The sequence below is a fragment of the Physcomitrium patens genome, chromosome 6 (genome assembly GCF_059467195.1).
Source record: "Physcomitrium patens ecotype Gransden chromosome 6, ASM5946719v1, whole genome shotgun sequence".
In the NCBI taxonomy this organism is placed as follows: Eukaryota; Viridiplantae; Streptophyta; class Bryopsida; order Funariales; family Funariaceae; genus Physcomitrium; species Physcomitrium patens.
Window position 1 is genome coordinate 3,087,470 of NC_143415.1, and position 72,089 is coordinate 3,159,558.

Consider the following 72,089-nt stretch of genomic DNA (forward strand, 5'->3'; position numbering starts at 1 on the left):
ATGCTGGACTATTAGCAGTACTCTCCGCGACTGCTCTTGGTAATTTCTTTAACGGTATGTACTTCTGAAATATTAGAGGTCGATCGTCTTTTGGGTACGATCGAATATGTCGACATGCATGCAACCACGGCTTAATCCAACTTTGTTGATGCTTCTTTTTTAATTTGTGATCTTGCTTATTACGTAATAAATTTCTTACTTGCGATCTCTCTGTTCTTTTTTTTGATTACTTTATTCTCTTTGCTATTAAATTTTCATTCTTAATAATCATATTCTTTCATTATTTCTACTGAGTTTGCTTCCTAATCTCCTATACTGCTTTGGCAGTTAATTCCTAACACTCAATAATGTTGTCAATCCCCGACAACCGTGCCAAAATGTGATTATTGTTTTACTTATTCTAGAAGAAACCTCCTAGAATAAACCTGTATAGGGGAATTCGAACACAGAGAAAGACCATGTATATGAGCTCCAATTGTTAGGATCACACAATTAACCGCTATTGCTGAATGCTTACAATACCGAAGAATACTTAACTTTTCTTCCTATTGTCCACTCTCTCATATCAATACGATAACAACCATGACATCAATTTTAGTACCCTGTGTAATTCACGAATATACAAGCATAACCCAAACCCTGGAACGAATAACTTCCAATCCACAGAATTTAATTGAGACAATTCTTTCGATTACAATTCCTCTCCACTGAACTCACAACCTTGCAATAAACAGTGACTGGAAACTTTCATACATCATTAATCTTTTACAACAATTAATAAACAGTGATCCATAAATATCTTTGTAAATCAAAAATTGATTCATTAAATCGATTCTCTTCACTAGAATCAACACTAACACAAAAGAAACAAGAAAACTAAGAAGAAGAGATAGCACCAAGCTTATCCTGGCTCATGACTATCATAGTTTGGCATTTTCTTCCTCTTTCCCATCCTCTTTATACTACCCCAAGATACCAACTCCTATACTATGGATGATAACTACTTTTCCTGACTATTCATCTATTCTACCTGCTGAACCACCTTTTTAGCAATTATCTATCCTTCTTTATACTATACACTAGATATCTATATTCTAAAAATAACTTATTATTCTACAAATATTTTCAAACACAATGGTGAGGTCAAAAATGCAAAAATATTGATCCTTCTAGTAGAATATAGGAGGACCAACAGCTAATATAGTCCTTATAAGAAGGAGGGTACACAAGTCCCATATGGATTATAGAACCTTGAAGGTAATTAAGAGGATAAGACTAAGGCTTTGTGGCCTCTCTTAGACACCCTTATATACTACATATGAGCCTTGGTGAGGCTCGAATCCTTGATTTATAAGCAAGTTATCCTTAAGGTAAAATATTTTTACTTCATTTTTTAATTATTTACTTTTTATCTTTAAAACTTCATAACTTATTGATAATAATTCGGATTTATATGTTTCTTACATCATTAGAAAGATAATAAAATTAAATATCTAAAAATATATTTTTTTATTTTTTATTTTTAATATTTATTAGACAAAAATATAATAAATAAATTATGACTTAGTTTTGGATGTTGTAATTACTTGATTTCATTTCTTCTACTTGTATTATAGTTATTCTTCTTGGATTTTTTGCCAATTACATATTTCACTTCATACCACCAATTACAAACAACTCTTAATTGAAGCCATCTTGTAATTGGCATTGAGGAGTGAAATTTACACTCACAAGTTATATGAACTTAAACTTGAAAGATTTACAATAAAATCCATAGAAATCGAAGACCATAGTTGTTTGGATATAGGCAATGGTTGAAAAAGTCCATAGGATTGATGATAAGGAATTTTTGATCTTGAACAAATGTCACATGAGTAAAAAAAAGACTTTAACTGCCTTCCATATTTGCAGCCACCAAAAATCTCTAGATATAAACTCTAAAGTCTTATTGTATCCAAAATTTCCTATTGCTGAAAAGTCATGATGTGCTTGAAGAATGCATAAATGTACTTCTTTTTTTTAAATATATAGGCATCTTTTGAAATAGAGTAGGTTATTTTTAAACTTAAACTTTGAAATATCATGAGACTTAGAAGAAAGATTCTTGATATCATGAACAAGAAGATTACAAGACATACTTGATTGAATTTGTTTGTCAAAGTTCGAACCAATAGTCAATGTTGATTTCATTGCTTGAAGATGAAAATGCTCTAGCTTCAAGAAGATTTCTTTTTGTTCATCAAAAGATATGTCTGTTTTTTTTGGTACAAAATAAAAGCATCTAAAAAGAGCATTTGATAAACCTTGTTGTTTTCTTGGTCGATATGTGCTCTTAAAATCAAATCTTGATAGTGACATACTCCAATAAGCTTGGCAACGATTCAAATATATGTCAACATGAAATACTTGAGGTTCTTATGATTTGTATATACTTTGATTGGACTTGAAGCACCTTCTAGATAATGATGCTATTCTTGAAATAAGTCCACAATTATAAAAAGTTCTTTATTATGGATCTTATAGTTAATCTTGGCTATTAAAAATTTCTTAGAATAAAAAGCTACTAGATGGGGTTTGTCATCTATTTCCATTTGTGATAATATTGCATCTAAAGCAAAGTTTGATGCATGTATTTCTATAAAGAATGCCTTAAAAAAGTTGAGGTCAAAAAAAGTTGGTATAAAAGTAAATTCCTTCTTTAAAGTAACAAACGATGTTTTGACTTCTTTATTCTACTCAAATTTGTCTTTACAATTCAAACATGTCAGTAGAGCTGTAATTTGATAAAAGTTTTTAATAAAGATTTGATAATAATTTAGAAAGCTCAAAAAGCATTGCACATGTGTTAGGGACATATTCCTTAGAACTTTCTAGAGAGAGGTTTCTAGAACCTTCTAGAAAACAAGCCTCTGGAACCTTCTAGAAGAGAAGCCTCTGGAACCTTTTAGAGAGAAGTTTCTAGAAGCTTCTAGAAAGGAAGTCTCTGAAACCTTCTAGAAGAGAAGTTTCTAGAAGCTTCTAGAAAGGAATCCCCTAGAACTTTCTAGAAGCTTCCTAGTTAATAAAAGTAGCTCGAGAAGTTTCTAAAACCTTCTAGAAAGGAAGCCTCTAGAACCTTCTAGAAGCTTCCTAGTTAATAGAAGTAGCTCGAGAAGCTTCCTAAGTAGGAGTATATATAGGGATCGAGGCTGAAGAGTTCTTCAGTCTCGACAACACATCTCTTGGAGTTCTAGCTCACCTTTCTGGTGTTGTTCTTGTACTCATCTGTTTAATCTAGTTCTGCCACTTCTTCTTGAACTTCTTGTTAGATTTCAAGTCTGTATTTTGTGTCCGTGACAGTTTGTTGAGACTACACTAACTTGAGATATCAGAGCTAGTTCTTTCTTAGTAGAGTGTGGATTACCCCTCTACTTGAAGGTATACTAGCATTTTTTAGAGGTTGTGGATTACCCTCCTCTAAACTGATACTTCTTCTGTTACAATATTGGAGTCTTATTCTTCTTGGAGAGAGTGGATTACCCCTCTTCTTGAAATTCTTAAGGCGTTTTATAGGTTGTGGATTACCCTCCTATAAACCAATATTGCCTCTTATAGGATCATTTTTGTCCTTCTTTTAGAATGGCCGGAGGTCAAGACATTAGTATGACAGAAAGTTCGGAGTCTAAGTTAGATGCTATTATGAATGCCCTCGCTACGTTATCACAAAGAACTGCAGAGATTGAAGGAGTGGTGGCAAGGCTTCATAATGATGGAGTATCTGGGATAGCACAATCTAAACTACACCAGCCTCAAATTTCGGCACTTGGAGAAACAACTTTACCTTAGGTTCGACAAGAACCACTAGTTCTACAACATAAGGAGCCTTGAGTTAGCCTTCCAGATAAGTTTGATGGAACATGTTCCAAGTTTCGAGGATTCGTCAATGAAATCAGGTTGATAACAGATTTACAGCCCGAACGATATCCAACGGAGGAGTCACGTGTTGGGCTTGTTGGAACCTTACTTACGGGTCAAGCTCTATCATGGTTTGCTCCTTTATTTGAGAAACGATCATCCATATTAAACAACTTCGAAACCTTTTTGGAAGCATTTGCGGAAGCATTTGGTGAACACGATAAGGTTCGATGGGCTACAACAAAGATCCGATCGCTACGACAAGGGATGCGTTCTACATCAGTCTATGCTTCGGATTTCAGGCAATTAGTATGCGACATCAATTGGGATGAAGAAGCGTTGATGAGTCAATTCTATTGGGGTTTAAGAGATGATGTGAAGGATTTGCTGTTCACTCTTCCTGATCCACGAACGCTCAATGAAGCCATTAGCCAAGCTGTGAAGTGCGATAATCGCCTATTCCAACGTCGCCAAGACCAACGCTCAAGACAACATACAATTCGCCATGCTCCAAGTATGTCGGCAAGCGGTGTGAATTCGCATTCAGAGGTGGAAGACATGCAAATTGATGTGGTACGTATCAAATCTCTTACTATAGAAGAAAAAAAGCAACGTATGGAGGAAAATTTATGCTTGTATTGCGGTGGACAAGGCCACAAAGTCGGAAACTGCCCCAAAAAGCAAAATCGAGGCATAGTCAAGACTAGGGGAGTATTTGTTCAGGAAAACAAGGATGCCCAGCCACAGTAGGAACCGTGCGGCTGGACAATGAAATATCCCAACAACAATCAGGTTCCTTTCTTTCTGCCCAACCTCCACTTTGTTTTACAATCCCTCTATTTATCGGCCCTCAAAAACTAAGAACCTTAGCACTACTAGACTCAGGAGCATCTGCTTGTTTTTTAGACGAAGAATTTGTAAAGCGTCATAAGATCCCTTTAGTACAAAAATCAAAACCTATTCATGTTGAGGTCATAGATGGGCGACCTTTATTGTCTGGTAGCATCACCCATGAATCAAAACCTATAGAAGTAACGTTTAAAGACCATAGTAGTCATATTATTTTTAATATTATTAGAACTCCATCAAATCCTATTATTCTTGGTCTTTCTTGGTTAGAAAAACATAATCCATTGATAGATTGGAGGTTGCGGAAGATGACTTTTCCCACAAAACCACCCAAGAAAAAACCTAGTAAAAAACCTCGAAAAAAGAAATCCTTATTCATTGGAGCAAGAGCGTTTATAAGATCATCAAAGGAAGGCATTCCATTTGTCATTTATGCGGCTCCAACTACCGAGGAGAAGATCTCAACAGTAAGTATACAGGAGCGATATAAAGATTTTGAAGACGTGTTTCAAAAGAAGAACGCCAACATACTACTGGAACACCGACCATATGATTGTGCCATAGACTTACAAGAAGGAGCACAACCACCTTTTGGCCCAATCTACAATCTATCGCAAATGGAGTTGGTAGAGTTACGAAAGTACACCGACAAGAATCTAGCCAAAAACTTCATTCGTCATTCAAAATCATCAGCTGGAACACCCATCTTATTTGTGAAGAAGAAAGATGGATCATTACGGATGTGTGTGGACTATCGAGGCCTCAACAAGGTAACAAAGAAAAATCGTTACCCATTACCCTTGATTTCTAGTCTCTTAGAACAACTTGGACGTGCGAAGATCTTTACAAAAATTGATCTAAGGGGAGCTTATAATCTCGTACGAATCAAGGAAGGAGATGAGTGGAAGACAACATTCCGTACAAGGTATGGTCATTTCGAATATAATGTCATGCCTTTTGGTCTTACCAATGCTCCAGCGGTTTTCCAACATATGATGAATGACATCTTTCGAGAACACCTCGACGATTTTGTTGTCATCTACTTGGATGATATTCTAATATTCTCTAAAAATGAGGAAGAATATGAGGAGCATGTTTGTTTGGTCTTGGAGAAACTACGCAAGCGAGGACTATATGCCAAATTAGAAAAGTGTTTATTTCACCAGACGGAGATGGAATTTTTGGGGTTCATTGCGACTACAGAAGGTTTGAAGATGGACCCCAAGAAAGTAGAAGCAATCATGTCTTGGGAGGTTCCGAAGACGGTTAGAGACGTATAATGCTTTCTTGGTTTTGCTAACTTCTATCGAATCTTCATCAAGAATTATTCTCAAGTTGCTGCTCCTCTCACTCGATTAACATGCAAAGATAAGTTGGAATGGAGACCTTTGGCGGAGAAGGCGTTTCAAGATTTGAAGACAGCATTTACTACAGCTCCAATTTTGGTACATCCAGACTTTACAAAGGCCTTCTATTTCGAAATTGATGCTTCAGGTTTTGCTTTGGGAGCTGTGCTTTCACAAATGAGTGAAGATAAGAAGCTCCATCCAGTTGCATTCTATTCTCGGAAGTTCTCTGCTGCTGAAATCAATTATGAGATCCACGATAAGGAACTTCTTGCTATAGTGGATTCTTTCGAAGAATGGCGTCACTTTCTTGAAGGAGCTGCACATCCAGTAATCGTATATACGGATCACAAGAATTTGGAGTATTTCATGACGGCTCGAGTTTTAAATCGGCGTCAAGCTCGATGGAATATGTCGCTATCTAGATTCGATTTTGTTATCACTTATCGACCTAGAAGGCAGCAAGGACTATCCGATGCTTTATCAAGTAGATCGTATCTTGTACCAAAGGCTGGAGAAGCAGCGTTTGATCAACAATGTACAACGTTATTGAAGCCAGAGAGATTTCAACTTTGTGCTACTATTGTATCATTTGATGCTGACTTCCTAAACCAAGTACGTGCTATGACCATTAAAGATTCAGTAGCCATTGATATCAAGCAACGTACCAATGACGACAAGTTCAAGGTGGAGGGAGATCTTTTATACTTTGAAGAGCGATTGTACATTCCAAAAGGACTAGCACGACTCCGAGTTCTTCAATCTTGCAATGATTTTCCAGCTGCGGGATATTTTGGATTCAATAAGACCTTGGAGATTATTTCCCGAGATTTTTGGTGGCCCCAAATGTGGAAGGATGTGAAAGATTTTGTCCTCTCTTCTGACATCTGTTCAAGATCTAAGAATCCTCGGCATCGCCCTTATGGACTTCTACAGCCATTGCTAATTCCACGTCGACCATGGTCTTCAATTTCTATGGACTTCATCACGGACTTGCCATCATCAAACTCATTTGACAGCATCTTTGTCGTGGTAGATCGGCTTACGAAGATGGCACACTTTGTTCCTTGTAAGAAGACATCGTCCAGTGAAGTCACAGCAAGACTCTTTCTCGATAATGTGTATCGATATCATGGACTACCAGATGATATCATATCAGATCGAGGTACCCAGTTCGTGTCAAAGTTTTGGAGATCTCTCTTTGGGATATTGAAGGTGGATATCAAGCTTTCTTCAGCTTTTCATCCTCAAACTGATGGCCAAACGGAACGGGTGAACCAAGTCTTGGAGCAGTACTTACGATGCAGCATCAACTATCAGCAAGATGATTAGACTGCATATCTATCACTAGCCGAGTTTGCATATAACAACACCCTCCATGCGTCGACTCAACAAACACCATTCTTTTCCAACTATGGGTATCATCCGAAGCTTGATTTATTGAGTCCGTCAACAAATAACAATCCAGCAGCTGAAGGATTTGTAAAGCAACTATCAGAGCTTCAAACTATGTTGAAGCTTCAATTACAATCCGCTCAAGAATCCTATAAGACATCTGCAGATAGATTTCGGAATCCAGCACCTACTTTCAAAGTTGGAGACAAAGCTTGGCTTCTTCGACGAAATATCAAGACCAAGCGACCATGTGATAAGTTGGACTATTGAAGATTGGGACCATTTATCATCCAGAAGCAAATTAATCCAGTGGCATACCGGCTGGAGTTACCGGCTTCTATGAAGGTACATCCAGTCTTTCATGTTTCTCTGTTGGAACCTTATCGAGAGTCATCTTTTCTTGGAAGAGTACAATGTCCGCCACCTAGTATTGAAATTGAGAACCACGAAGAATACGAGGTTGAAAAGGTATTGGATTCACCGTGAAGGTGGAGAAAGTTAGAATATCATGTTCATTGGTGCGGCTATGACATTAATGAGCGAACGTGGGAGCCAGCTGAAAATCTTGCGAATGCGCCACAAAAGGTACAGGAGTTTCATCAACGACATCCCGATAAGCCTAAATCAATTCGATGATAGCTTCTTTCTGAAGCTTGTTCTCCCAACAATATAAGAAAAGGGGAGAGCACCAGCAAAATTCATAGTTGATGTAGTTATTTTCTCCAAGATAGATCGTAGTTTGGTCTTTTGATATGGATAGCCAAGAGATAGATACTATGCCAGTCAGAGTATCGCAACCGAGTCGCTCACGAAGGCGACCCTGAGATGAAGAACTACATGTACCACGACGACGACGGAGGATACCGAGTAACCGATCACTGGTGATCATATTTGAGATCGAGCCTGCTTACGATGGTCAACCAGAAGGCGTGTTTGCAGGACAATTTCACAATGAGGACACGAAAGTTCATGCTTGGTCAGAAGTCGAAGGCGTGGGCCACTACCGTTGGCTTCAAGGGTCGATGAACCACTTGCCTCGTGAACAACAGTTGGAGTTCATAGCAGAAGTTATGCGACAGATCTTCATTTTTTTGCGTTGATACTGATCAACAACATTGCTTCTCAGAGACCTCGAAGCTAAAGGAGGGGATGATGTTAGGGACATATTCCTTAGAACTTTCTAGAGAGAGGTTTCTAGAACCTTCTAAAAAACAAGCCTTTGGAACCTTCTAGAAGAGAAGCCTCTGGAACCTTTTAGAGAGAAGTTTCTAGAAGCTTCTAGAAAGGAAGTCTCTGAAATCTTCTAAAAGAGAAGTTTCTAGAAGCTTCTAGAAAGGAATCCTCTGAAACTTTCTAGAAGCTTCCTAGTTAATAAAAGTAGCTCGAAAAGTTTCTAAAACCTTCTAGAAAGGAAGCCTCTAGAACCTTCTAGAAGCTTCTTAGTTAATAGAAGTAGCTCGAGAAGCTTCCTAAGTAGGAGTATATATTGGAATCGAGGCTGAAGAGTTCTTCAGTCTCGACAACACATCTCTTGGAGTTCTAGCTCACCTTTTTGGTGTTGTTCTTGTACTCATCTGTTTAATCTAGTTCTGCCACTTCTTCTTGAACTTCTTGTTAGATTTCAAGTCTGTATTTTGTGTCTGTGACAACATGCCTTACTGTTCTTAAAAAATTCTAATCTATGATAGTTTTGATCTTCTTTGGATCCATCATTAGGCCTTTATTGAAAATGATGTACTCCAAAAAGTCAACTTGAGTAATGTGGAATACTTACTTTTTCATCTTTGTATATAATCTTATATCTCTTAGTTTTTATAATATACAACAAACATGAACTTCATACTCTTTTGTATTCTTATAATAGATTAAAATATTTTTTAAATAACAAACAGTAAAATCAACAAGAAACTCATGAAAGACATCATTCATTAGATGTTGAAAAGTAGTAGATATATTTATAAGTTCAAAAGGTATGACATTATATTCGAAATTTCCATACCTAGTTTAAAAAGTACTCTTCTATTCATCTCTTATTTTGATGCAAATCAAATTATATGCTCCTTGTAGATCTATTTTTGTATAGATCTTTGTTTGATTTAGTTAATTAAAAAGTCCTGAAATTAAAGATAGATGATACCTATTCTTCATAGTAATCTGATTAAGTCCTTGATAGTTCATACACATCTGCAAAGATTTATCTTTTTTCTTCACAAATAAGATAGGAGCCCCAGTTGGAGATTTAGAATGGCGTATAAAGTTTTTAGCCAAGTTCTCATCAATATTCTCTTTAAGTACAATCAACTCATTTTGTAATAGACTATCGATTGGTCAAAATGGTGGTTGAGTTCTTTCTTAAAGATCAATAGTACAATCATAAAGACAATACTTTGGAAGAATATCGTCATTCTTCTTTTCAAAAACATCTTAGAAATCTTGATACTAGTTAAGAATACCACTTGATATTTTGTCACCATCAGTAATACGCATGGCATATATAGCAAAAGATGGCCCTTCATTTGTGGCATGCATGAAAGCTTTGGCACCCATAAATAATAATTTGGATATACTATACTTATAGATTTCTACTTCTCTAGTGGGACCTTTGATTGAATTATGGAAAAAATGAAGATTGCAAGAAAATTAGTCTATCTGAGGGTTATATCTTTCTAACTACAATAATCCTAAAATAATTGAGTTAGAAGAAGATTTAATTATATTAAATATTACTAAACTATTGTCATCACTAGTTGCTACTTCTACAAGAATAGTTTCATGTGTTACATCCCTAAAAGATAATAAATGTCCATCTATTATTTCTACATGGAGAAGTTTGATTTTCTTAACTAAGAATATATCTTATTTTTTGACAAAGTCTGCATGTATAAAACAGGCTGAGGCTCTTGAATCCAACAAGGTTAAGACTTTGTATTTTTTTGGTCCTAAACAAACTTCTATTGTAAAATAAGATGAAGAATTTGAGGAGAGAATAGGATCTTTACTAGATATTGTACATGATTCCAACTATATAGTCTCTATTATAATTAGAGTAATTTATTTTTTGAAAAATTATCTTCTTTGATAATCATGCTTCTTATTTTGTAATTACATTGCTTCTTTGCACAATATTGAGTAGTAATCCTAACTTCTCTACAATATATGCAAAGACCCTCTTAATAACATTAGGTTTTTTTTTTCTTTTTTTTTTTATTTTTTATGAAGGATTTAAAACATACCATATCAACTTGCATTAGTTTTGGCCTTGATGAATAAGTTTCAAAAAAATTAAAAGCTATCATCATTACTTGACTTGTTTCTTTCTAGTTGAGTCTTTATTCTTGACATCTTTTAAATAATCTATTGTTGTATGCAATGGCTTGAGCAATAAATTATTCCAAAGATTTTGCCTTAGGCATTGTAAATAACAAATCTTTGACATTGTCTTTCAACTCATACCAAAATTGATTGATAAAGGCTTTGTCATTCCAATCCACGTTACAAGCAAGGTTTTGGAATTTAGCAGTATATATGATAGTTGACTATGATCTTTGTCGTAAAGATAAGAGCTTGATTTTTGTTGTTCTTTCTTGATTACTTTCTTCAAATAGAGCTATAAATACTTCTAGAAATAAATTCAAATCATATAGAAGTTGTAAATCTTTTTCTATCAAAGTTGTAAATTAAAAGAAAGTACTTTTAGATAGAAGTGCATCTACAAATCCAACTTGAGAAATCCATTAAGGTATTAGAAGGGATGCAACTTCAAATAGACGTTGATTTATTACAAAAATCCTTGAAATTTTGATCTTCTTCTATCAAACTTTTCGAATAGACTAATCTTGGTTCCCATCACACTTATAGAAACAAAACTTCTTAGATTTGATTGTAAAGTCAATCTTCAAAATATAACAATAGAAGTGGAATAATTTACTCACTTCTAAAATAAGATAAAGATAGTAAGTTAAGACTCTTGTCAAACTATCAAAGATATGAATCTTGAAGAAAGAAAATCCTTAATACACTCTTGTATCACTGAGAAGAACTAGAAAGTTATTCAAAGATAATATAATATTGAACTAGAATGGCTATTGCTAAAAATAAAAAGATTAGAAAGTCTTGAAATAAGATTAAATACTAGAAAGGTATTGACAAAAGTGAAGAAGCTTTTACTTTTACCTCCATATATACTCTCTAATTAAGAGTTATGTGGTGATATTCTATAGGATCTCTAATATGTGTTGACATTGCTAGTTACATGTCTTAACTTGTAAGGCAAGTTATACATGTATGCACCACATAATTAGCTTGTTCTACAAGCTACAATATAGAGTTAACTTGTTCTGTAAGCTACCAATATGTGCTTAACTTGTTGGTCAAGTTTCTAACCTACAAACATATCTAAAGTCAAAACCATATCTATGAAGCTTCTGAAAAGCTTCTCTAGAAGATTTTATAAAATTAATCTATATTTACATACTTCTATCTAATCATATAAGTAACTATTGGAATAAATGTATATGTCTATGACAATAGATTTAGACTATTTCATATTTGTAAACAAATCAATGCAATCACATATCAAATATATTTATTAGATTCTATAAAAAATTATCTATGATTTTATATATCTTTTCTTGAGCCATATTAGATAATGAATAAATTGAGAAGATAAGTATTATCTTGTCCTATAGAAGTAAATATCAATAATGAGTTTGAGATAGAAGAGGTCTTAGATTTAAGACGATCCCAAAATATGTCAAAGTAACTTATATATTAATATAAAAATGATATTAGTAAATACATATGGGAGCCATCAAGGAATCTTGCAAATGTAATAGAAGAGGTTAATAATTTTTGTCAATGACATCTATCAAAATGAAGAATAAAAAATTCTTTGCTATAAAAAAAATAAAATTCAATGAAGATTTTATTCTATCTTTTATTCTTATTTTTAATATTTTAATATTTTTGGCATTAAAAAAATAAAAAATAAATAATTAGAATATTTAATTTAAGAACTATCTTTGACTAAATTATTGGATAAGCCATTGAGATTGTTACTACCTTATAAATTACATAATAGAAATATTGATTTTCAAAAATAATACTTTCTTCCTTGAATAAATAGTAAGATAAAATATATTTGGTATCACAACATTTCAAAGAAATTCTTGATGTTTGATAATACTATTGGATATAGAAACTACTCTTGATTATATTTTTAATATTTTATTTAAAGAAATTCATGGAAGCCTCAATAATAATCAAATAATAGAAAGGTCTTTTTTTTGGTATAAAATGCTATTACTATTTGTAATTATCTATAAACTATCTTTGAAGAAAATAAAAATTAGAATATGTAAAAAATAAAATTCTTTAGAACTTAGACTTCTTCAACATATGATCACTGATCCTTGTAGAATTGTCTTTAAAAGAGGTAATGCCATAGATATAATCAAAATTAGTAATTATATAGATAAGAAGAATTTAATAGAAGTAAGCACAAATAAATAAATAATATAATATCTTATAGAAAAACTTGTTAGAAGTTCTATAGATGCAAATTTGATTTTATAATTAGTTTTAAGTGATTAATAGATTAAAAACTTAGCCAACAAGTTTGCTATATAGCATACTTATAAAAAACTTGTCTTGAAATTTAGATACATATCCTATAAGTTGAATAAGTACTAGAAGTCCTATAAAACATTACTACATAGCTCCTATTTAGATACTATGTAGATGCAAGAGTAAATCCTTCTTTACTCTTATTAATTCTTTTCTTACAACTAATATAGTTTCAAGGATTTGTAGCTTTTTAGTCTTTGGCAATAGTCATTTCAATTAATTCTTGAATATATATAGTTTTTAAATTTTTTTTGTCATCTTTTTTAGAAATACATCTCATATATTTAAATAAATTCTTCAAGTTTTTGTCCTTGGCATCCATCTATTTTAAGTTCTATTTATATTTAAACTTTTTAAAGGTGAAAATACCAATTTTAAGTACTTATTTTTCTTATTTTTTAAAAATTATTTTTAAAAATATTTCTAATAAAAAAATTATATTTTATAAAATTATCTATATATATATATATATATATATATATATATACAAAAGAATATAATGCAACTAAATATTTTTATAAGACTAATATTAGACATCTATATCTTACTTGCATAAGTTGAAAAAATGAAGTTTTACATATTATTTTTGAATAAAATAAAATATCTAATTTTTATTTTATCAATATTTCTATATTTTCTAAAGGTTTATAATATTAAAATAAAAAATAATATAATATGACTTTTAATATTCTAAAATTATATAAAAACAATTTCAACTTTATTCTAGAAAATATTTGTATTATCTTTTATTTTAGGATTTAAGCCTTAATTGTCACTTTCAGATATCTATTATATTTTATAATTTAGATTCAAAAATATTTTAAAAATAGATAGAAAGATTACATATTTTCAAATTTCACAAATAAAACTAGATGCTAATAATAATTGAGTTCTATAGCAAATTGGCACATGTGATGCCAATTGAAAAAATAGTTTTGATTTATGATACCTAATAATATATTATAATAATTTATATATTTTTATTTTTTATTTATAAAAATATTATAAAATCAACCATAGTTTCTTAAACCAATATCAAAGTATCTATATTTCAAGAAATTGAATTGCTATTGGAAAAACATATGAGATGTTATAAAAAAAAATCTTATTGTCAAAATACATCAAATGGAATATGAAGTGAGTATAAAATTTCTATTCAAATTTCAATAATTTCAAAATTCTAAACATATTTTATGTATATTAATATTTAAAAATATATATTTTTTAGTAAAGTGTAATATATAATAAATTATAAATTTTAAAATTAACTCGATTTTTTTTATTAGGTTCAGAACTTTTATTATTAAAAACTGTAGAAAAAATCAAACAATTACGTGAACTAATTGGGCTTAGAATAAAAACTATTCGAATAAAAATAAAAAGATTTTAATAAATAAAAATTTTAAAAGAAAAACTAAAATTGAATAAATAGAAAAGGTTATTGCAATAAAAAGTTATATTGATTTTAAGTATAAGTTTTAGAATACTGCATCAAAATTTATAAATTACTTAAAAAAACGGTTAGACGTTATTTTGATGTTTATCAATTACAAAAATACATTTGATAAAAAAAATACATATTATAATTATTTTTTAATACTAAAATATTATAAAATTGAAGTACATCAAATATGCAATAAAAATATTCTGAAATTCTACTTATATTAATCGAACTCAAAAAATGCAAGAAAAAAATAATTAAAAAAGAGTAAAAATAAAACAATTAAAATTTTCGTTTACTTTAGAAAAAATATGTTATAATGTGGATCAATAAAAAATCTAATATCAAATTTTTTGTCTCTCTCTCTCTCTCTTTCTCTCTCTCTTCCTCTATATATATATATATATATATATATATATATATAATTTATAATAAAAATATCATACCTCAATTAATCTGAAAATATTTCAAATGATTCGTTTGTATTTGGAATTATTTATAATTTTCAAAGGACTATTTTAAAGTAAAATTTAGACAATTTAGTGGAACATTAAGATTCATTTTAGTTGTCTTATAAAAAAACGATAATAAATTTTTAATATTTTTATAAAGTAATAAATTTATTTTTAATCAATTATTTTCAAAAATATACAACTAATAAATTAATTAACTAATAAGATTTTATTTTTGCAAAATTGATTTAAAGACTTGGTTTAAGATTTGTAGAAAAATTAAGCTACAGTAAAGAATATTGATTTAGATAAAAAACAAATTAAATTATTATAAAATAAATATATTTAAAGATCATGTAATTATTTATAATGGCTATTATATTTATTTATTGAGTTTCATTTGAGACACAAGAAAAAAAAAATGTCTCTTATAAAAACCACTTCTAAAGAAATCCAAGTTGTAAAACTATTAAAAAAATATTTCTTAAAATTTCTTATTTTTTAATATTAAATTAAATATTTAAATAAATATTTCATAAATAAAAAATATATTAATATAGATTAGACATAAATATTTATACACAGAATTATTCTAATATTATGTATATAAAGAATTTCTATTTCCACCAAACTCCTCTATTTAGCACACGCTACTTTTATTCAATATCTTTCATTTCATTTCATTTGATTGAACAAAATATTTGATTAGAATTAAAAAAAAAAAAAGTAAAGAAATATGTCGAGTAAGTAGCAAATTTTATTAGAATTAGAAAATATTGTGGTGGCATTAGCTACACTCTCTCTCTCTCTCTCTCTCTCTCTCTCTCTCGATATATAAATATATATATATATATATATATATATGTAATAAATATATTAAATTTATTTATTTATTTATTTTCTAAAAAAATTAATAAAATACTTTTAAAAACTATGTTTTTAAAATTTACACCATATTATTATTAAAAATTTTAATTCTTATTTAAAGATATATTTTTATAATACGAAATAATTATTTTAATTTTTTTTGAAATCATAGAAATCTTTTTGACAAAAAAATTCCAAAAAAGTATATAAAATATTAGTCATTTTATATATATACATTATAATTATTTAACTTAATTTATTTAATTATTTATGAATTATAAATGATATAGAAAACTATTTAAATTTTAACATATTATCATGGATATATAAAAAAATATAACAATGAATAGCATCTAAAATTTTTTAAATTTTTCTAAAATCTCAATGATATTTGTTATAATTTTTTGGATCTTTAAAAGCTTTTAAGATATTTATAAATTTTCTTTAAGATTTGAAAACCATCTATTTGTTTTGAGGAGTTTTTATAGCCATTGAAGCTCTTTCATTGTCCTTTAGAAGTTTCTATAAAAGATTCTTTATACTTCTTAGATATTTTATAGCTTTTAACACCTCTTTTAAAATCTTCTATAAAATCTAATTATAATGGTATAGATAAGAATATAATTTAAGAGACAATTTAGTCTTGCTAATACAAGGTTTAGAGGTATTTATTTATTTTTTTAGTTTTGAATCTAGCATCTTAATTATTTTTGGTCTCTTATCTTTGAATTTTTAAAATTATAAAAATATAATATAATAATTTATAATTTAAAGAATTAGTGCATATATTGGATAAATAAAATTATATTATATATTATTATTTGAATTAAAGAAAATTAAAAACTTAAAATTTATATTTTTTCTTTTAAAATGATATGTAATAAAAATTGAACAATGTTTAATGAAGATAGAAACTAAATACTAGTAGTTTGTCATATAAAGCAAGTTTGATTCTACCTCTTAATCTTGCATATTTTTTAATATTTTTATGTGCAATAAAATGTAATATAAATTCATTTTGAAAAAAATATAATATATTTTTAGATACTAAAACATCTACATGTTTTATTGATGAAAATTTTACTTATCAAAAAAATTTAATACTAAAAAAAGATCTTTTTAATATTTTTTGATGTTATAAATATCCAAGCTTTAATATAATAAACGTGTACTATAACTGAAGTTGTTGGAATACATGGAGAGGGTGTCACAATGTGCAAAAATCCAATATTAAATGTGTATTGTTTGATTGTAAGCATTAAATCTAAAAATCTCTTATAGGAGTTACTTTGGCTTTGTAGAATATAAAGAAGCTATTAATTTCTTTTGAAGCGGCACTACCAACCTTATTCTAGCTATATCCCTGCCTTTATCACAAAAAATATGCAAAAAATTAGTTAAAATTGTTTAAAAAACCATCCTAAAGTTTAATTATAAGAAAATATAAATTGTACTAAGTCATTCAAGTGCTATCTTGCCTTTTTCATAGCCTACTTTTTGGAGTCCTTCAATAGTATTGAGAATGGCACAAAAGTAGTCTTGCAATCTCTTTGAAGCTCAAGTTCTTAGACTTCAATGCAAGAAATTTGTCCTCTCAAGCTATATAGGATGCTTGAATGCCCCATTGCTAGGAATACATGATATGAGATTTAGAAATCATATACCTTATTGTCCACTTTGAACTTGGAGGCTTAATCATTTAATTTTACCACTACTCTAATACAATTATAACCTAACACAATTTGAGATTCTAATGTAGATAACAAAGAATTTTATTAGTATATTTATGGGCTATATAATAGATCTTAGTTTTCCATGAAATTCCTTCATTTCTTCTTTTACCATATAATCATCTTTAAAACACACATGCTATGGCCAGAGGTGCCTATAACTTCAACTTATTAATCAATAAGATAACTTCTAAGAATCCTCTATGTCAAGACAAAAATAGCTACAATAATATTCAATGAAGAAACATGTATAGTGGCATAATACCAAAAAAAGGGAATTTTTATTTCTAAAGTAACCAATTTGGTGCTTGTAGGCAATAGGATTGATGACCTTTATTTAATCTTAGTTTAAACTCATATTTAACTTTTGATACTAAATCCAATTTAATCATTAATTTTCTATATTATTTTAAATATAAATCTAATACATTTTATAAAAATAAAATAAAGAAATTTTTTTATGTGGATTGGACTAACAAATTTCTTTTTAACCGTCAAATATATAATTAATAATAGTACTTAAAAACATTTAGATAATTTTATAATCAAATATTCTGATATAAATCAGATATGTTTTAAAATTAGAATCTATAATCACTAAAAATATTAAATATTACAAAATCTATAATATCAAAGTTTATACACATTCTAAAAATAATTCTTTGTTATTAATATTAAATTAAAATTTTAATCTATGAAAAATTGAAAAAATTCTGTAAATTCATCTAGATATATATATATATATATATATATATGTACATATATTAATATAATACATTATTAGAAACTTTTAGTACATAAAGATTTAAAATTATTTTTAGAATTCTTAAAATTTTGTAGAAGTATTATTGTAAATTATTCTAAAATCAAATTTTAGCAAGTAAGACTAAAAATATTATAAATATCTGTATAAAATGATATGACTAAAGATATTTATTCTATTTATAAATTTTAAAAAAATTAAATTTATTACAATGTAAACTACCTAAAATAATAATAAATGAACTACTATTATCAAATTTTTGCTACAACAACTAATATAATTTTTTTTTAAAAAAAGAAAAAATCTTTAAATAAATTATAGTCTTCTAATAAGATATAAAATTAATTTCTAGTTTCTAAAATCAATTTTTTTGAGAGGTTCATTTTTTAAAAAATATTTAGATTCAATATTCAAAAACCAGCTCTAATATTTTATTCTATTATTATAATTTTTTATTAAATTATTCTTTGAATTTTAGAATAGAATTAATAGTTTCAATCAATGTTTTTAAATTACTTTATTTTTCTAATTTATTTTTTAAATAATTAATATAATAAAATTTAAATAATAATTATTATTTATTTATTATTTTAAATTTTAGAATTAAAAATTTTATATTATATATTTTTTGTATTTTATGTATTTTTTAAGTTATTTTTTATGTTGTATTCTACAAAATAATAGAAATTGTAAGATTTTTATTATTATTAAATTATTCTACTAATGAGTGGCAATTGGCCTATTTAACTAAGTTTAGTTTAAAAGAATCAACTTAATAAGAAATTTTTAACTAATTGAATGTGGAAAATTTATGATAGGTTAGAAATGTCTAATTTATATATGAACTAGATGTCCTAAGCTTCAAATAAGAACAAATTAGATCAAGGAATTAAATAATCATCTATGAAAAGACAACTAATTGTTAATAATTTTTTGAATTAGTTTTAAAAACTACCAAGACTAATGGTTGTTAGAACTATTATTATTATTATTATTATTAATAATAATGATGTTATTTAGTTCAAAGCTTTATTTAAATTAATTATTGTATAGACTATTTTAATTATTATTGTATTACTTCTATAGTTTGATATTAGTTAAGTTCTAGCAATCTTTTTATTAAAAGTGAGTTGTATACATGTTGGATCAAACTAGTAGTTGGTACCAAATTCCTCTTAATATAAAGTTCAAGTACAACTTATCAATTTTTATACCATTTATTTATTTATTTTAAGATCAATACTTATAAATTGATATCCAACAATAAATATAACAATCTAGTGATGATTTCAGATGATTAATAATTTCTTTGTGAATCAAAGCCAAATTTGGAGAGAATTTTTCGATCTACAAAATTTTGAACCTACTTAAGTCTAAAGTTCCAAAAATTTTGACCTTAAATCTACCAAATATTAAATCTTTGTTTTTTTGGTAGTGACTTATACTATTAACTTAGATAGTTGTATTGACCAATAGACTATCCAATTAATATTATATCCAAGGTTTAAAATAAGTGAACTTAACTTTAATTGTAAAAACATATTAGATATTTATATTTATTTTATAATTATTTAATACAAAATATAAAATAAATAATAACTTTTACACAATAGCTTCTATTTTATTTCATGACTTTACTTATTAGATTGCAAAATTAAATAGTGAATTATAAACTTAATAAAAAAATTAAAAAATATATATAACATAAGTGAAATTATTATTACTATTATTATTATTATACACATATTTAGACTATTTTTTTCTTTCAATTTCTTCAATGAGGTAGGAATATATGCATATATATATATGCATATATATATATATATATATTTACTCAAAGACTTAATAATACATGATTATATGCTTATTAATAATATTATCTTATTTTAAAAAATATACATTTGGATAAATAGCTAAAATAAATCTAATCATTAGAAAAGAAATACATTCAAGTACAAAACAAATTTGAAATATTCACAACACATGTAAAATATTATTTTTAAAATATTTAAAAACAATTAGGTGGCATTCCAAGGATTTTTGTACAATAACAAAAGAATTAGGTTGCAGGAACACCAACCACAGGAATTATACTGACCGTTTGAGAAACTGGAGGTAAAACAATCACTCAGGAAATATAGTAACTGGTCTTGTTACTCTTACATAAAGGTTCAACCCTGATGAGTACGTAGCCCACCATCACCCATCTTTCGTCTGACTTCTTAACTTTACACTTAAATTCACTGATGTATTCAAAACCTGGTACCTTTCACTCACCTACCAGTTTTACTAATCTTTTATCTTTGCCAGGGGGTACAAGATTCCAGAAGAACTCAGAGAAGACTAGATTCAGAGAAAACTGAACAATTCAGATCAAGAGTATTGGTTTCATTGTAGAGTTCTTTGTGTTAGAATACCGCCTCCCACCTAGAAAGTTGTCACCACCACAAGAGGCTATGCAATATCGCATCACAAAGTTTTTTTTTTTTTTTTTTTTTTTATCTGTCCATCAGTTCATAAATAGAAAGCTCATTCCCAAGTCAGGGTGCACGTGAATTCTGGATATTCTTGTCAAAGTGGCCTCATTGAAGTTTTCAACACAACAGTGGGAAGCTTCGGGATACAAAATCTCTCTGCCCTGTGTCTTTGGCTGCATCTACCAGTCCAAACAAACCATAAATTGCTCCTCTCTCAAAATGACTTAGTTTATTTTGCTGACATCCACGATAGTTGAAACTGCACTGCTCTGCAATTCAAAGTCTATTATTATAGTATCAGAATGATTATGTTTGAACTCAAGCTGCCGTGCCAACTTTCACAATTCAAGCATTGAAACCAGGCTGCCATCGGTCGTTGTCCAGGGCCAAGTAGGACGCGAATGGAGAATTGAAGCCAGGAAATACCTAGGCGCGCTCTTTTTCTAAGGACAACCACCCATCAAATGAAACCGACAAATGAAGAAATTCTGAGCACCTAAGCTTAAATGAAATAATTTTAGCAAATTATCTTAGAAATATAGAAAATAGACAAGGAGGTAGTAAAAATTAATAAGCGCTAATGCTGCCTTCTTTTAGAAGAGACTTCTACTTATTTTGTAGGTGCATAAATGAGTCAAATCAAAGAAAATAAGATAAAAAAGAATATAAACATATGTAAAAAGGAGTTAAAAATTAATTTTAGTAAAAATTACCTCAAAAATAAGAATTGATATCTAGAGAGGACCAATTGCCAACCAAGATCAAAATCAGATCCTAAGATACAAAACCAAGAACCTATACCATTTTTGGAATTCTTTTATAAATTAGAAAGTGGAATTAAAAAGCAAACTTATGAATACATTTTTGAGAGTTAATTTTTTGTGATTTGGAATAATATTGATATTTTGGAAATTTTTTAAAGTTAGTAATATACTTAGTAGATTTAGATTTTAAAAAATAAAAATAAGTTTAAAAATTTGAAGATTTTGTGAGTTTTGTAGCATATTTATAATTAAAAATTTGGTATTTTGTCATTATGCTTGTTGTAAATGTGTATGAAAAATTTGAGATCAAACTAATAGTTAGATTGAAGAATATGAGAGTTTTTATAGATTATAGTCTTAAATAATTAAAATTTAGGATAAGTGAGGGATTTTATAATTTGGCAATATTTATTTATTTGATTGAAGAAAAAATTGGTAAGAAAAAATTAGAATTAAATACTTGTATAAAATCCAATTTTGGAGCTATTTAACAATTTAGCAGGAAAAGACCTTTATTAGAAAATTAACATTCAAATTGGAGAAGGAAGATGGCCAACAACCAAGAAATTTTGGGAGCTTTTTTTGCAATTGGATCTATGGTATTTAGTCCTTCTACTTATTTTTTGAGAATGAATATTGCTTACACTATGCATGTACTTGTATGACATTCTCTTCTAATTCAAAGGTAGTTTAAAAAAAAATAAAAACCTTGATTTGTTTGACAATCTTTTGTATGCTTGCCTACACTACTACAAAATACCAATGTATTTATAATAGAATGTAGTTTACAATAAGGCTTCAACTTATAAGACACAATTTTGTTAAAATCCAAAAAGTGAGTTTTTTTTTATCTTTTCTTTTAAGAAGTTGTTGATATTTCGTATATTGATAGAAAATTTGAACAAAGTACTAAGTAATTTGAGTAGGTTTCCATCTAATATCCACATTCAATCGTAAGTATGTATACATACAAGTCAAAGATCATATTTTCTCATCCAATAGGTATTAAAGTAAAAATAAAAAATGTTACCTTGTATAGAATATTACCTTAGGTAAGTAGCTAGTGGTCAAAGGTTTGACTCTTGATATACGGTAAGGGCATCCAATAGATATAGAACAAAGTCATGGACCAAGAGTCAAAGTCAAAAGGATAAAGTATTAACAAGGGAATATCCAAAGACTAAGTATGACTCATTAGTATGTGTCATAGGATACCCTCGAAGTTTGTGAGATGCCAAAGGATCCTAAGAGCATGTGTATAAAAGTCAAAGAGTGGATGTTGTCTTTTAGGGCAGCAACTACCACCTATAAGTAATGGATGTTGGAAGTAAGAGATATCTTACTCCATACTCTCTTTATGTGTAATCTTGCTGATGCTAAGTGTTGTGTCTTTTAAGTACTTTTTTACTTAATAATAGGTACTATATTTTATCCAATTAATTATTAGTCCAAATGCAAATGTAAAAGTATTAAAGATATCAATCAAATGTCTTACTTTTTTTTCTTTGCATGAATAGAGAATTATAAATTTTCTACATATTACAATGTAAATTGTTGAAAAGTAGTACTTGAGAGATTGATGCTATGGATATAGCCATTTTCTTGTATAATATTGATACAAAAATTTATAATTTCTTCTAAAATAATGAAGAGATAAGGTGCAATTAAGTACTTTAATTGAATATCTTGTTTGATGGAAAAAGATTTTATAGAAATATCATTGAAATTTATGGCTACTTCTATATTTATGAAGGTTAATTCTATTATTTTTATGAATGCTTCTTAAAATTTCTTTTTATATATGGTATTAATCAATAATTTCTAATTTATTCTATTTAAAAAATATAATTTTTATTAGGCTTTTTAGTTCAAGTCAAGGTTTTATGAATGAAGAGCATACTATCTAAAGTTGACTTATTGTTTAGAAATGTGCTCTATACAAGCTAATAAAATTTTCAAGGGGTTCTTGTAACTATAATTAGATGGTCTTCACAAAGATCTTATATATAATATTCAAGAAGCTTCTGGATTGCCAATTACTTCATTGTTTGTTGTCTTCTAGCTTTAGAAATAAGATAATAAATTATTTTGTGATTTTTTAAGAGAAGGCCCTTTTGGCTATCAAGTCTCAAACGAATTGCTAGAAGTCATATTCAATTTGATTCTAATAAAGAGTGAAGAATTAAACTATTGTATCATAAAAGCTAGGTGCTTTATCAACAATAATTATGAATTAAAATAAACCTCCTTTAGTTGAGAGCCTATTCTAATTCACAATGATTTGATTATCTAATGATTCTAATAATTCTTCCTAAGAATTTGATTTATGTCCAATAAGTCTAATAATTTTTCAATTGAGAGTTAAGCAAATCCCTAGTTTAAGTGATTTATTCTAGTTCACAAATATTTATTAATATATGAATTCATTACATAAAATTTTATTCTATTTCTTCATAAAAGAACTTAAGTTATTTGGCTAATTAAATTCACATTCAAACAACCATAAATAATAATACTAATATTAAAATAAATCTACAACACCACAATTGGAAGAAGAAAGTTTTATATGATTTTTATTTTTATTTTTATTTTTTTAGTATTAATTATCATCCAAATTCAAAACTTCATCCAAAAATAATTTTTCATCTATAAATGAGTTTTTATCTAAGATATATTTTTTATGTATTAATAAAAATTTATCAACATATTTTTATATATTTATTAAAATTCATCTAATTTGATTTAATCTCATCCATATAATTTTTTATCCAATAGAATTCAATTTCATCATCAATTTTTATCTACTTAATTCATCCATAATAGCTAATTAATGGACCAATAATATCATCCAAATAAGAATCAAATGTAGTTGGTACTTCTAAACCTATTGTTGCATCTACCTTCATAATTTAATGTACCATAGCTAATTGTAACTTCAAATTAAATCCAATTAGTTTTGTTAGAAAGAAGACTTGAAGGTGCATTCATCTTCCAAATTTCACCTTCAAATTTAATTGTATGACTCTAATATTATCTGTCAAAGTTGATGCTTTAATTTGGCAAGGTAGCAAATCCTATAAAATTGAACACTATGACTTAGTCCTTGATTATTATTTGGTGAATCTAAGCTTGTTGAAATTCTAACTCCAAATAGCACCTTTTTCTAAAATTTAAGCCCTTGGATTGCCTCAATTCTCCTAATCTTATTCTCAAAAGTTATACCTTCACTTGGCTACTTGAATTTGGAGGCAGTAGACCCCCTTCTACAAAAATCAATACTCCTACTATGCCCTAGTTCTAATATGATTTATTCTTAGCTTTTTGAAATCCATACTTTATTGAATCTCTAGAAAAGTAATTCTTGTGGCTTTACAACTTATGAACAATGAAGAAGAGCCTTCCAAAATGGAGCTACCAAAATATGAAGGCAGAATATCATCCTTCACTAAACTAGAGTTTTCTTTCTCATATAAACTCCAAATTTTAAGATTTTTATGTTTAGAAAACCACAATAATTTTTTTTACTATTGCATAAAATTTCGAAAATTTATTTCAAAAACTAAAAGAGACAAAGTAGAGCAACCATCTTCTTACTAAACCTAAGAAAAAATTGACATGGCTTTGTCCATCAACAAAAAGAAAAAAAAAAAAAAAAAAAAAAAAAATGCTTGGCCGCCTAATCTTTTATGTATATGTTTGAAATCTTAAGGATAGTGGCCACATCTGTACTATTGAGATTTCATGAATCTAATTAAGATCTAAAGACCACAATACCCTCTAAATTTAAATCCGATTTTAGGACTGAAAGTCCTTATAACTATCCAATAAATATGTTTTTTGATAAAACTAATGCCACAAATTTATTAAAAATACATTTATATCTCAAGATTGCTTCCTTACTTGCCCAAATCTATCTAAGAATATAATATTTATACAATTTTAAAGAATTATGATCCAAAGATAATTGATCATTTAAATACAAGAAGTTTTTCATCAAGTGGTATTACAATTTTATCAAATAACTTGTTAAAGTTGTATCCCCAATTAAATTTGAAATTCTCTAAAAGATCATGGACTTCAAGAGATTATGATTCTACTAATCTTTCAAGGTTTTAGTAATTCTAAGAAGTTAAGATAATATTAATAATAAGTTTTTTTTTTGAAAATTCAAGCTTAAATCTATCTAATAGAAGAAAAAAGAAAAAAAGAAGAATTAATAGAAATAAATAAAATAATTAGGAATTTAAAATTACTACTAATATAATCCTTCTTTCATGAAAAATAATTTAATTTTAAGCCTTAGGACTTACATATTATTTAGATTATTATAATTACCAATTCCCTACATTAATACTAATTTTTTTTCATCTAGAATCTTCTAAATTAATATTTACCTAATAATTATAATTTGGTACTTTAAATATATTTTTTTAAAAGAATCATTGAGTCAATTTAATGATTCACAATAATATCAATTGCTGCAATATATTATTCTATCTTAAAAACATATTTGCTCAATAACTAAGCTATATGCAGAGAGAGTAGTTTGTATTGCCTCAAAAATATCAACCTTTTTTGAAAAGGTGTTTTCTCTTCAATTTTAGATAGCATACTTTTTTTGAAGAATGTAACACATATTTCTTTAATTTCATTTTATCCATGTGCTTTTCTACTATATGATTTATTTCCTCAGATTTTGTAATATTAAAATGCATTATAAAAATTTCTATTATAGAATTTAGATAGATAGTATCAATTTAGGCATCTAAAAATTTTCACCTTGTCCCATTTCTTATTATCTGAGAAGAACTTAATAAGATTGTTATATTAAAGCAGATCTTCAAATAATAAGCTTACTCAAAATTGAGCCCATGTAAATTACTCAATTCTAATTATGAATTTATTGTATTTGAAAAACTTATCATTTCTTTGTTCTACTATGTTAAAATTGCTTCCTATCAAATAACGATAATCTATGGATAATCTAAGTGTTAGTTTTTACCATAAAGAACTACAATCATGCAAATTATTTGGCACATATACATTAAGAATTCAAAGATCTTTTCTCAAAAGTCTATTCAATCTAATCCAAAGTATTCTATTAGTAATGGATTCAAAGTTTGTTACCATTGATGCTAACCTATTTATTAATAAAATACTAATTCTATTATTTTTGGTACTTACAATGCTATTTATATTGTATCCAATGGTAGCTTCTTTAGTCCAACTACTACTACTTGCCTATAGTATGTGACCATGTATTTGGACCTCATTCTTGCAAATTTCATGTTTTTGAATAAAAACAATATCAATCCTATCTTTTATATTTTTGAGATATTTTAAACTCTTTATGCTATATAAGTGTCATTTAATCCATTTACATTGAAGGTGGCTATTTTGATCATTATGACAATAAATAATGAATCAAATTTAAGGAGTCTTAGGTACTTCAGTTATACTTTCTAGTTGATTTAAGTGATTATATCATGATAGTGGGTATAGTATTGGATCTCATCTTCCAAAAACCTCGACTTTGACTATAGTTGTGAAATATTGGGAGGCTTAATGAATTGAGGTCTAAACTTGTTTTGATTGCTAATTTCTATAATATCTAATAGATTAGAATAATGTTTCATTTTTTTCTTTCTTTAGTGTAGATTGATATTAAAAATATGTTTTGGAATAAAAAAAATCTTAAAATATTTTTATATAATTCAAAAAGAATAAATATTTATTTCAAAAATAATATAATATTAAGACTAAAATGACTATTCCGTAAGTCAAGAAGAGTATATATTCTTGAAATTAGACTAAGAATAAGAAAGACATTGCTAAAAGAGAAGAATGCTTCACTCTTACCTTTTTATATACTATCTAACTAAAAGCTACATAGTAAGATTCTATAGGACCTTCAATATATGTTCAAATTGTAAGACACATGTCTTAACTTCTAAGGTAAGTTTTTTATATGTATACCATATAACTAGCATGTTCTATAAGCTATCAATATATATGATACATGACTAATTTATTGACCAAGTTTCTAACCTACAAATATGTAATATATAGGAAAATAAAATATCACCTCAATCTATTAGGTATTATAATCCAATAATTATATATAAAATTAAAACTATATTTATAAAGTTTTTAAGAAGTTTTTTTATAAGATATTATAAAATTAATTAATTTTTATTTATTTCTATTTAATCATATAGGTAGTTATTCGAACAAATATATATATCTATAACATTACACCTCCTTCTAGAAATAAGTTTCATAAGAAGTGGTCATCATATATTAAGAAAATTAAAGATGTAGCAAATGGTGTTTGTTACATACTCTAATCTTTATTCTCTTTGAAGATAGTTGATAGGACTTCTTAGCTCTTAATAGTATCTCATATCAAGACATGTAAACCATCTTATTATTTGATTTTTGTTGAAGCTTTTATAATTCTCTTCAAATAAAATATTTGAAACATGTTAGAAATTATTTATACTTCTAATAAAATCACCAAACATCATGAGTCTCTTCTAAGGTTGTAATACCAAAAATATTGTATCTTGTCATCTATTCAAGGATCTTGATCTTAATTACGTCATCTTAAAGATTGTGACAATAATAATAACTTATTTAAAAGTTAAAAAATTATAGTTCTTGAGTTGAATTTGCTAGTTGTTGATTTTTTATTTTCTTAATACCACAAATGCACAAAAACTACAAATAAAGATAGAAGCTAGAATGTTTTTTTTTTTTTTTTTTTTAGATCTTGTTTCTTTTATAGCAAAGATTTGGTATTCTTCATCTTGGTTTTGATGGATGCCATTGGTAAAAAGCCTCAACTTTTTTTATTACATTAGCAAGTTTTTTTTTTTAGCTCCTATGAATGTTCACTTATATCATATTCACATCAATGAACAAGATATTCCAACATATTTCAGTGTCGCTATCGTATGGCATGATTTTCTATTTGAGAATATATTGGATATTTAGCTGTAGAAAGTGTAGCTTAAAACTTTATATGAATCTTTTGTTAGCCTCCCAAAACTCCTTTATTTTGCATAAAACTCAAAATATAACAAAACCCCTTCAAAACATATTTTTCCTACAAAGGGTTTTATTGTTCTAAACTTTAGAAAATCATAACTCTTGATCTAACCATTCAGTTTGTTTCAAATTTACAAGATAGGTAGAATTCATCTTTAAATTTTATTACAAAAAAAAATCAACCAAAAATTCACTTCCAATCTTTTGGCATCTAAGAAATTCTAGTAGATACTCTAAACCCTAATTTACAAGCATCCGAACACTATTTTCTTAATATCTCAAGAACCCAGTACTCAAATGTCATAAAAACTTATGCACAAAGTTTATTAACATAAAATTACACATTCTTTGAAATTTTGAGCCAAGACCTTGTCAAATTTCTCAAGATATAGCTCATGAGACAACCACTAGTAAATCGGATTACTTACTATCCTTAGATTGCATGTACTAACTTCAAAATCCAATAACTCCTTTACTTCAACTTGGAATCCAGTAAGCAGTATGTGAAAAGTGTAGCCGCAAAAGTGTTCTCTCCAATTGCAGTTGCCGATCCTCGATTGCTATTTGTGTGCGTGGATTATGCCAAAAAGAGTGACAGTAGCTGCCAAATCAACACTTTAACTTTGAGTGCTTGTATCTCCTTCATATAAACTCCAAACTATACAAAACTTATACCAAAACCATAGCCAAAAATCTAAACCTTTCGACTTTAGCCTTCAAAACTAGAATTTCTTCGAGAAACTAACCCTAATCCCTAATATGGCCTCAGGCAGCCTCCTCAAAGCCCATTGGTCATGATTTTTGACCAATAAGAATGGAGATTTTCTTTATTCATCTCCATTCATCTATATTGGTGCCCTAATTACTCCCTTTTCTATCAAAATCCTTCTTCAATCTTTTTTCTTATAAGATTTATATAATTTATGCTCTAAACACCAAATAAAAGAACCAAAAGAAGTTTTCAAAGGTCACCAATGTTTAACAAAGGTGATTCTAAATATTTAGAAGTTACTATCAACCAAAGCCAATCTTAAAAGCCACTATCAAAAATAAATTAAAATTATACAAATTCTTTATTAATCTTTTTAAACAACCTCTTCTCAAGGTAATAATCAAATTATATTCTACAACCAACTAAAATCTACTAATATGGCTCTCACCATGTTACTTAATAAATTATATTTTAAGTACATAATTACATTATTTTCATATAGTAGCCGAACCACAATATGACACCGCCTTGAATCTAAGACTTCTTCTACCTTAAAATCTTGATTATTATCTACTTCTATAGAAGGAGGTAGCAATTGTCTTCTTTCTAAGATATTCATTATCTTATATAGCTTAAATAGAGACATATAAAATATAAGATGGATCTTCATAGACTCCAATATTATATAGTATGATTTTCTATTTGAAAATACATTAAGTATCCAACTGTAGAGAATTTAGCTTTAATTTATTAGCTAAGCTTCAATAAGTGATTTTTTCACATCTTTTTAGTTCTATTTTCGTAAATCATTAAATTATATATATATATAATCTATTTTTAGATAATTTTATAGTACTTATATAAAAAGTTTTTTATATAAAAATATATTCTTTGATGTACCATTATATTCTTGTCGTATAATGGTACTCTGCAAAAATCTTTAAATTTCTCATTAATTCTTAGTAATAATCACTTTACAGATAATATCAATTATGCTCATGGTTAGCAAGTACAATTAAGAATTATACTATTCTCTTGCCATCCAAACTTTATATATGGACACATTCTCATTCATCATCTAATATTTTAGTTTCTATTTTTATAATTGTAATATATGGTTGTTAAAGAATCATTGGATATAAAATAGTGTCTTAAACAAAGAATTTTTTTCAATAGTTATATCTCCAATTTTTACATCTATATTAAGATAAGCATCATAAAGGTCTTGTTACAAATTATTTGTTGTCCAAATCATCCAACCATATTCAATGCCAATGAGCCATCTTCCACATTTGTAAATTTCTTTTGATATAATATTGATTTTAGATCTATGGCCAATGAGAGCAATTATTCAATCTATCAAGTCTTCTATCTTCACTAAGGTTTTTGTAGTGACTTTGGTCCAATAACCCCTTGTGTAGTGACTAAGGCTCTTATCATGAATCTTGACTTCATCTAAAGAAAATTGAATCTTTTTATTGGTATAATATTCAACCAATTCTACTTCTTCTTCTTTTCTCAATATTATATCCAAAACATTAGACATTACATACTTTCCTATAAATTATTATTTTTATACAATAATGTCAATAATGACATCAAAAAATTCTTTCTTTGCAATGCCTAAAATTTCTTGTAAGGTAAACTCAAATTTGGCATTCAATATCCTTTCTTCTAGTATCTCTTTTAAATTTTTAGGTATCTCAATGTTTAATTGTAACTTATAAGTATCAGATTTATTCTTCTTTTTATTTTTATTAGCTTCTATGCTTTCTTCTCTTTTTTCTTTTGGCAATGGTGCATTTCTTGAGTACAATATTAATGGTCTAATTTTGGATAGTCTACTATTCTATAGTATATATATTTCTTTATTTTAAATATATTTTTTTATCTTTGAGATTTTTTTTTATTATTTGCTTCTTCAAGATTTTGATCTATTATATTTCTATTCTTTTTCATGTCCATCTAAGCTTCATCTTAAAATTTTTCCAAATAAATATATGTAGATATGACATCAATAGAATCATCTTATCTTGTAGCATTCTTAATCATCATAGTTGTCTTGAGCAATTTTTCTATTATTCTTTTTTCTTTATCCATATTGGTCATAGCATAATTCTATAAATTTTCCATCTCTGCATACTTGTAAAAATTATCTTTTTTCTCTCTTGCTACTTCAATGCCATAGATTGATAAGATAAAAGATCATCCAAAATCTTCTTCATTTCTTTCTTCTCAAAGTTAATTTTAAAGAATTTACTTGTATCTTATAAAGTAATTTTTTCATACTTCCATAAAATTACTTCTTGCTATAAAGTATTAACAAAGTCTTCACATTTCTTATAAAGATGCTCTATACTATTGCATCAAATATACCTTTTTATATGTCCTAGCTTTGATATAGATTTACTCTTAAGTTTTCCTTCTTTTTTCTCTAGCTTTTTCAATTTTATTTGTAAATCTTTCATTCCTTTCATCAACTCCACAATTACATCATTTTTATGGTACAACTATAAACGTAGGATTTTGAATAGTAGATATTGGTATAGAAAGTTTTGATAGTTGTCTATGAGATGTTGTAATTGATGGAGGTTTAGTTTCTTGCTTTACCACCACCTTACTTCTCTAGTATTGTCTTTTAGCAAGTATATCTAGTACTTTAGAGACCTTCTAGTCAATAGTAAGTTCATTGTCTTTTGTATTATCTTCTAATAATAATTCTAATTTCCTTTATAATTAATTTTTGGCTGATTAAAAAAATAGCTCCACCTTATTATTTTCAAATGTAAGCTTTTTTACTCAAGAAAATTAAAGAAATTATCTCTCAAACTCTTGAAATAGCTTTGTTGTAATGAATCTCTTATTGGATTTATTAATCTATTCCATAAATGATTTTTTAGTTATCCTTTTAGCATCCTCCAAAGAATACTTCAAATATTTAAAAATATATTTCTATAAAATTAATTTAATAAATCAATAATATATTATAAGACTTTCGTAGCTATTCCTTCTTTGTAATCTATTGCTTGCTATTATTACATATAAAAAGCAAATGCTTGAAATATTTGAGCTATAGCAAGATCAAGTTGCAATGGTGATGTCCTAGTACAATTTCCACTACTACTTCCTTATTCTTGAGCCATAATAGAAAGCCAAAAATATTTCTTCAAAACTCTCCACCCCAGATATTTCACATTGGCTTTATTAGTTGTTATATGATGTGATTTTCTATCTTAGAATACACTAGATGCTTAATTATGGAGAATTTAGCTTTAAATTATTAGATAAGCTCCAATAAGTTATTTATTCTTACTATAAAAGATAAATAAATAAAAAAATATAAAAAAAAATAATATTAAAAAAAATTATCTTTAAGAAGATTTATATACAAGGCTTTCTAAAGCTTTTAGAAATGTCCTAACATCCTTTGATATACCAAATCATAACTAACTATTTTTTATAAGTTAGATTTCCTATAACATCAAAAAAAATCCATAATCTTCTTATAAAAATTTATCTTTATTCTATAATTTTGATATAGCTCCATATCTCTATCTTTAACATGTATATAAAGTCTTAAATTTCAAAAATCCCTTTATTTTTCATAAAATTTCTACATTGTAGCAAAACCTTATTAATTTTTTTTCTCTTTTGAAAGATTTTTTTTTCTAAAATTTAGAAATTTAATTTTTTGATCCAATTATTTAATTTTTTAAAAATTTCTAGATAATGCAAACTTTATCCTTAAGCTTTATTACAAAAAAATGAATTGTAACTCTACTTCCAATTATTTAACATTGTAGAAATTCTAGCAGATGATTTAAATCATAATTTATAAGCATCTAAATACTATTTTCTTTATATCTCAAAAATTTAAAATTTAAATGATATAAAATCTAAGTATAAATTTTGATTATATGATAATATAAATTTTTAGAAATTTTGAATCAAAATCTTATCAAAATGCTCAAATTATAGTTCAAAACACAACCACTAATAAATCAGATAACTTACTACTCTTAGATTGCAAGTATTGGCTTCAATTCTATATATCTCCTTTATTCTAACTTAGAATTCATCAAGAAATATAAGAAAAGTGTAGAAAAAAAAAAATTCTCTCTAATTCAGGTTGTCAATCCTTCATTGCTTCCTATACACATATATTATGTTTAAAAGAGTGATAGTAGGTATGAAATCATGATCTTAACTTTGAGCACCTATATTGCCTTCATAAAAATCCCAAATCATTCAAAATTTATACCAAAATAATAGCTATAAATCTAATTTTTTTGATTTTAGCCTTTTAAGATCAAATTGTTTCAAAAAAATAATCCTAATTCCTAATAAGGTCTTAGGCAACTTCCTTGAAGCCCATTGGGTATGACTTTTGGCCCATAAGAATGGAGATTTTTATCATCTATCTCCATTTATCCATGTAGTTGGCCTAATTATCTCTTTTTATATAAAAATAAACTTTTTTATTTTTTTTAATAAGTTTTGTATAATATATACCTTAAATTCTAATAAAAAAAATAAAATAAGATTTTAAGAGTCACCAATGTCTAATAAAGGTGGCTCTAAATATATAAAAACTATTATCAATATAAAATCAATTTCAACAATAGCTCTTATAAATTAACTACTTAAAAATAATAATCCAATCATATTTTATACTTAATTAAAATCTAATAATATGGCTTTCACAACATTATATGATAAATTATTTTTTAAATACACATGTGTATTATTTTTATATAATATCCAAATGACAACATGATACCAATAGATGTAATCAATAAGTAATAGAATTAAATTATTTACAAATAAGAAATGATCAAGGCCTATGATAATCCAACTTGTCACAAAGGTGGCTAGTCTTAGTATTGTGACAAAATAATCATACCTTGTTCCCAACATAGAACTGAGATTGCTTCTTGCAATAGGCATCTGCATTGATCTATTGTAATTCTTGAGCTTCTTTTAATTGTACCTTTTGTGAATGTAAATTTCACTCCTCAACCCCAAATACAAGATGGCTTCAATTAAGAGTTGCTTGTAATTGGTGGTGTGAAGTGAAGTAAGTAATTGGCAAAAGACCAAAGAAGAAAAACCTCAATATAAGTAAAAGAAATGAAATTAAGTAATCACAACATCCAAAACTAAGTCTTAATCTGTTCACTCGATTTTTACCCAAAAAAAATAAAAGTAAAAAATAAAAAATATTTTTAGATAGATAAATTTTTTATCTTTCTAATGACATATAAATTCTAAATTACTATACTTAAGTTATGATAGATTAAAGATAGAATATAAATAATAAAAAAGTTAAGTAAATAATTTTTACCTCGAGGATAACTTCTTTAAGAAATCAAGAGTTCGAGCCTCACTAAGGCTCACAAGTAGTGTATGTTGGTCATCTAAAGAGGCCTTGAGGCCTTAGTCTTATCTTCCTACCTACATCCAAGGTGCTACAATCTATATGGGAATCGTACACCTTTCTTCTTACAAAGACTATATGTCATGGACATACTCATGTAAGCCAATAATTACATATATAAATAGGTAGAAATAAGTAAAAGTAGATAAAAGTAAGTTAATTCTATAATATTTGATATGGAAGCTTCTTAGAAGCTTTATAGATGCTACTTTGACTTTATAGGTGTCTTTAATTGACTTTTTGGATTAGAAACGTGGTCAACAAATTAGCCATGTGCCATACATGTTGTTAGCTTGAAGACCAAGCTAACAATGTAGCCCACACGTAGAAAAACTTACCTTGTAAGTCAAGGCATGTGTCCTACAAAGTCAACACATATTGGAGGTCTTATAGAATGTCACCACGTAGCCCCTAGTTAGATAGTATATATAGAGATAAGAGTAAAGCCTTCTTCACTCTTGTCAATTTTTTTCTTGTTTCCAGTCTAGTTTCAAGAGTCTTCATGTTTTCTAGTCTTTGACAATAGCCATTCCAATTTTTCTTTCAATATACATACTTGTTTATTTATATTTTTTTATCTTTCTTTGAGTAAAGGCTCACTTGTCTGAATTGCTTTTTCATCAAGTTCTTATCCTTGACACTATATTAGCTGCTAGTCCTCCTATTTTCTACTAGTAAAACTTTTTTTTTGTATTTTTGACTTTACTATGGTATTCAAAAACATCCAATTAGCCTAGAAACCTTGTATACCCTTCAAATCTTGCTTCATTTCTTCATAATGGCTCTCAAGGTGGTAAAACTCAATTTTACCAAAGTCTTGAATTTTTTTCTAAAAATTCATAAATAATTCTGAATAAATTCTAAATAAATACTATAATATTCTTATCATACTAATATTCATATGAAGCTATATTTTTCTATCTTGGTGATTTTTTATAATAATAAAATCAATTTAAATCTCCTAAAAATCCTATTTTCTATGTAATTAACTAAAAAGTCATGAAATTCTTTTTTATACTTCTTCTAACTACTTACTAATCATTGATAGGATTTTATAAGTAATACATATAGATAGAAAGCCAATGAGGATATTGATCTCAATAATTAATTCTTAATATTTAACAATAATTTTTTTTAAAAAAAAAACTAAATAAACTAAGATAATTACCTTTAAGAATTACTAAGATTTTATTTTTATACCTTTCCTTCTAATAAGAATTTTTCAACTTATAAATACTTCTAAATTATAATAAATACTTAGAGAATCAAAAAAACTTTTTAATCTTAATATTTATATAATTAACTAACTTCAAGCTATATTTTTAAATAATCCACCAATTACGATCAATTTGTGGGACTTACATACCTAGTCTACTAATCTAATCTCAATTCTAGAAACTTCCATGGTTCTAATTATCTATACAATTATCTTATCTATATCTTGTTACAGATTGATAGCAAAAGTGGTTCCAAAGAATCCTATTTATACTATAATGAAGGTTATAAAAGTCTATGGTATTTTTTATGGAAGTTTTTAGAAGTCTAAAGAGGCTTCTAGAAACCTATAGAAATTTCTAAAAGATTGTAGAAGATTTTTCAAGTATTTAGAAGGTTCTAAAAATTTACAGAAGTTTTTAGAAGGTCATAGAATGTGGTAATTTGGAAAATGTTTGTGCTAAGAATTGTGATTAAAAATGATATTTTTATAATTGCTAATAAGCATTAATAATATCATCAGATTAGTAATAATATTTTCATAGTAAATTTGATGATGATAGAATGCTATAATATTAAGTAATTGATAGAATTCAAAAATTAGACACCACATTCAAAAAATTATTTCAATACTATTCCAAATCAGATTGGTCATAGCTTTGCAACTATCCAATAGATTCTTTTCAATCTAAGTTCATTTGGTAGCTGTAAAGGAGTACTTTATTTGCTATACAAACCACGTTTCATTATTCAATATAATTCATCTGTAATACACTATTCTTTTTAAAATTTGTCAATATTGAAATAATTTTTTGAGTCACTATACAAACCTTTCTATTTGGTGTAAAATTTGTTTTTATATAGATGAAAAAGTAAGAAAATATCTACATAGAAAATCATCAAAATCAAGATGTCTTCTTTTTAGTCATTATAAATATCAAATACAAGGCTAGAAGACCATTACAACGAATTACAATCCAATCCAAAAAGGCCAAATTGGAATTATGACCAATAATTTCAAAATTCAACAATATTACAATACAAAATGAGATTGGTACCACTAAATGCAATATCTTTATTTTAATAGATAGGAATAAAAGGCCTCATAGAAACAAAAATAATTCTATAGTGATCTATTTTTTTCAAAAATTATAATGCTTCGAGTTTTAAACTAAGCTATTGATAAAAAAAATAAAAAAAACAAAAAAAAAAAAAACCATCCATTAAGAATTTTTTACCATCCTACTAAAAAACTAGGATGATTTAATTCAATAGACCCACCAAATCAATATAATATGTAATTTTCACATAATTCTTCATAACACTATTAATACTACTCTTCAAATTATACAATGTTTGTGGATTATTGTGGTTAATAAATAAATTTAAAGAGAGTTGATATAAGAAAATTTATTTAGAGATTTTTCTATTTTGATTATAGTGTTTATATTATGTAGGATTTAGATATTTAGTATAAAGCTTAAGAGAATGTTGGAGTCTAAAGATGAAAGTTTAAACTATTAAGAAGCTTATTGAGAAGGATGAAAGCAAGGTATGGTTGGATGAAGGCAAGGTCTGAAGATTTTTATCCCTATTGGTCGAATGTCATGTCCAATAAGCTTTAAGGAAGGTGCTCGAGGCCTTATTAGGAATTAAGGTTTGTCTTTTGAAATCATTCAAGCTTTGGAGACTAGGATCTGCAAGTTTATGTTTCTGGATATGGTTTGGATACAAATTTTGTATGATTTAGAGTTTTTATGAAGGAGTTATAGGTGCTGAAGTAAAGGTGTCAATTTTGTACCTATTGTCAGTCTTTGGAGTATAACATATGCTTACAGAGAGCAACAAAGGATTGGCGACTAAGTTTTTGAAGCATAACATATACTTACAAAGAGCAACAAAAGATCGAAAATTAAAATTGAAGAAAGCACTTTCTTGGCTATACTTTTTATATATTATTTGATGAATTTTAAGTCTAGATGAAGGAATTATAGGGCATTGAAAACAGCACATATAATTCAAAGATAATAAGTGAGTCATTTTATTGATAGTAATTGTTGAAGCCATATCTTAAATTTTTGGACAAATTTTTAGCTCAAAATTTCTAAAAATATGTGTTATTAGGTTAAAAAGCTATAAATCAAAGTTTCATGGTATTTGAGTATTTAATTTGTGAGATATAAAGAAAATTGCACGCAAGTGTATATAAGCAAGGATTTGAAGCTACTATTAGGATTTTGGTAATATCACAAGATCCATAATTAATTTGTAGTTAAAATTTGTTTTAGTAGTTATTGAAAGTATATTAATACTTCATGTAAAATTTTACTTTGTTTGGATGATCAATTATGAGATATGAATTATTGAAGTTTGAGAAAAAAATTCTATAAGGATATATCAGATATTAAGATATTTTATTATATATTTGGATGTCTTATTTTACACTTAGGTTTTTGTATTAATTTAATTATCCTAAAAAAATATATATTATATATAAAAACTTAAAATTTTAATATCTTAGACTTCATTGAGCATTTAGTGGCAGCCAGAAGCCCAACGCTTTCTTGAAGTAAACTTTCTCTATCCCAATACTGCATTGATGTCAAAAATAAAGGAGGTCCTTCTAGCTTTCTATCCAAGATCTTATTTATATTATCCAAAGAGAAGCAACTCGAGGCTTCAATATTCCAAAACTCCATGTCAATAGAGATAGGATGGATGTTATTCAACATTCAACATTTAGCAAATTTGATGCAATAATTTCTTCTATTCATTGACCATAAGATCAACATCACATTCATTAATGACACTAAAGATATTTCAACCTACTTACATGAGTACTACTTGGACTAGTAGATCAAGAGACAAATAGAATTAGAATTGCTCAATCTAATGAAGTCTCATAGCCACAACCAAAATTGAAGTCTATCTTTAGGATAAGAAATAATTAATGCCACTTTAAAATTTATCTTATCAAAATTAAGCATATATAAAATTTAGGTGGCCTTTTAGTATTGGAAATTCCTTTCATATTTTTATAATCATTAAAATAATAATTTTTAATGTACACAAGTTGAACAATAATTATAAACTTAATTGTGTAAGAAATTATATATAAAAATTTTGAAGGTAGATTTGATATAATCTTCTTATCAAAACAAAAGATTCAAAGCATTAAGAAAAAAAACTTATATAGTACCTTTTAGTCCAAATGCAAGAATTAAATAAAAGACATAAAGATTAAATATAATATTGATAGAATTAAAAGACCAAGAAAAGGTAGTATTTACATCCTTCAAATTGAAAAACTAGTAATTATGATTATTAGATAGGAAACAATCATAAAAAAAATTACTTTGATTTAATTGAATAAAATTTTAAGTAAAAATATGGATATTCTAATTGTATATGTATCCAATACTACTTGAGATCAAAATATCCTATCACAAAAATTAATATTCTCAATCCAAACAAATTATTGTTATATTATCAATAACAACTTTAATATCATAGAAAAGTAACATCATAAGTCTTCTAAATTATAGCCAACTTCTTATAGAAGAAGAAAAAATCCTTTGAAAAAAATTGAAAGTATGTTTTTAAATTAAAAGATTCATTATTTTATTCTAAGACATTCCAATCTTCATAGAATAAGAAGCAACAAAACAATGTCCAAGTACTAGGATGCCTTGATTGATTCTATGTATCTAAAATATACAAAGGTAGCTTCTACAACACTACCAATAAATATCACATGCAAGGTGATAGTATAGTCTTAGACCACCTATCCATATCTATTAAATTGATACTATAAGTAAAAATACTTCATAAATCTATAAATAAGATGAACATCCAATATCTTATAGATGATATAGTAAATGTGAAAATCCAAAAAAATTGAGAAAAAATACATACATTAAATTCTACATTCATGTCTTCAATCAATAATTTTATTCAATTCTACAAGGTTTATTATCATAATTTAGTTGAAATAAGTTACCATATCAAAAATACAACCAAATTTGTACTTATTAAGGCCTAGTCCTAACTACAAGCCAACTCAAATAATGACAATTATCAAGTCCAACTTCAAAAATGACAAAAAATATTGATGGTTATACAAACCCAAAAATTACATGGCAAATGCACTTAAGCTTACATGTCATGAAAGGCAAAGAATGACAGCATGACTTAGAAATTCTTCATAGCTATTAAGGATAAATCAGCAAGGAAATCACTCACCAAGCTTATCAACTTGAATAGAGCCATGATTTCTAGCAATCAAGCAATTGATATAAAATATGTTGAATTTTTCATAGTTTCTATACTGCACAAGATAAAGAAGTGAATGATGAAGCTACAAAGGCTAAAATCTTAATTGTGGTCTTTATTGCAATATAGGAATGCATGGTCTAGCTATATGCATTATCAATAATAAATATAGAGCTTCTTTATATCATACAAGACATGGTAACAAAGAAAGCACCTGTCCTAAATAATTATGTTCTTTTATCTTGGTATTTCGAAAATAATTTTATACTAATTTTAAGATTATCTTCATGTAAAAAAAATATCAAAATGATATTTTAGCTTATTTATGATAAATGTTTTTTCTTTAATAATTTTCTAGCCAATACTAACTTCACATAGATATATTGTATTTTTGTACAAACTTTCTATGCATTTTGAAAAATTCAATTCAATTAGATTTTTTTTTGTGGAATTGGACCATAGAAGTTGTGGCTTAAAATAAATGATTGCATTTTTAGTAATATTGATTAATATATGGAAAAAATAACATATCACATATGAAGAAGATTTAGTGACTATAGTTGTATCATGTGGAATAATAGCTTGAATATGATCTCCAAAGCAGCCTCAAAAATCCATACAAGGTATTTGACATTATTGTATAATATGATTCTTGCTTAAAATTGTACCGGGCACCTAACTATAGAAAATAAATAGAAAATATAATAATAAGATTTTACCAAGTCTAATAGAATCTTAAATAAATTTTAAGTAATTATTAATAATTTTAATCAAATTTTAATCAATTCAAAAGAAATTTAAAAGAAATTTAAAAGAAATTACAAAAAAACATAAAAATTCATAAATTAATCTTAAAAAGATAATGAAAAAATATTAAATAAGTAAAAATATTCTTTAAGAATATTAAAAATAAAAATATTCTTTAAGAATATTAAAAATAAAAATCCTAAATAAATCTTAAATAAATTATAAATAAATCCTAATCAAATCCTAAATCTTAGACCAAATCTAAATCAAATCTCAAATAATTCCAAAAAAATCCTAAATAAATATTAATCAATTGTTAAAGCTACTTTAAAACCTCAATAAATATTAATTGAAGTATTGATCTTGACTAAAATTCCATTCAAATTTCAATCTACATGCAATTAATAAGCACACAAAATTTAAAAAGAATCAAACTCATCAATTGAAAGAAAAGCTTTCAAAACCTCTTGGATATTGATTGCCTTCCTTTACCAATTTAAATGATGATATTCAAACAACAATTTCTCTTTATTGAACCATTCAATGGCTTTAAAATTTCATTGGTTTATAAATGTGTAAGTTTAAATTGATCTCATTGATGTTTCTTTAATCGAATCAATAGATATTGCAAGATCACAAAAATCCTCACTAATCTTAAATTTCAATTATTTGAGACTATAACCTATAAAAACTTTTACAACCTTTAATCTAATTTCTTGATTGATATTAAAAAATTATATAATTTAAAATATGTATAATAAAAAATTGACAATTTTTCATCTGTACATATACTACAATACTCATAAAATCATTAGATTCGTAATTTTTTTTTTTTTTTTTTTTTTTTTTTAAATCTAAATCCATTGAATATATCTCTCACTTTAAAAAGCCTTCAAATCCTCAATATACCTTCAAATCATATAAAATCAACTTTCAAAAACTTTTTCATAATTTTTTGAATTAAAGATTAAAGATTGCAAAGCACTAAAAAATTCTAAGTAAATACCTAGTAAGAACTAATCTAAAATTTAAGTACTAATATTTAATAAATTAATACAAAAAATACAAGTTTTAACTAAAAAAATTACATAAAATTTTAAAATTTATGAACTTTGATTCATATTTGATATAATTAAAGAGATATTTTAATTTATCTCTTATATAAAAAAGCATATAGCTAAAAATATTAAGTATAAAAATGATTTTAAATAATCGAAAAAAAATGCTATTTATTATTAATCTTCAATAAATTGCTATCATACCCAACAAGACTTATAAAAAAATTGGTATTAATAACTAAGATAGTTAAAGAAATAATATAATTACTAAATTATATCTTAGATGAAATTTTTTATCCTAAATTGACTTTAATCAATCAAAAAAAAGAACATCTCTTTTAATCTTTAATTACATATTATTTTAAAGATAAATAATAGGAATCTTTATTTATTATAAACATCTAATAAGAATATTCTAAAAATACTTTTAGAATATTTCTAGAAAATTCTTAGAATATTCTAATAGGTTCTATAGAGTTCTAAAAAGATTAAAAAAGTTATCAAAGAAGCTTCCTAAAATTACTTGATCTTCAAGCAACATGAAAACTTCTAAAAAAGCTTCTTAAGGTTGCTTCATCTTCAAGCAACTGTTAGGGACATAGTCCTTAGAACCTTCTAGAGACAAGTTTCTAGGACCTTCTAGAAGTAAGTCTCTGGAACCTTCTAGAAGCTTCTTAGTTGGTAGAAGATGTTAGGGACATAGTCCTTAGAACCTTCTAGAGATAAGTTTCTAGAACCTTCTAGAAGCAAGTCTTTGGAACCTTCTAGAAGTTTCCTAGTTGGTAGAAGTTGCTTGAGAAGCTTCCTAAATAGGAGTATATATTGGAATCAAGGCTGAAGAGTTCTTCAGTCTCGACAACACATCTCTTGGAGTTCTAGCTCACCTCTCTGGTGTTATTCTTGTATTCATCTGATTAATCTAGTTCTTGCCAGTTCTTCTTGAACTTCTTGTTAGATCTCGAGTCTGTATTTCTGTGTCCATGACAGTTTGTCGAGACTTCACTCACCTCAAATATTAGAGTTAGTTTCTTCCTCGTTAGAGTGCGGATTACCCCTCTGCTTGGAAGTGTACTAGCATTTTAGAGGTTGCGGATTACCCTCCTCTAAATTGATACTTCTTTTGTTATAATATTGGAGTCTTATTCTTCTTGGAGAGAGTGGATTACCCCTTTTCTTGAAGCTCTTAAGGCATTTTAGAGGTTGCGGAGTACCCTCCTCTAAATCAATATTGTCTTCTTGTAGAGTCATTTCTGTCCTTCTCTTAGAATGGCCGGAGGCCAAGACATTAGTATGATGGAAAGTTCGAAGTCCAAGTTAGATGCTATTATGAATACCCTCGCTATATTATCGCAAAGAATTGCAGAGATTGAAGGAGTCGTGGCAAGGCTTCATAATGATAGAGCATCTCGGATGGCACAATCTAGGTTACACCAGCCTCAAACTTCTGTACTTGGAGAAGCAACTTTGCCTCAGGTTCGACAAGCACCGCTGGTTCTACAACATAAGGAGCCCCGAGTTAGCCTTCTGGACAAGTTCGATGGTACGCGTTCCAAGTTTCGAGGATTCGTCAATCAAATCAGGTTGATAACAATTTTACAGCCCGAATTCTATTCAACGGAGGAGTCACGTGTTGGACTTGTTGGAACCTTACTTACAGGACAAGCTCTATCATAGTTTGCTCCTTTGTTTGAGAAATGATCGTCCATACTAAACAACTTTGAAACCTTTTTGGATGCGTTTACGGAAGCATTTGGTGAACATGATAAGGTTCGATGGACTACAACAAAGATTCAGTCACTACGATAAGAGATGCACTCTATATTAGTCTATGCATCGGACTTCAGGCAATTAACATGCGACATCAATTGGGATGAAGAAGCGTTGATGAGTGAATTTCATTGGGGTTTAAGGGATGATGTGAAGGATTTGCTGTTAATTCTTTTTGATCCACAAACGCTCAATGAAACTATTAGCCAAGCTGTGAAGTACGATAATCACCTATTCCAACGCCGCCAAGACCAACGTTCAAGACAACATACGATTTGCCATGTTCCAACTATGTCAGCAAGCAGCGTGAATTCACATTCAGAAGTAAAAGACATGTAAATTGATGTGGTACGTGTCAAATCTCTTACCCTAGAAGAAAAAAAGCGACATATGGAAGAAAGTCTATGCTTGTATTGCGGTGAAGAAGGCCACAAAGTTGGAAATTGCTCCAAGAAACAAATTTGGCATATTGTCAAGATTAGGGGCACGTTTGTTCAGGAAAACGAGGATGCCCAGCCACAATAGGAATCGTGCGAATGGACAGTGAAATATCACAACAACAATCAAGTTCCTTTCTTTCCGCTCAACTTGTTCTTTGTTTTACAATCCCTTTACTTATTGGCCCTTAGAAATTGAGAACCTTAGCATTATTAGATTCAGAAGCATCTGCATGTTTTTTAGACGAAGAATTTGCGAAGTGTCATAAGATCCCTTTAGTACAAAAATCCAAACCTGTTCATGTTGAGGTCATAGATGGGTGACCTTTATTGTCTGGTAGTCTCACCCATGAATCCAAACCTATAGAAGTGATGTTTAAGGGCCATAGTAGTCATATTATTTTCAATATTATTAGAAATCCATCAAATCCTGTTATTCTTGGTCTTTCCTAGTTGGAAAAGCATAATCCATCCATAGATTGGAGGTTGTGGAAGATGACCTTTCCTACAAAACCACCTAAGAGCAAGCCTAGTAGAAAACCCCGAATAGAGAAATCCTTATTTATTAGAGCAAGAGCATTTATAAGATCGTCTAAGGAAGGCACACCGTTTGTCATTTATGCGGCTCCAACTACCGGGGAGAAGATCTCGACAACAAGTATACCTAAGCAATATAAGGATTTTAAAGACGTATTTCAAAAGAAGAATGCCGACATGCTACCGGAACATCGACCATATGATTGTGCCATAGACTTACAGGAAGGAGCACAACCGCCTTTTGGCCCAATCTACAATCTATCGCAAACAGAGTTGGCAAAATTACGGAAGTACATCGACGAGAATCTAGCCAAGAACTTCATCCGTCATTCAAAATCATCAGCTGGAGCACCCATCTTATTTGTGAAGAAGAAAGATGGCTCGTTGTGGATGTGCGTGGACTATCAAGGCCTCAACAAGGTAACAAAGAAGAATCGTTATCCGTTATCCTTGATTTTTGGTCTCTTAGAACAACTTGGACTTGTAAGGATCTTTATAAAAATTGATCTAAGGGGAGTTTACAACCTCGTACGAATCAAAGAAGGAGATGAGTGGAAGACAACGTTCCGTATAAGGTATGGCTATTTTGAATATAATGTCATGCCCTTTGGTCTTATCAATGCTCCAACGATCTTTCAACATATGATGAATGATATTTTCTGAGAATACCTTGACAATTTTGCTGTCATCTATTTAGATGATATTTTGATATTCTCCAAAAACGAGGAAGAGCATGAAAAGCACTTTCGTTTGGTCTTGGAGAAACTACGCGAGCGAGTACTATATGTCAAGTTGGAGAAGTATTTATTTCACCAAATAGAGATGGAATTTTTGGGGTTCGTTGCGACTATGGAAGGCTTGAAGATGGACCCCAAGAAGATGGAAGCAATCGTATCTTGGGAGGTTCCGAAGGCGATTAGAGACGTAGAATGCTTTCTTGGTTTTGTCAACTTCTATCGGATCTTCATCAAAAATTACTCTCAAGTTGCTACTCCTTGCACTCGGTTGACATGCAAGGATAAGCTGGAATAAGGACCTCTAGCAGAGAAGGCGTTTCAAGACCTGAAGACCACATTTACTACGGCTCCAATCTTAGTACATCTACACTTTACAAAGCTTTTTATTTAGAAACTGATGCTTTGGATTTTGCTTTGGGAACTATACTTTCACAAATGGGAGAAGACAAGAAGCTCCATCCAGTTACATTCTATTCTCGAAAGTTCTCTGCTGCTGAAATCAATTATGAGATCCACGATAAGGAACTTCTTCCTATAGTGGATTCTTTTCAAGAATGGCATCACTTTCTTAAAGGAGCTGCACACCCAGTGACCATATACACAGATCACAAGAAGTTGGAGTATTTCATGTCGGCTCGAGTTCTAAATCCACATCAAGCTTGGTGGAATATATTACTATCTAGGTTTGATTTTGTTATCACTTATCAACTTGAAAAGCAGCAAGGACTATCTGATGCCTTATTGAAGAGATCATATCTTGTACCAAAGGTTGGAGAAGCGGCGTTTGATCAACAATATATGATATTGTTGAAGCCAGAGCAATTTCGACTTTGCACTACTATTGTGCTAATTGATAGTGACTTCCTGAATCAGGTACGTGCTGTGACCATTGAAGATTCAGTAGCCATTGATATTAAGCAGCATGCCAATGACGACAAGTTCAAAGTGGAGGGAGATCTTTTATACTTTGAAGAGCGGTTATATATCCCAAAAGGACCAGCATGACTCCGAGTTCTTCAATCTCGCCACGATTTTCCAGCTACGAGACATTATGGATTCAACAAGACCTTGGAGCTTATTTCTCGAGATTTTTGGTGGCCCCAAATGTGGAAGGATGTGAAAGATTTTGTCCTCTCCTGCGACATCTGTTCAAGATCCAAGAATCCTCAGCATTGCCCTTATGGACTCCTACAGCCATTGCCGATTCTACATCGACCATGGTCTTTAATTTCCATGGACTTCATCATGGACCTGCCATCATCGAACTCATTTGACTACATCTTTGTCGTGGTAGATCGACTTACAAAGATGGTGCACTTTGTCCTTTGCAAAAAGACATTGTCCAATGAAGTCATAGCAAGGCTCTTTCTTGATAATGTGTATCGATATCATAGACTAGCAGATGATATCGTATCAAATCGAGAAATCCAGTTCGTATCAAATTTTTGGAGATCTCTCTTTGAGATACTGAAGGTGGATATCAAGCTTTCTTTGGCTTTTCATCCTCAAATTGACAGCCAAATGGAACGGGTGAACCAAATCTTGAAACAATACTTACGATGTAGCATCAACTATCAACAAGACGATTAGACCATATATCTGCCGCTAGCCGAGTTTGCATATAACAACACCCTCCATGCATCGACTCAATACACACCATTCTTTTCCAACTATGGGTATCATCCAAAGCTTGATTTATTGAGTCCGTCAACAAATAACAATCCAGCAGCTCAAGGATTTGTGAAACAACTATCAGAGCTTCAAACTATGTTGAAGCTTCAATTACAATCCGCTCAAGAATCTTACAAGGCGTTTGCAGATAGATTTCGGAATCAAGCACCTACTTTCAAAATTGGAGATAAAGCATGGCTTCTTTGATGGAATATCAAGACCAAGCAACCATGTCATAAGTTGGACTATCAAAGATTGGGACCATTTATCATCCAGAAGTAAATCAATCCAGTGGCGTACCGTTTGGAATTACCGGCTTCTATGAAGGTACATCCAGTCTTTCATGTTTCTCTGTTGGAGCCTTATCGAGAATCGTCTTTTCTTGGAAGAGTGCAATGTCCGCCACCTAGTATTGAGATCGAGAACCACGAGGAATACGAGGTTGAAAAGGTGTTGGATTCACGACGAAGGTGGGATAAGTTGGAGTATCTTGTTCATTGGTGCGACTACGACATTAATGAGTGAATGTGGGAGCCAGCTGAAAATCTCGCCAATGCACTGCAAAAGGTACAGGAGTTTCATCAACAACATCCTCATAAACCTAAGTCGGTTCGACGATAGCTTCCTTCTGAAGCTTGCTCACCCAAGAATATAAGAAAGGGAGAGAGCACCACCAAAATTCATAGTTCATGTAGTTATTTTTTCCAAGATAAAATAGAATTTTTTCAGTAGCCATAGTTTGGTCTTCTGATATGGATAGCCAAAAAATAGATACTATGCCAGTCAGATTATCTCAACCAACTAGCTCATGAAGGTGACCCCGAGATGAAGAACTGCCTACACCACGACGACGATGGAGGATACCGAGTAACCGATCACTGGTGATTGTATTTGAGTCCGAGCCTGCTTACAATGGTCAGCCAGAAGGCGTGTTTGCAGGACAATTTCACAATGAGGACACGGAAGTTCATGCTTAGTCAGAAGTTGAAGGAGTGGGCCACTACTGTTGGCTTCAAGGACCGATGAAACACTTGCCTCGTGAACAACAGTTGGAGTCCATAGTAGACGTTATGCGACAGATCCTCATTTTCTTGTGTTGGTACTGATTAACAACAACATTGCTTCTCAGAGACCTCGAAGGTAAAGGAGGGGGTGATGTTGGAGACATAGTCTTTAGAACCTTCTAGAGAGAAGTTTCTAGAACCTTCTAGAAGCTTCTTAGTTGGTAGAAGATGTTAGGAATATAGTCCTTAGAACCTTCTAGAGATAAGTTTCTAGAACCTTCTAGAAGCAAGTCTCTGGAACTTTCTAGAAGTTTCCTAGTTGATAGAAGTTGTTTGAGAAGCTTCCTAAATAGGAGTATATATTGGAATCGAGGCTGAAGAGTTCTTCAGTCTCGTCAATACATCTCTTGGAGCTCTAGCTCACCTCTCTGGTGTTATTCTTGTATTCATCTGATTAATCTAGTTCTTGCAAGTTCTTCTTGAACTTCTTGTTAGATCTTGAGTCTATATTTTTGTGTCCGTGATAGCAATATGGGAACTTCTAAAAAAGCTTTCTAAGATTGTTTGATCTTCAAGCAATATTCAAACTTCTCAAAGACCTTTCTAAGATTGTTTCATCTTTAAGCAATATGGAAACTTCTTAAAAAACTTCCTAATACCTAGTATATATTAGAATTGAGGTTAAAAAAATCTTCAATCTTAACAATACATCTCTTGAAGTTCTAGTTCACCTCTCTTTGTATTGATCTTGTATTCATCTACTCTAATCAAATTCTTATTAGCTTTCTCATTGAAACTCTTTTGTTCAACATCTTGTTTGGTCTTTTGTATAGTGCATGTATGACATTATCAATTCAATACCAAATTATTCTAATAAATAAAAATTTATACTTTTTTTATTACAATAAATTATATATATTAATATATAAGTTATTTAATAATAGGAATAATAATAATAATAATAATAATAATAATGATAAAAATATATAATATTTAAAGAATAATATTCATTTATATTCAACTAAAAATTTTAAAATTAATTAAATTTTATAAAATTATAATATATTTTTTATATCTTTTACATGCAAGATAAAATTATTGATAATATAAAAATACATGATTTTTTTTTTCTTCTAACAATAATAATAAGACTTAAACTTTTTACTAATTTTTCTTTAAAAATATCCTCTCTTTCTTGTTAAAGCCAAAATAAGTAAAAAATGGTATATACTTATCTTTTAATATATTAAAAAATAAAATTCTACCAATAAGTCTTTCTATAGATTTTATATATTTAATAAAAATTATTCCTAACCAATATAGGTTAAATACAATAACATGAGGTCAACAAATAATAAGTAATCGACTTAAACCACATAATATATTGTGTATTTATGAAAATGTTGACCAATAGATAGACAAGCAAGAAAAAAATAATGAGGTGTGTCATTACCCTTTTGGAAATTAAAATTAAAACCTTATAAAAAAATTAAAAATTATATATATTATAAATAAGATACAAAAATATAATATAAGATTTTATTGATTTTATTAAAGAAATTATGCCAACTCTTTGTTTTCTTAAAATTTATTGTCTTAAAAAATTTATTCATTAATTTATTTCAATTATATATAAATATATTTTTTAAAATAGGTATTTTAAAATCAAAAAGCATTCATTTAAATTGATTTTTTATAAAATTTTAAATTTTTTTGGAAAATATTTTAATTTTAATATTAAAGATGTCAATATGCCTTGTGATATAACATATATTTATATTATTTAAGTAAATAGAAGTAAATAGAAGTAAATAGAATTGAATAGAAATAGATAGAATATGTTCGATAGATAATATCTTCTTAAGAAACTTTATAGAAGTTTCTTAAATGAAAATTAAATCTTTATATTTCTATGAATATGCCACATAGCTATTAAAAATTACTCAAAAAGATTTTTACTTTTGAAAAGCTCTATTAGAAGCAACTTATAACTTGATGCTTAAGCTAAAAATCTTGTGATCTTTGAAAAGCTTCTATGAGGCATTTTTAGTAGCTAGTATGTATGGAGACAATAATGAAGCCATTTTTAGTCTTATCGATGTTATTCATATGTTCTAATCTTGATTAAAGACTCGTTAGTATCTTTTTTATTTTAAAATAGTCCTTTTAGGTTTTTTATACCTTATATCTATATCTTTATTTTTTAGTTTCTCCTTTCTTTGATAATACATAAGTATAATAACTTTGAATTTTTTTATAAATTTCTATCTTTAATATATGGTAATCTTTTTAGTAAAAAAGACTAAAGATTTGTGGACATCTATATATATATATATATATATATATATATATATATATATATATATATATATATGTGTGTGTGTGTATGTATGTGTATAAGTATAATATCAAAATATTACATAATTCTAAAGATTTAAATTACCAAAATAATTTTAGAAATAAAAAAAATTATATATTTTTAGATGTTAATAAAAGATATTTTCTTTGTAAAGACTTTCAAGTCGATGAAATACATTAACACTTTATTTATTTTTATTTTAATACTAAAATTTATAAATTTTGAAATATAAAGATATAGAATTAATAAATAACAATAATAATAAAAGAAAATAAAAGTATAAAATTCTAAAATAATTCCAATAAATTTTTTAAAAATAATATATATATATATATACATATTTATTTATTTATATTATATCATACTATTTTTAAAAATATAATAAATTATTAATCAATACATAAAAAATAAAGAAGAAAAAAAATCATAATATTTATTTGTCACATACAAAGATATATAAGTCAAATAATTAACTTATTAGAGACACTTTTTACCTAAAATACCACTTTAAAAGGCGATAGTTTAGTAGCCTTGTCAAGTTCATTTACTTTATAATGAAAAGTCGTCTTTTATAAATATTTTTTTAAGATATGATATAAAATGAGAAGATATTATAAAATAGACTATATCATCTTTTTATTATAAGTTCAAATATAAAATTTAGATCTTGATTTAAAAAATTATAAAAATTTATAAAAAACTTGATTTCTTATATTTCAATTGTTATAAGCATGTTGAAGGGGCATCCCAAATTGCTATACATATCCAAAGCCTTTGATTGATTGATCTAAATTTGCATTGGTACAAAAACTATAATCCATGCTAAAATAAGGAAGAAAAAATTTGGGTTGGCCAAATAGAGGCCTTGGATATATATTTAGACATAATGGGTGTATATATATATCAATTTAGAATGTGCTTATAGATTGAGCCTTATATAAAACATTATATATATATATATATATATATATATATATATATATATTATATGATTTTTTTAAAAAATAAATAATATTTTTTTGAAATATTAGATTAAAAATTCTTTTGATAGAATAAAAAATTGATATTCAATTTAAAAGATCATTTCTTATAAGAAAATATAAAATATTTGATTTATGTTGATTACTATTAAAATCAATAAATAGATTAGATTATACAACTTTGAGATAGATACATATTTTTTTGATAATATTTTAATTACAAAAGATGATGAATATTCAATTATAAGTTCTTTTTTAGTTTTTATAGGAATTTAATTTAAAAAATTTAAAAATTAGAATAAAATTTTAAATTCTCTATTAGAACAAGAAAAGTATAAAACAAATTAAAAGATAAAGTCATAACTAGAAAAAATTAGCCCATATAGAATATAAAAATATTTTGTATACTTTTCTAAGATTACATTTCTTATCAAAAGAAATCACAAAAATTATAATATTCTTCTGTTTTTTCATAGTATGGTTAAAAATTTATATTTTAAATGATTTATAATTAGTCAAAAAAATAATCAAATATAATAATAGTTTATCTTTATAATTCATTTTCTTATTTTAATTTATTATCTTTAAGTAATAATATTTTATATAATTGTTTTCACCAATGTCTATTTATAAAATACATTGTTAAGAGATTGGCAACTTATGCTCTACTTATTCATTGATGTAAGGTGGTGGAATTATTTGGTATATATATATATATATATATATACTTACTCATTTGATCTACAATAGTGTATCTTTTATATTCCAAGAGATGATTTTAGTACAAGAAGACAAATATAAAAAACATAACAAATGGCATATCTGTTTATATATGTATTTAGAGTATAGTTAATTGAAAGTAATGCTTATTGTATAAATGATTATTACTATTATCATTATCCTATTATTTTATACATTTTTATTACTGTCATGATTATTATTATTATGATATATATATATACAAGAATTTAAAGTCTGTTTCATTCTAATCCAAGACTCAATTCAATCCATGAATCCTTTAAAAACAATGAACCTGCCCATGAACTAATAAACCACACAGAAAATAAAATGAAATAAAATAAAATACTGAACATTGTAAGAAAAAGTTATAAAACTGAAAAAGAAATTAAAAAGGAAGAAGAAAGAAGTTAAATGTTTCCTTGTTTTGATAAATTCAATTAATTCATAAATTATCTAGTTAACCGATTGGTTTCTATTTTTAGCCTTGAAAAGATTTTTTTAAGATTTTGCAAATGGAGTGAAGGGGGGCATAATTATTCTAGCAATGGAGAAAGTTAAAAAATGTAATTGTAAGTATGGATTTGGAGAAATACCAGATGTAAAGTAATGGTACTCCTCACCTGTACTTCCTCATTCAATCATCTGGATCTCACGTGGCAGAAATATAAATGAATGCTGAAAATAAAAATCCTTGTGAGAAAAAACCCCAGCTTTCTGCCTTATTTAAAAGCTGACAACACACCTGGAGGCAGATTTCTTTACTAATATCTAGGCTGTAATATACAACTCTGGCCGGACCTGGCTGGGGCTTATGTAAATTAACCTTTTACTGAAATAGAGAACAGTCTCTATTTGTGTCAAATAAATAAATAAATAAATCAATAAACTGACAATACAGAATGCCAAAGCTCGGTCAACTGTAATTCTTCTCATAGAAACTGCCTCTCTCAACTTTATTCTTATAACAATAAATGGTATTCTTCAGTTACTAAACTTCACACTTTCTCTTTTTATCTACTTCACCTCAACAGTCAACGAAGCCAACTCTTTAAGAATACCCTTTATTCCTCTTCAATCATTGCTATATATTATTTTTTGTTATAGTTTATATTCCTTGTCATAAACGGGATAAGAATGCTAACTTCAACGGTGATGAGTTAAAACCAAGGAAGTAAAAAATAAAACATTTTTTTTTTATTCCTTTTCACTTATTACTAACTTGCATTTCATTTCATGTTTTCATGGAAAAATTCTTGTATTGTGAGGAATGGAAGTCAATAGGTAAGTCAAAGTAGTCATATCTAAATGCACAGTGATCTGGAACAAAATCCATGATTGAGACCAAATTAAATCGTTGTTCAATTGGGGCATTTAAAGAACTGAGATTGGGAAATTGAGAACTTTTCTAAAATTTAATCAGGTTTTTTATTTTATTTTTAAAAAAAAACTCTGTAATTCTGAAAACAATATATTGTGTACTTTAACATTCTGTACTTTTTTTTGGTTGATCATACCAGCTGCAAGAGATCTTTTGTTTTTTAGTATCTTACTAAATCTTATTGATGGTTCAAAAACTTCAAAATGCTTTTCAACTAAAAAGAGCAACAAAGGTTAAGAGAATGAAAATAAAAATAAGAATTTGGTATTTCAAATATGAAGTTGTGTTTTAATAGAATAACTCACAACTTATTCTTTAATAAAGTCATAAATCTCTGTACCCCCTTGACTATTTTGGTGTACCTTGAAATAATGCATTAGTTCATGAAGATATAATTCATTAGTCCATAATATTCCATAAAATATGAATATAAAAACTTTTGTGCAAATAATGTGATAATATTCATAAAATATAATAATAATTTTAAAAACCTTAATTTTTTTGATGTTGATAAATCATTTTATATTAAGTCTTAGATATTTTAGATAATACAAAAATCATATAAAATTATAAATCTAAAAAATATGATTATGAATCTTATTATCTTTTTATATAAGTATTTGCACTATAACCTAATTATACTCAATTTTATTGTTCATACTATTTATGTTCACTATAAATTTTAAGATCATTTATAGATTTTAAAATTTTAAATATAAAAATCTAAAATAAATACTATTTTAAAAGTAAATATATCATAATATATTAATATAATTAAAATACATTAAAATATATTTTAGAGATAAAATCTTCTTATAAAAAAATATAAAATTTTCTTATATGTAGATTGAATCTACGAGTATTATTACATGTCCCATGTTGCAAAAATATATATTAAAGGTTTTTAAATCAATAAGAATATTGTAAATTCATCTTACAATACGAACACTTTTTCTATAAGTCATAAAACCTTCTGTTAGTTAGCATGCTTAGAGGTTAGATTGAGATTATCATCAATCTTGTTAATACTCTTCTTATAATCTAATCTAGATTTAAGACTCTCTACCTCTTTGTACTTTAAGAATTTAATATATATATATATATATATATATATATATTATTAATAGAAAATAATATTTTATAAAATATATTATTTATTTTTTTATTTAAATAAATTAATACATTCAACTTCAAGAAAACAAATAAATATCATATGTTTATGTGAGTAAAAGTGTATGATTAAATTTTTACATAAAAAAGAAAAATTCAAAAATCAAAAGATTCATATTTGCATATTAAAAGTATAAACATTATATCATTTTTGTATTTTTATAATACATTAAATTATAACTATCATACTAAAGATTGAAAAAATACTAATAATGTTATATCAATATATTTAATTGGTAAATGTAGTTAATTTCTTTAAAAATGAATTAAATAAAAATTAGATTAGTAAAAAATTCTAACTTCATCAAAATTAGTCTCCTAAGATAAAAATATTTATATGATGTAATTATCACAATTGATTGTATATTTATATTTGCTAACATAGTTTGATTATTATAATTTTTGATGTCTTTGCATATTTTTATATATGAAGATAGAAATTAGTATATATGTGCATTACAATTATAATTTTAAATGTTCTATTTATACACTAAATGTTATTTTTATTTTTAAATATAAATATAAATATAAAATTATATTATATCTATATATATATGCATTTATATTTTTAAAATTTTAAGTATAATTAAGTAAATATTTTAATAAAAATGTACGATTAAACTAATTTTTAGTATGTATGAAAAAAAATATGATTATTTTTTACAATATAAATGTATATATATCACTTTAAATATAATAATATACTATTATTATTAAACTTATAATACAAAATTTCATAATAATTTGATGATATAGAAACATTAATATATAATTTTTAACATCTATTTTTTACATATGTATATATGTGTGAATATATATGTATATATATATATATATATATATATATGTATATATTGAATATTTTTTGACTTATAAATTTAATAAAATTTAATATTTAAAAATAAAAAATATTATTTTTATAATTAAAAATTACGTGAATAATATAGATGATACAACCAAACATAATATTATATTAAAAAAATATTCTAAATCATATATAGTGAAAAAAATAAAGCCTTTGCATATGTAAACATATTCCAAGTTATTTAAATTACATGATTGGCTCTTAGTAAGTAAATATTCAAACTCTATAGATAGTAATAATATATTTATTTATAATCAATTAAATCTAAAATAAATTTTACATTATCTTATTCAATATATTTATATATACACATATATGCACATGCATAATTATTTTTATTGTAATTTTTAATATAAAATCTAAAATTATTTGAAAATTAGTTTATCAAAAAATGATTTGAAAAATCTCTTTATATTATAAAATATATCATATTTTTATAAAATAACATAATAAGTTAGTATATCAAACTTAACTAATTTTTTAGTTAATTACTTAAGTTATATTTTATATAATACAAATAAAAATTTATTACTATGTTATCTTTTAATCATTTTGTGTTATGATTTTTTTTTTGTTCTTTGTTTTTTTCTTTTTTCCCCACTTATCTGAGAAAACATCTGAAATGAATAAACTTTGTTACTTATATTTTGTTCAATATTTAATATTATAATATTAATAGCAATATGTGTAATTGTGATAGTAAATTAAAACAATTGATAAAATTGAAAATGTAGATATTGCAAAAGAATATATATATATATATATATATATATAAACTTCTTATTAATTTTAATTTTTTAATTAATAAATAAAATACTATATCAAGCATTCTATTTTATATAATTATTCATATTTCTAAAAGATCATAATAAATATTTTTGAATATCTAATTTTTATATAATTTATTTTAATCATTTTATTTTAAAAAAATCAATACTAATTTTTTTTCATTCATTCTCTTTTATTAAAAAATATTGATGTTTCATCTATAATTATCTTGTATTAAAATCTCATGTTTTTATATAATAAAATATTAATTTAAATATACTAATTATATATAAATATTGCAACCAATCTTTAAATAAAAAAATAATATGTCGAATATAACAAACTAATATATTATATAATGTAATATATGTTATTAGTAAATATGAACTAAATATATTTAAACATAAAAATGAGAATAAAATTTGATTATCTTATAATTAATTTTTCTTAAAGTAAATGGAGGATAAGTTAGAAGGTAAAAGATATTATCTTATATAAGTTGCTAATGGTCAAAGGCTTGCAAAAGGATGAAGGAAAGTTACCAAGGTAGCAGTTAGGGTTATAGGTGGCGGCTAGGATTATTGGTGGCGGCTAGGATTTAAAGTGGCCACTAAGCTAAGAAGTATCTAAGATTTAGTTGGATGAAAGTAATATAAATGCTAACCAAAATGGATGTAAACTCTATGTATAAGTAAAAGGTGTTAGAAGTGAGAGGTATGTCATTCCACACTTTTCTTGTATCTAACCTTGCTGTTTTCTACTTACTTGTGTCTTGCTTGTTGTATTTTTTTAATAGGTTATGGGCCCACACACACTTTGTTGTACTATTCAAGTAAGTTGAAGTCATTTGCTAGTTGTTGTTCTTGTGTGGAATAGATCTTATGATATTTGTTGATGTTAGGGATTGTATGATCTAATCTTGTGTTTTGACTTGTGGAAGTTTTGATTTGAGCCTTATAGATCTCTAACATCAGTTTGAAGGTTCTTAACTCCTAGGATTGAGTGATTAAGACCTTATACAAAGACCTTGATAGTATCTTTGGTGTTGTGGTGAAAAAGTGAGTTTTATGAGTGAAAGAACTTGATGGTGAGATTGATTGGAGTTCACATACTTGTTAGAAGCTTCAAAAGTTGATTTGGAAGTGTTTGGAGTGAAGAAACATTCATTTGTTCATAAGAGGGTATTCTGAGATTTTGCTAGTGTTAAATTATTTTGGTGATTTTAAACACATAAAGACTATTTTTTTTGATATTTTTTGACAGACCTCTTCTAAGACATGGCTATAAGTGAGGGTAAAGATTTGAGAGTGATTGAAAAGTTTAGAAGTGACAATTTCTACCATTGGAAGGTCAAAATAGAGCTTTTGTTGGTGTCTATGGACCTTTGAGACATTGTAGATGAAAGTGAAGAGCCTCCAAGCATGCATGTTGATGCTAAAGAGAAGAAGGACTTCACAAGACGTGAAAAGAAAGCTTTTGGCATGATTGCCATCAATTTAGATGAAGCTAACTTTTTTCACATCATCTCTTGCAAAGGACCAGCAAAAGCATGGAAGATTCTTTGCAACATATATGAAAATAAGAACTTATCCAATATCATCTTCACAAAGAAGAAATTCTTCACTTGTAAGATGGAAGAAGGTGAAGACCTTATGGTTGTCAAAGACAAGAACTCGATGAAAAAGTAATTCAGACAAGTGAGCCTTCACTCAAAGAAAGGTAACAAAATATAAATAAACAAGGATATATATTGAAAGAGAAATTAGAATGGCTATTGCTAAAAGACAAGAAAACTAGAAACCCTTGAAACTAGACTAGAAGCAAGAAAGGAGTTGACAAGAGTGAAGAAGGCTTCACTCTTATCTCTATATATACTATCTAACTAAAGGCTACATGGTGACGTTCTATAGGGCCTCCAATATGTGTTGACTTTGTAGGACACATGCCTTGACTTACAAGACAAGTTTTTCTACGTGTGGGCCACATAGTTAGCTTGATCTTCAAGCTAACAACATGTGTGGCACATGGCCAACTTGTTGACCACGTTTCTAATCCAAAAAATCAATTAAAGACACCTATGAAGTCAAAGCAGCATCTATAAAGCTTTTAAGAAGCTTCTATATTAAATACTATAGAATTAACTTACTTTTACCTATTTTTACTTACTTCTACCTATTTGTATATGTAATTACTAGCTTACATGAGTATGTCCGTGACATTATCCCCCCTTTTAGGGACGAGTTCTACGAGGAGTGGTCATCATATGTTGAAAAAATCTATGATGCGACAAATCATATTCGCCACATATTCTGATCGTTGTTTTCTTCGAAGATGATTGATAGGGCCTTTCAACCATCGGTAGTGTCCCATACTAGGGCAGAGAGACCACCCAGTTATTTGATCATTGTTGAGGCCTTTGTAACTTCCTTCGAATAGAATATTTGAAACACCATCACGAATTGTTCCTACCTCTAGTACAATCACCAAACATTGGGAGTCCTTTCCCAAATCGTGATACCAAACGTGTTGTATCTCGCCATCTATTCGAGGAAGAACATATCATTCTTGAAGATCTTCATCTCGATTGCGATGTCTTGAAGGTTGTGATAATCGTAATGTCTTGTCCGGTAGGTCAGCAAATGAAGGCTCTTGAGTCGAATCCACTAGTTGTTGGTTCTCAATTTCCTGAACGTCACAACTACAAAGAAGCTACGAATAAGAATTGAAAGTAGAATGTTATCTTGTCTAGATGTTGTTTTTTTTATAAAGAAGTTTTTTATCTTGATTTTGATGGATGTCGTCGATGAAAAGCCTCCACCACCTTTACTACATTTACAAGATTCTTTATTGGCTCCCATGTGCGTTCACTAATACCATATCTGCACTAATGGACAAGATATTCTAATTTATTTTGGCGCCGCCTTGAATCTAAGACTTTTTCTACTTCAAAACTCTTCATTATTGTCCACTTTTATAGGAGGAGGTGGAGCTTGTCGTCTTCTTGGTATGTCCACTGTCTTGTATGGTTCAAGAAGAGACACGTGGAATACTGGATGGATTTTCATTGACTCTGGTGTCATACTGTAAATGCTTACAGTATGTAAAAATTAGCTAAAACATGTTATATGTTGATAAATCTAGATGTGTGTTAGAGTGGCTAGTAGATTAAATTAAAAGGAGTTGGTATAAGAAACTTTATTTTATTTCTTTACTTCTTTTGATTTTGACATTAATATATATATATATATATATATATATAGGACCTAAATGTTTAGTATGAAGCCTTGGGAGAAGGTGGAAACCTAAGGATGAAAATCTAAACTAATAGGAAGCTAATTGGGAGGGATGAAAGCAAGGCATGGTCGGATGAAGGCAAGGAATGGGGAACTTCATCCCTATTGGTCGAATACCATGTCCAATAGGCTTTGAGGAGGCTGCCCGAGGCCTTATTAGGGATTAGGGTTCCTCTTTCGGGGGCATTTGGAAATTACAAGCTATAGTTGTAAATTTTAGGATTTGGAGAACAATTTGTGTACAAAAATTAGAGGATTTGGAGTTAGGGTGAAAAAGTTATAACCGTTTGAAGTTAAGGTGTTTATTTAAGACATACTATTACTCTTTTGAGAGTATGAGGAGTTTTACAGTAGCTTTTGAAGATCGGAAGAGGCGATTGGAACGGCGATTTCAAGGCCTACATCTTTTACGAAAGAATTATTGCTTTTGGAGTTCATATGAAGGAGTTGTAAGGAGTTGAAGGTGACACTTCCAAATCAAAAGCAGTAAGTAAGCGGGTTTGTTTGTAGTAATGGTTGGAGCCATAACTTGAATTTAGGACGAATTTTTGACTCAAACTTTTTGGAGAATATAAATTTTTTTGTTAAGAAGCTATTCATACAAATTTCGTGGCATTTGAGCTTATATTTTGTGAGATATGAAGAAAATTGCACGTGGATGTATAAAGACAAGGGTTTGAAGCGATTGTTAGGGATTTCAAGATATCACAAGATCTGCAATGAATTTGCAATTGAAAATTGCTATAGAAGTTAATAAGAATACATCAGTACCTCATGTAAAATTTGAGTTTGTTTGGACAGTCGGATTAAGAGATATGAGGTGTTGAAGTTCGGAAAAATCTCCACATAAGAATAAACAAGGATTTAGAAGATTTTATCATATTTTGGAAGTTGTGGGTTACTTGAGGATTGGGTATTTGGTGTAATTACTCAAAAAGAGAAAAATTATATATAAACTTAGGGCTTCCCTTATTTTCAAGCTTGATTGAATAATTAGTGACAACCAGAAGCCCAACGTTTTCTTGAGGCAAACTCTCTCTACCCCAACACCGGTAGATGTAAACGATATGCAACTAGATTGATTTGTGTAGAAATAGAAAATGGTCCCAACCTTCAATAGTCCAACTTGTCACAAAGACAAGTGGTCTTGATATTATGACGAAGTAGCCATACCTTATTACCCAAGAAGAATGGTGGTTGTTTCTTTTGATAGACATCCGCATTGACCTTTTGTTATTCTTGAGCCTCTTTTAACTGCGCCTTCATTATTGCATGTAGTTGTGATAAATGAATCGCCAAATCTTTCACAACAGGATTATCAACTTTTGAAAAGTCAAAAGTATCAAGTCGTGGATGATAACCATAATTAACAAAGAAAGGTGTTTTTTTTATAGAAGAATGTACCGTGTTATTTTAAGCAAACTCTGCCAATGGCAAAAGAGTTGTCCAATCATCTTGTTGGTAGTTAATAGTACATCTTAAATATTGCTCCAAATCTTGATTAACACGCTCTGTTTGTCCATTGGTTTGAGGATGGAATATCGAAGATAGTTTTACATCCACTTTTAGAATCTTGAAAGGAGTCTGCTAAAATCTAGATACAAATTGAGTTCTCCTATTTGATATAATATCTTTGGATAATCCATGATAGCGATAGATATTGTCAAGAAAGATTTTAGCTATTTCTTCACCTGTGATAAATTTTGTACATGATAGAAAATGTGCCATCTTGATAAAACGATCTACTATCATGAATATAGAATCATAAGAACCTGAGATTGGAAGATCCGTGATGAAGTCCATAGAAATAGAAGACCATGGTTGTTCTAGAATGGGTAATGGCTGAAGAAGTCTAAAAGATCGATGACGAGGAGTTTTTGATCTTGAGCAAATATCACATGATTGTACAAAATCTTTGACTTCCTTCCACATTTGAGGCCACCAAAAATCCCTAGATATCAGGTCCAAAGTCTTATTATATCCAAAAGAAGAACTTGAAGAACATATAAACGTGTTTTTTCTTTTGGAACATATAGGCGTCCTTCGAAATAGAATAGGTTGTTCTTGAATTTAAATTTAGAGGGATCATGAGATTTAGAAGAATTATTCTTAATATCATGAACAAGAGGATCTAAAGACATACTTAATTGGACTTGCTTAAGAAAAGTTAAATCAATAGTCAATGTTGATTTTATTGCTCGAAGATGAAATTACTCTGGCTTTAAGAGAACCGTTCTTTGTTGCTCAAAAGCTGCATCTCTTTCTTTTGGTGCAAGATAAGAACGTCTAGACAAGGCATCGGACAAACCGTATTGTTTTTCTAGCCGATAAGTGATCATGAACTCAAATCTTGATAAAGACATACTCCAACGAGCTTGATGACTATTTAATATGCGTGCTGACATAAAATTATTTAGGTTCTTATGATCTGTATACACGGTGAGTGCATTGGAAGCGCCTTCTAGATAATGATGCCATTCTTGAAAAGAATCCACAATTGCAAGAAGTTCTTTGTTGTGGATCTCATAATTGATTTCTGCTGTTGAGAATTTTCTTGAATGAAAGGCTACTGGATGAAGTTTGTCATCTATTTCCATTTGTGATAAAACCGCATCCAAAGCAAAGTCTGATGCATCTATTTCCATAAAGAATACTTTGAAAAAATCAACACGAAACAAGATTGGTGCAGAAACAAATGCTATCTTCAAAGATTCAAAAGCAACTTCCGCTTCTTGATTCTATTGGAGTTTGTCTTTACAAGTCAAACGTGTAAGTAGAGCTGCAACTCGAGAGGTCTTTGATGAAGATCCGATAGTAGTTAGTAAATCCTAAAAAACATTGGACATCTCTTATCATTTTTGGGATCTTCCAATCTATAATTATTTGAACTTTCTTAGGATCCTTCATGAGTCCATTATTTGAAATGATGTAACCTAAGAAATCGACTTGAGTAGTGTGGAATATATACTTTTCTATCTTGGCATAGAGTCCTGTATCTCTTAATTTTTGTAACACATGACGAACATGAAGTTCATGTTCTTTTAGATTCTTAGAATAGATCAAGATGTCATTTGGATAATAGACTACAAAATCGTCCAAAAACTCTCAAAAAACATCATTCATTAGATTTTGAAAAGCAGCTGGTGTATTTGTAAGTCCAAAAGGCATGACGTTGTATTCAAAATGTCCATACCTAATTCGAAATGCAATCTTCCATTCATCTCTTTCTTTGATGCGTACTAGATTGTATGGTCCCCAAAGATCTATTTTTGTATAGATCTTAGCTTGATTCAGTTGAACAAGAAGTTCAGATATTAAAGGTAGTGGATACCTATTTTTGATGGTAATCTTGAAATTCTTGATATTGGCTTGGAATGCCACTTGAAGTCTTTTCACCAGTAGAAACAGGTGTGGCATAAATAATATATGGTGATTCTTTCATAGCAGCATACAAGAAAGCTTTTGCACCTATAAATATGGGTTTAATTGAACTGGACTTATGACTCTCTACTTGATTAATTATATTGTTAGTAATACTTTTAGAGAAAGTAAGAGTTCGGAAAATCGAATCTATTTGAGGGTTGTATTTTTCTAACCACGATAAACCTAAAATAACTGGATTAGAGGGAGATCTAATGATATTAAATACTACAAAACTATTATGACCATTGATTATTACTTCTATAGGAAGAGTTTTGTGAGTAATATCTCCTGAAGACAATGGACGACCATCTATGACTTCTACATGAACAGGTTTAGTTTTCTTTACTAAAGATATGCTATGTCTTTTAGTAAATTCTTCATCTAAAAAACATGCTGAGGCTCCTGAATCTAACAAGGCAGAGACTTTGTAATGTTTAGGTCCTAAAATAACATTTAATGTAAAACAAGGAAAGGGCTGTGAGAAGAGAATAGGACCTTTATTAGATGTTGTGCAAGGTTCCAGCCGCATGGTCCCTATTGTAGCTGGACAAACTCGTTTTCCGATATATTGTCTTCTTTCACAGCCATACTCCTCATTTTGTGATTGCATCATTTGTTTGGACAATGTTGAGCAGTGTGCTTTGGTTCTCCACAATATAAACATAATCCTTCTTGACGACGACGAGTCTTTTCTTGCTCAGTAAGAAGCTTGAAACGTACTACATCAATTTGCATATCCTCTACTTCCGAATGTATGTATTGAAGAGGTGTTGGTGTTGCCATTGAATTATAGTAACGTTGAGGTCTACTTGTACGGTTCTCAGATCGAAATTCAAAAAGCCGATTGTCGCACTTCACAACAAAGTCAATTGCTTGACTCAATGTTTGAGGATCAGTTAAGTTGAGGATTAATTTTTTTACCTCATATTGTAATCCGTAGAAAAATTGACTAATAAGTGCAGCATCATCTCACTTGATATCAGTTGCAAGTTGTGGAAATTGTGAAGCATATCACGTTACTGATCGATTGCTTTGTCGTAAAATATGGATCTTATTGGTGTCATGGACATACATTGGAAGATTCTTCGAATATTCTTCTAGAATATTCTCTAAAGATTCTTTTAGAAGGTTCTAGAAGATTCTTAGAATATTCCCTAAAGATTCTCTTAGAAGGTTCTAGAATATTCTGATAGATTCTAGGAAGTTGCTCGAGAAGTTTCCTAATTAGTAGAAGTTGTTGGAGAAGCGTCCTAGTTAGCGGAAGTAGCTCGAGAAGCTTCCTATTCAGTAGTATATATAGGAGTCGAGGCTGAAGGGTTCTTCAGTCTCGACAACACATCTCTTGGAGTTCTAGCTCACCTTTCTGGTGTTGTTCTTGTACTCATCTGTTTAATCTAGTTCTGCCACTTCTTCTTGAACTTCTTGTTAGATTTCAAGTCTGTATTTTGTGTCCGTGACAATTTGTCGAGACTACATTTTCACTGGTATCAGAGCTAGTTCCTTCTTGTTAGAGAGTGGATTACCCCTCTTCTTGAAGGTGTGCTAGTGTTTTAGAGGTTGCGGATTACCCTCCTCTAAACTGATATCTCTTCTTTCTCAATATTGGAGCCTTATTCTTCTTGGAGAGAGTGGATTACCCCTCATCTTGGAGTCTTAAGGCGTTTTAGAGGTTGCGGAGTACTCTCCTCTGAACCAATATTGTCCTTTTGTCAAAACTCTTTTTTCTTCTTTCTGAAGGTTAGCCGAAGGTTAAGACGTTAAAATGGCTGAAAGTTTGGAATCCAAACTAGACGCCATCATAAATGCTCTTGCCTCGTTGTCACATAGGACAACAAAGATCGAAGGAGTCATGGTAGGACTCCATAACAATGGAGCATCTAGGATAGCGCCATCTAAAGCATATCAGCCTCACACTTCTACGCCAGAAGAAGCAGTTCTACCTCCATTTCAACAAGATCGAGTAGTCCTACAACGAAAGGAGCCTCGAGTTAGTCTTCCGGATAAGTTTGATGGAACTCGTTCCAAGTTTCGAGGTTTTGTCAAGCAAATTAGGTTGATAACAATTTTACAGCCCGAACGTTATCCGACAGAGGAAGCGCGTGTTGGGCTTGTTGGAACCTTGCTTACAGCACAAGCTCTGTCTTGGTTTACTCCCTTGTTTGAGAAGCGATCGCCAATCCTGAGCAACTTTGAAACGTTTTTGGAGGCGTTTGCAAAAGCATTTGGCGAGCATGATAAAGTTCGATGGGCTACAACAAAGATCCGATCGCTACGACAAGGAACACGCTCTGCATCAGTCTATGCCTCGGATTTCAGACAATTGGCAAGTGACATTAATTGGGGTGAAGAGGCGTTGGTGAGTCAGTTTTACTGGGGCTTGAAGGATGATGTGAAGGACTTGCTGTTATCTCTTCCTGATCCTCAAACGCTCAACGAAGCTATTAGCCAAGCTGTAAAGTGTGACAACCGCCTATTCCAGCGTCGCCAAGACCAACGTCCAAGACACCAAATGACTCGTTACGACGTGACTATGTCTGCAAATAGCTTAAACTCACATTCGGAGGCAATAGACATGCAAATCGATACGGCGCGTGTCCGATCTCTTACTCCAACAGAGAAGAAACGGCGTATGGAGGAAGGGTTATGTTTGTACTGTGGAGAAGAAGGTCACAAGGTTGGAAATTGCCCAAAGAAGCAAAATTGGCACCCTGTCAAGACTAGAAGTGCGATGATTCCGAAAAACGACGACGCCCAGCCACAGTAGGAACCGTGCGGCTGGACAATCTAATATCACGACAACAATCAGGTTCCTCCTTCTTTGTCCAACCTGCCCGTTGTTTTACAATTCCTTTGTTTTATAGGCCCTCAAAAACAAAAAACTTTAGCTTTATTGGATTCGGGGGCATCTACTTGTTTTTTAGATGAAGAGTTTGCTAAACGCCACAAGATCCGTTTAGTACAGAAGTCCAAACCTGTTCACGTAGAGGTGATAGATGGACGACCCTTATTGTCAGGCAACGTTACCCACGAATCAGAACCTATAGAAGTGGTGTTTAAGGACCATAGTAGTCACGTTATTTTTAATATTATTAGAACCCCATCAAGCCCTGTTATCCTTGGTCTTTCTTGGTTAGAAGATCATAATCCGTCCATTGATTGGAGGCTACAAAGGATAACATTTCCTGAAAAAAATAATAATAAACCTGTTGGTAGAACCTACATGAAGAAATCCATGTTTATTGGAGCGAGAGCGTTCCTAAGATCGTCCAAGGAAGGCGCACCATTTGTCATTTATGCAGCTCCAACTAGCGGCGAGAATATCTCAACATCGAATATACCAGAGCAATATAGGAATTTTGAAGACGTGTTTCAGAAGAAGAACGCCTATATACTGCCGGAACATCGACCATATGATTGCGCCATAGACTTAGAGGAAGGAGCGCAACCACCTTTTGGTCCAATATACAACCTATCGCAGACGGAGTTGGCAGAATTGCAGAAGTACATCGATGAGAATCTAGCCAAGAATTTTATTCGACATTCAAAGTCGCCAGCTGGAGCACCAATCCTATTCGTGAAGAAAAAGGATGGCTCACTGCGGATGTGCGTGGACTACCGAGGACTCAACAAGGTGACCAAGAAAAATCGCTATCCCTTACCTTTGATCTCCGGCCTCTTAGATCAACTTGGACGTGCAAGGATTTTTACAAAGATTAATTTAAGAGGAGCCTACAACCTTGTGCAAATCAAAGAAGGAGATGAATGGAAGACAGCCTTTCGTACAAGGTATGGCCATTTTGAATACAATGTCATGCCTTTTGGTCTTACCAATGCTCCAGCGGTCTTTCAGCATATGATAAACGACATCTTTCGGGAGTACCTCGATGACTTTGTTGTCATCTATCTGGATGATATTTTGATATTTTCCAAGAATGAAGAAGAACATGAGAAGCACGTTTGTTTGGTTCTTGAAAAACTACGCGAACGAGGACTCTACGCCAAGTTGGAGAAGTGTCAATTTCACCAGAATGAGATGGAATTTTTGGGCTTCATTGCGACTATAGAGGGCTTGAAGATGGATCCAAAAAAGGTAGAAGCAATTATATCTTGGGAAGTTCCGAAGACGGTTAGAGATGTTCAGTGTTTTCTTGGATTTGCTAACTTCTATCGGATCTTCATGAAGAATTATTCTCAAGTTGCTGCACCACTCACGCGTCTAACAAGCAAAGACAAGCTCGAATGGGGATCACAAGCAGCAAAAGCATTTCAAGATCTCAAGACGGCATTCACTACGGCTCCAATATTGGTACACCCTGACTTTGTAAAGGCTTTCTATTTAGAGACCGATGCTTCAGATTTTGCTTTGGGAGCTGTGCTTTCACAGATGGGCATAGACAAGAAGCTTCACCCAGTTGCGTTCTATTCACGAAAGTTCTCTGCTGCTGAGATCAACTACGAGATCCACGACAAAGAGTTGCTTACTATAGTGGATGCCTTCCAAGAGTGGCGTCACTTCCTCGAAGGAGCTGCACATCCAGTGACTGTTTATACGGACAACAAGAATTTGGAGTACTTCATGACAGCTCGAATTTTGAATCGTCGTCAAGCTCGATGGAATATGTCTCTATCACGATTTGACTTTATTATCACCTACCACCCTGGAAAACAGCAAGGATTATCTGACGCATTATCGAGGAGATCGTATCTTGTGCCAAAGGCTGGAGAAGCAGCGTTTGATCAACAATGTACAACATTGTTGAAACCAGAAAAATTCAGGATTTTTGCTACTGTTGCAACTATTGATGATGGCTTCCTGAGCGAGGTACGTACTGCGACCATTGAGGATTCTATAGCTCTTGAGATCAAACAACGTGTCGATAATGACAAGTTTAAGGTGGAGGAAGATCTTCTGTATTTTGAGGAGCGGTTGTATATCCCAAAAGGACCAACTCGACTCCGAGTACTTCAATCTCGCCACGACTTTCCAGCTGCGGGATATTTTGGATTCAACAAGACTTTGGAGCTCATTTCACGAGATTTTTGGTGGCCCCAAATGTGGAAGGATGTGAAGGAATTTGTCCTTTCTTGTGATGTTTGTTCAAGATCCAAGATCCCTCGACATCGTCCATATGGACTTCTCCAGCCATTGCCTATTCCGCACTAACCATGGTCTTCAGTTTCTATGGACTTCATTACGGACCTACCGCCATCGAATTCATTTGACAGCATCTTTGTTGTGGTGGATCGATTTACAAAGATGGCGCATTTCGTGCCTTGCAAGAAAACATCGTCAAGTGAAGACACTGCAAGACTCTTTCTTGATAACATATATCGTTATCATGGCCTACCAGATGATATCGTGTCGGATCGAGGTACTCAGTTTGTATCCAAGTTTTGGAGGTCCCTCTTTGAGATATTGAAGGTGGATATTAAGCTCTCTTCGGCTTTTCATCCTCAAACTAACGGTCAAACGGAGCGGGTGAATCAAGTTTTGGAGCAATATTTACAATGCACCATCAACTATCAACAAGATGATTGGACTGCATATCTACCGCTTGCTGAGTTCGCATACAACAACACTCTTCATGCGTCAACTCAACAAACACCATTCTTCTCCAACTACGGATACCACCCCAAGCTCGATTTATTGAATTCTTCAGCAAATAACAACCCAGCAGCTGAAAGATTTGTGAAGCAACTATCGGAGTTTCAAGCGACGTTGAAGCTTCAATTGCAATCTGCCCAAGAGAGTTACAAGGCATCTGCAGATAAATATCGAAATGAGGCGCCTACTTTTAAAGTTGGAAGTAAAGTATGGCTTCTTCGACGAAATATCAAGACCAAGCGGCCATGTGACAAATTGGACTATCGGAGATTAGGGCCATTTGTTATCAGGAAGCAAATCAATCCGGTGGCATATCGTCTGGAGTTACCAGCTACTATGAAGGTACATCCAGTCTTTCACGTGTCTTTGTTGGAACCTTATCGAGAGTCAGCTTTTCCCCAAAGAGTACAAAGTCCGCCACCAAGTATCGAAATTGAAAACCATGAAGAATACGAGGTGGAAGAGGTACTAGATTCACGGCGTAATAGAAGAAAATTGGAGTATTTAGTGCATTGGAGTGGATACGACATTAATGAACGAACGTGGGAGCGTGCCAAAAATCTTGCCAATGCGCCAAAAAAGGTACAAGAATTTCATCAACGATATCCTCATAAACCTAAGCCGATTCAACGATAGCTTCTTGCTGAAGCTTGCTCATCAAGTAGCATAAAAAGGGGGGAGGGCACCTCCAAAACCCATAGTTCGATAGTGTAGAACTTTGTTAGCAACTATAATTTGCTCTCATCATTTTAGCCTTTAGACATGGATAGTCAAGATACTACACTTGTTATGTCATCTCAAGCGACTAGCTCACGAAGACGACCGCGAGATGAAGAACCGCCTGCACCACGACGACGTCGGAGGATATCGAGCAACAGATCGCTAGTAATTGTATTTGAGGTCGAGCCTGCCTACGACGGTCAGCCAGAAGGTGTGTTTGGAGGACAGTTTCACAATGAAGACACAGAAGTCCACGCTTGGTCAGAGGTTGAAGGTGTTGGTCACTACCGTTGGCTCCAAGGGCCGATGAATCATTTGCCTCGCGAACAACAATTGGAATTCATAGCGGATGTGATGCGACAGATTTTCATTTTCTTGCGTTGGTATTGACTGATAACAACATTGCTTCTCGGAGACCTCGAAGCTAGAAGAGGAGGTGATGTTATAGACATACATTGGAAGATTCTTCGAATATTCTTCTAGAATATTCTCTAAAGATTCTTTTAGAAGGTTCTAAAAGATTCTTAGAATATTCTCTAAAGATTTTCTTAGAAGGTTCTAGAATATTCTTAGAAGGTTCTAGAATATTCTGATAGATTCTAGAAAGTTGCTCGAGAAGTTTCCTAATTAGTAGAAGTTGTTGGAGAAGCGTCCTAGTTAGCGGAAGTAGCTCGAGAAGCTTCCTATTCAGTAGTATATATAGGAGTCGAGGCTGAAGGGTTCTTCAGTCTCGACAACACATCTCTTGGAGTTCTAGCTCACCTTTCTGGTGTTGTTCTTGTACTCATCTCTTTAATCTAGTTCTGCCACTTCTTCTTGAACTTCTTGTTAGATTTCAAGTCTGTATTTTGTGTCCGTGACAATTGGTTGCAACACGAATTGCATCATGTTCTCCATACATGGATCGAAACTCCACCAAAAAAGCCTCTAGATTATCCTATATTGGATCTCATCATTCAAGAAAAGATGAAAACCACGATAGTGCTGAACCTTAAAGAAGCGTACCAATGAATCTAACTTGAGATCTTGGAGTTGGATAGCTTAAGGGTTGAAGTTCAATCACAAGTTCCACTTGATTGATAAATCGTCAAAACTTGGATCTGGTGCCATCAAACTTCTCGGGTAGGGCAATTCTTGGTTCTCTAATATTTGAAGGGTGTTCCACCATAGGAGAAAGGACATGGTTTGGTGCAGATGTTGAAGCAGCTCCAACCATTTCTATATCTTCACTTCCTGCCAATCTTATTGCTTCTTGTGGTGGTAAATTGAGTTGATGCATCGCAAGCATTAACTCCCTCAATTGCTCTTGCATTTGTGCCATTGCACTCTTTATTTCAACAAGTTCTGCCATGATAATACTTAGAAGAGAGAAGATGTCTAATATCACTTAAGACAAATAGAAGAGAGGACTTGGAAACAAAAAAAATACTAAGGACAATATCAGTTTAGAAGAGGGTAATTTGCAACTTCTAATATGCTTATATCTTATCAAGAAAAAGGGGTAATCCACTCTTAATCAAGATTAGACAAAGCTCTGATATTATAGGTGTACTCTTGTCAATCTGTCAAGGACAAGAACTCGATGAAAAAATAATTCAGACAAGTGAGCCTTCACTCAAAGAGAGGTAACAAAATATATATAAACAAGGATATATATTCAAAGAGAAACTTGAATGGCTATTGCCAAAAGACAAGAAAACTAAAGACCCTTGAAACTAGACTAGAAACAAGAAAGGAGTTGACAAGAGTGAAGAAGGCTTCACTTTTGTCTCTATATATACTATCTAACTAAAGGCTACGTGGCGACGTTCTATAGGACCTCCAATATGTGTTGACTTTGTAGGACACATGCCTTGACTTACAAGACAAGTTTTTCTACGTGTGGGCCACATAGTTAGCTTGATCTTCAAGCTAACAACATGTGTGGCACATGGCCAACTTGTTGACCACGTTTCTAATCCAAAAAATCAATTAAAGACACCTATGAAGTCAAAGCAGCGTCTATAAAGCTTTTAAGAAGCTTCTATATTAAATACTATAGAATTTACTTACTTTTACCTACTTTTACTTACTTCTACCTATTTGTATATATAATTACTAGCTTACATGATTATGTCCGTGACAATGGTTCACGTCAATAAGATAAAGGCCCTTGCTAATCAACTTGCAATTATTTACAAGCCTTTAGAAGAGAGTGATATTGTCATGACCTTGCTTATGAGCCTTTTCGAGTCCTACAACTACCTCATTGTCGCATTGCAGTCCATCAAGCTAAAAGAACTCATAATGGACTATGTGACGGCAAGACTTGTCCATGAAGTGACCAAGAGGAAAGAAAAAAAAGCTCTAAAGTGAAGATTCGGCTCTCTTTTCAAGACAAGGCAAGGAGAGTCATTTTAACCAACGTGGCAATGTAAGAACTTGCTTCATTTGTGAAAAACCAAGTCACTTTTTTCGAAATTATTACAAGGCTAAGAAAAGAAATAAAGAAAGTGTAAACAATGCTCGTGATGAATATAGAGGTGATGATTATGCATTCA